A 72,089-nucleotide genomic window follows, 5' to 3' on the forward strand; every position below is an offset into this window, starting at 1 on the left:
ATATGATTTTGTGTTAGTGTACTCAGCTACAACTGTCAAATTAAACTGTTTGAAGGTGCAATGGTTTATTTTTAACTTTTATCTAAGCTTACTAAACTACATATTATAATACAGAGCATTCTATATCATCTTATATTTACAATGTCATTTCTAAATGTATTTTTACTTTTTCATGTGTATTGCTACTTCTTAGTATCTAATTGATTCTTCATACAATCTTGCTGTTCATGTTTGCCGCAGATTTTACTTGCTTTGCATTTTTTACTTGTTTTGCTTGTTCATAGGTAGGTTCTAGGCTATCGGCCCTGGGGCCTATATAAGCCTAGTCAAAAAGGTTCCCTGGCTTTCGCCACCCAAGAAAATTAGTTTCCTGTGCCTTTGTCAAGCAGTGCTGCAGAGGTGATCCCTGGGGCAAATTTTTTATTTCCCATCCAGTCATCAAGGTTTTTCTTAAAGAGGGCCAATGAGGAGCTTTGCTTGACATGACTGGGTAGTTTGTTCCAGAGTATGGAAAGTCTCTGGGACATGAATCTATCCCTCCAACATGTTCTGTTTATTGTGATGTCAAGAATTAGGTCCCTGGAGCATCTGGTTTGGAGACATTGGGATTTCTTTAAGTGTAGCATGTGCAACAGCTCTGGGTTTGACTTAGCTTTGTATGTTAGGCAGAGATTGCCTCTGAGTAGGTGATATGCGATGGAGTAGAGTTGGAGTTTTTTGAGATGGTCTGTGTATGGCATCTGTCTGAGGCCAGTAATCCTCTTAGTGAGGCATTTCAGTGGCCTTTCCATTTGTTGTAGGTGTCTTGTGAGATTAATGCCAAACAGGGCATTGTATTCTATAATGGGTCTGATGATAGATGAGTAGAGAGGAACAATGACCTCCTTTTTTCTAGAGGAGAACCCTTTTGTGATTAGGTGCACCACATAGTAGGATTTCCTGGCTACTGTGGTGATGTGGTTATCAAAGGAGAGATTACTGTCAACCTGTGTCCTGAGGTCTCATCACACTTTAAGTGTTTAGTGAGCTACCGCCTATGTGGTAGTTAATGGGTACTGAGTTTTTCCCAAAGGGGATGGCAATGCACTTCTTGGCAATGAGCTTGAGGCCATGACTTTGACACCAAGCATCTGTCTGTCAGGCCCTTTTGTGGAATGTCTACATCATTAGGTGATTCTATTATGGTTCCTAGTTTGCAGTCATCTGTGAACTTTGTTAGCCAAAGACCTTCTGTGTTGGCCTGCACTTCATAGAAGTAGATGCCGGACAGGAGAGGACCCAGGACCAAACCCTGTGGTACTCCACTTGTCACTGGTCTGAAGTCGGGCTTGGAGTCAGCTACTTTTACTGTGTGGGTTCTGTCAGTGAGCCAGTTGACCACCCATCTTGTGACAGGGATTTATGCCCAGTTTAGTGAGTTTATCTATAATTCCATAGTGGGGGATGGTATCAGAAGTCTTGGTGAGGTCAAGATAGACTGTGTGCACTACCTTGCCCTTGTCTATGGCTCGAGTGACTGCTTCAAAGAAGTCAATCAGGTTTAGTAGACATGATCTACCTTTTACAAACCCAAACTAAGTGGGGACCATGGTTTGGAGGTTACCTATGTCTTTGTTTATAAGCCCCAAGATGATACGTTCCATGGCCTTGCAGATCAGGCTCATCAGGCTAATGGGGCAGTAGTTTCTGGGGTGCATGGTGGCACCTCCTTTGTGGAGTGGGATAACTGTCACTGTGCACCATTCAGTAGGCAAATAGCCTGAGGTGAGGCTATGATTTAACATGGTACTTAGGTGGGGTGACAGTTCATTCTGTAGTTCGTAGAGTATGCAGCCTAGGATGTTGTCTGGTCACATGGATGCTGTGTTCTTGGCTTTGGAGAGTGCGGTCTTTACTTGTTCATCCATTATTACAGGGGCTTTGCATTCTTCCAGTATTAAGAAGGGTCCTTTGGAGGGTGAGAGGGGGGTAAAGTTAGCACTGAACCTATCTGCCAGGATATTGGCAATATCGGTTAGTTCTGTATATTTAGTGCCATTGTGCTGTAGCTCAGAGCAGGTCTGAGTGTTGCCATTGTGATTCTTGACATAACTTTAGAATGCTTTGTGGTTGTCTTTGGAATCAATGGTGATTTTATTTTTATAACTGGCTTTGGATGATTTTATGAGGGATCTCAGCTTCTTGCTGAGGCTGACCAGGGAGTTCCTCCAATCTTGGGATTTTACTCTTTTTTGCAACAGCTTCTTCCTTCTGTTGTAGAGTTTGTTTATGGCAGGGGACCACCAGATTGGCTTGCTTCTTTTGGAGGATATCATATTGGTTCTGCTGGGGATGGCACGATCCATGCACTCATGCATCTGCTTATAAAGTGCATTTGTGTAAGAATCAGCAGTCTTACCTCTATTTTTTGTCTGCATGGGTGTCATGAAGTTTTCCACTTCTGTCTTAAGAAGCATGAAGTTGGCTTTGGAGTAGTTTTTGACAGTGGTTTCCTTAATGGGGGTGGGGGTGGGATATGGATGTCTAGAGTGATTAGCTTGTGGTCAGGTCTGACCAGCAAGGAGTTGACCTCTGGTGTGGAACACAGGTTACCCATATTGGTAATAACCAGGTCCAGGATATTGCTGCCCCAGGTGGGGGTGTGGACAAGCTGACCAAGGCATTGGAAATTATGAATTCCAAAAAACATTGAGCGGTAGTTGAAATCAGCCATAATTAAGGTATTGGGTTGTACTTTAATATTTTCCAGTATCTTAAGAAATGAAAAATGGGAATCCTGAGGCATGGTGGGGGATCTGTAACAAGCTACAACCTGGATTGCAGTCTTGTCCAGTGTTAGTTGCACTTGGATAATTTTGGATGCATTATGTTGAGCAACTAGTCTGGGGGTGTGGATATCCTTAATGAATATGGGCATGCCTCCGCCTTTAGTGTTTCAGTCCAGATTATGTGGCTGAAAGGTGTGGTATGAATTATATCCTGCTAATGCATGGGGTGCTCTCTGAAACCTTGAACCAGGTCTCTGTCACTGCACAGATGTTGATGTTCTCCATTTTAAGGAGTGCCTCAAGTGAGTGCATTTTGAGGTTTATACTTCTAGCATTGAGTAGCATTACCATCAGAGTTTGCTTGTTTGTAAATGTTACAGTGGTGAATTTAGCATTTGAACCTTGCCTAAAAAAGGCACTATAGGGGTGGCAAGAGGCTTAGCCAGTATATGGAATCCCAGGGGTGACAGGTACAGGCCATCTCTGGCAAAGCATCTTGATCTGTCAACTATGTCATCCCAGGCAGACAGATACTGGATCCCCTTAGAATGACACCAGAAGCTTAGCCAATTGTTGAAGTCAATCATTTTGTCCTTGTACTGTGGTATCATTCTGGGTGATGGTAGGATGCTACTCAGGACTAGGGTCATACCTACCTGGGCTACAAGATCCGAGAGCTCCTTGTTGTCTCTTTTCATGTAGTAGAGCTTTTCTCCCCGGGCACTGAAATTGGACCTGTGTCCAGTTGGAATTTCCTGGTAAACAAATGTAAACAAATAAATAAATAAATATATGCACCACATAGATAGAGACACTAATCAAGCATGAGGAGGATAGAGAGAGACAGATATGTATACATAGCTGTATGTATGTACAGACATATTTCCACATAGCAGGTCTTTTGGTGGTAGAGGCAACAGACTTGGGCTCAAGTTAGCTAATAAGTGTAAGAGCATGCCCAGTGTGATTGTCAGTACTTACAAGGTGATTCCAGGCCAGAGCTACTTGCACTCCAGTCCAGAATTATTGTGTGCTCCAGTTGCCTGATACTGTCCAAGGCATTCCCTTGTTGTTTGCTGACCTTAATATGTGACTCAAACTTCAGAAATGTACAGAGCATCACAGACTGTCCAGACTTTTGCCCTATATTTTTGGCCCATTTCACATAATATTGTGTTTTTCTGCCAAATTAGTGGCAAATCAGTGAAGATTGAAGTAAATAAATAATAACAGACATTTGAGTTTCAGACTCCATGCACATCAGGAGAGTCATGCTAATGCAGGACCTGTTATTCTATAAACATTTTACATTTGTAGGAGCAAATATTTAAAACCTGTCCTAAGTTGTGGGTCTTGGTCCCACTTTTATTCACTTTATTTGGCCAGATTTCCTGCTGTAAGAGGTTGAGAGGTATGATGTGACTGGGGTACATGGTGAAACACCACATCCAGGGTGACAGTCTGCATACCTCTCCCTGTACATATTTTTGCAGAATGTCCAGCATTTTGCCCCATATGTCTGCTGTGTTCCTCATGCATTTGTGATTTTCTGGTGCTATACTGTACAGCGGTCACTGACTTGTTGTACCTACTGACATATTTAAATGATGGCCTTTACAACCAGCAGCTAATCTGACCTGTTGCAGCCCGCTGTTGTACTAGCCACCTACTAGGTTACTCAGAGCATGTATAATGTCTCTCTGTAGGTATGGCCCTTTGTGCCCCCCATTCACTCTGGCTTTGTCCAGCTTTCTTGCAGTAACAGATTGAGGGGTTATGACAGTCTGTGAGACGATCTGCCAGATGCAAACCATCAGCACCATCACACGTGTTACTGTCCTGGCCCACTGAGCCACATCAGCCGCCAGACAGAGAGGTTTCCTTCCTCACACTAGCAACAAGATAGAGGAATTGTCTGATCTGGTGGTATATCATTGCAGACTTACTGTTACACCAGTTGTATGGCAACAGTAATGTGTTTGAGGTGGGGGATGACCAGCCTATGCTTTGCTGGCATAGACAGTCATCGGACTGTCCTGTGACCCCACTGTTTGCATCTCCCTGGAATACTGTCACGGAGTTTTCAGCTATGTGACCTAGTTGCCATTATGGGGCACATACTAGTGAACAGACTACATGTTGTTCCAAGTGGCTGTTAGAGCTGTACAAGTAGCCCAGTAGCCCACTATAGTTCTCTGCAAGTAGCCCAGTAGCAAACTATATATAGCTCACTATATTTCCTTGAATACATGTGGCAGGTCCATACATATGCTACCATATTGTAGTACCCTTTACAAGTGGTGTACAGGAGAGTGAAGTACCTTGTGAATGCAGCAGTTTACAGAACTGTAGTTCGGGGTTGACCCTGTCTGATGCATGCAGTTCACAACCAATACATTGTGAGGTACAAGTTATGTGGGCTGGCTGGCATAATTTTTACTGATAAGTATGTAAGGCAAAGTATGGTGTAAGTCCCTAGGGCCCTAGGTTGTCAGTGCATGTGCTATATGTTGTCTTTTGGCCAAGGCCAGAGCGTATTGGGCATGCCTACATCTGCCTACAGGGACAGCCTCAGGGGGTTCCTCTTCCAAGTGTCCCTGTGTATGTGGCTGTGGTGAACTAGGAACTGGTGGGGGACTGTGTATCCCTTCCCTTTACTGATCCTGCTGCAGCTGTTTCTGCAGGATCATATTGTGTAGCATGGCACATACTGTGAACATCTGTGCACATGTGGCTGGAGAGTACTGCAAGGCTTCACCAGCTATATTGAGGCACCAGAACCTTGACTTCAACAGCCCAAACATATGCTCTATGATGTTCCTGGTTTGTGCATGTGCCTCATTATGGCCTTCTTCATTGGCAATGTGTGTGGATTTCTGATGGGTGTCATCATCCCGGGTTCCAGTGCGTAGCCAGCATCCCCAAGTAAATGGCTGTGTGGGATGTCCCCCCTAGCAAACATCTTGTACAGCTGTGATGCATGCCAGATATGGCAGTTGTGATAACAGCCAGGGCTGCAGGCAAACACATTCATGATAATGCCCTGGATATTGCACATAACCTGGCAGTTGATGGAGTGGTACCCCTTGCAGTTGATGTAGAGTCTACCCTCTTCACTGGGTGGTGTCTTGATCTGTACATGAGTGCAATCTACGGCAGCCAGTACCTCACGGTAGGGTGCTACATGGTAGAAGAGTCACATACTGCTGACCCTCTCCTCAGGGGTATGGGGAAAATAAATGTGCTTACTGGCATGGGGTAGCACAGCATCCAGGAACTGCTGGAGTACCCTGAAAGCAGATGCCTGTGAGACCCCCATCATATCCCCAGTTTGTCTTTGGAAAGTACTGGTAGTTAGTATCCTAAGGTATACACATACCTTTGTTTCTACTGGGATGGGTCCCCCTCTGTTGGCTCTGGATCTGAGTTGAGGGCGGCAGATGTCACAGAGTTGTTGTAGTTTGTCCCTCTGAACCCTGTAGTGCTCTGCAATCTACAACTCATGTAGCTCCTGGTAGGTTACCCTGGGCCTGAACACTCTTCTCCTTCTCAGTATAGGCCTATGGTCAGCATCAGCAGCAGCTGCATTGACCTCAGCATCTAGCACATACATATGTAGTGGACTTGCAGCAGCCCCTAGCATTCTCTATCTTAAAATTCCCAGGTATGCACTCCAATGGTGTATAGTATGGGGGAAAATCAGATTGTAGGGTGTATGCATATTTTATAGTGCTCTACTGTAGGTGTAACCTTTGTGATTGGCTACCTATGATGTATTGCACCTGCCAAGTACATAATTAAGTGGTTTAATGGCCCTAGTTTAAGTGAAACAGGGCTCATCAGTGATTAATATATCATTGGCTTTCAGTTTTTTTTTTTATGACAGTCTTCCTTGCTGAGCACTGCTGCGCACCTTGCAATCCCGTGCTGCACAGATAAACAAGGTTTAGCAGTGAGCAGACACACTCCATGGAAGTTCACGCTCAGCACAGCTGCACACCATGCAAACATGCTCAATCCTGCTGAAACATGCACCCCTAAGGTAAACAAAACATAGTAGTCACCGGACGCCCCCCCCCCTTGCTGATCAGAGCAGCGTGCTGAGCAAACAGGCGTCACTGAGCTCTAATGAGCTTCAAAGTTTGTGGACACACACCCATTTTGATGTCAGCTACCTCTTTTGTGGACATCAACACAGTTCTGTCCCAACACAGATGGGATATGTGGACAGAGATACCCATTTGCGCTATTCAGTAACCCCAGCTCATTTGCATACAGATCCATGTACAGTACTTGGTAACAACATGGTTTCAAGCCTCGCGTCATTAGCAACCACAGTAGTCCTACATTCTATGTACTCCACACAGTGTCCTGTAATGCATTACTGTTACATACTCACAAATTCTGTTTTTTTTGCAATATTTTCATTTTTTTTTTCCATAACAGCATGTTTGCACACTGAGGCACACCACAAAAACATACCCAGAGTATTAAAAAAAGTTATTTTATATTATTTTCCAAGTTGTTTTGGATACACTGTGGTTACTTTTGTACATATCTGTGTCTTATATACTATTTCTGCCACTGTAACTACACTTTTATAGCCCTTGGTGTCATTTGTACATCCTGTACATGGAATTTTTCTGTGTACATTACAGACACCAACATGGGGTCTGCACGACTGCCTGTCTTCTTGCTGGATCACCCTACCTGCCTTGTTTGCATGCATTTCACCTGCTTATGAGGTGATTTGTATGCCATGGACACTTCTGTGTTCGCATGCTCGTGCACACCCCTCAGCTCCCTTTACTAGATTGCACATCTGCTTACGTCCGTGTAAGCACTGGGCCACTATGCCTACATGGCAAATAAGCCCATGTAGGCCTTATTAAATTTCCCACAGTAACTATTACATTTGTAATATTTTGTAAACAACTTACAATATCTCATAAGCCACTCAAGTTACACTCATACTGTCAGCAGCATTTTATTCATCTAGCTGAGAGCTTTCATATGAGGCTAAGGAGTTCTGTCTATGTTACTTGGTTGTAGAGATATTTAGAAAAATATGAAAACTATATCTACATAAATTATCAAAAAAACAAGAGCTAATATCTATTTTCCTGCACTAGACAGAGTTCAAATATTAATGCATTTGATTTGCTATTGTGTAAGCTTTAAGATGAAATATTTTAAAACCTTGTACATAGCATGGTTTTGGAATTATTAATGCAAATATGAACAAGCAATATTTGATACCTAGAGGTGTCAGTAGGTGTTAATTGCAGATGCACCTGGAAATGTCACTCGGGTGTGATGTTTTGGTCCTATTGGGCCAGTTTCTGTCCAAATTCCATCAAATTCTGTGAATGGGGTCGTGTGCCTCCATATCAGTATGGTTGGTTTGCTAGCCTGTCCTACCTGCAAAGTGAGGAAAATTCTAAAGGACTTTCCAAATCTACATTAGACTGTAAAATACTTGAACCTATTCCACTTTCAGCATAATTAATAATTGTAAGCACCATCTCCCTCCCTACATTCCATATTGTTATATATCCACCTGCCTAAGCATTCCTTTTATTAACCATATCTGTTTCAGAATTCAGCAAAGGATAGGCACTTTTTGAACTATATTGCTTTGTGACTCTAAACAGTTTTTACTCTTCCTAGATCTGATATTGTCACAGTGTTATCTACATTTTTTAAAAACTTTGTCATAGAAATTCTAACATATGGTGAACAATAAATCATCCTTAATTACTTTATTCAAATGCAGAACATATTCCAAAAGATTTTTTAATATTTTGGTCATTGTAACAAATCATTGCACAAACAAGTTCAACTAAGATTAGAAAATTAATTTCATTTTACTATCACTTTACAAAGGGTTAATTGTGGAAGTACAGGACATTGCAAAATGTTCAGCATTTCCAAGTTTTTACATTGGTAAAATGGGTAGATTATTTAAGGAATTAACGTAAAGATGTCCGTTCATTCTGAAGAAGTCCTGCATTTATTGGCTTGAATGCTGCAAGCGCTTAGCTCACAGCTGTGTTTCATTTTTTTCTGGGTTTTTTTTTTTTTTTTTTTTTTTTTTGTTTGTTTGTTTTTTAATAATAGAATAGCATGCACTTTATAAGTGGCACTGGTTTTCCTTTAAAAGATCGATTAGCTTCACTTGAGTTGTTATCAGAGGAATGCATATTCCATATGACAGAAAAATAAGCATACTAGTGCCATTGTAAGAAACAAAGGGGACACCCACAAGTGTGGGGTAGTACAGAGGTATCAAATTCCTATCCAGCTGCATGAAACTTCTGGACAGGGTGAATGAAAATGGATATGCAGAGCATTTTGGTTATTGGTATCCTTCTGTGTACTTGTGCTTGGTTTGTTAGTGATGCACCTTTCTCTCCATACTGCTGTGAGTACCCTCAGGGGCCATTTCTCCCCATCTCACCCAAAATCTTGACCTTATCTGCTGTTCCTCTTTTGAGTCTGCTGCTTTCCCTGACTTCATTTTCCTTAGTGGTCTTCTTACTTCTTTTTGGGTACGCTCTTCTTCTTTCATTGTAGGCTGTGTCTGAGGTAGTAGAACTTCTGTGGGGTTTTCATCATTTAGAAGTTGCTGGAAGTACTCCTTCCATCTGCCAATGATTTCCTGTGGACTGGTGAGAATGCTATTAGTGGCAGCCCATATTAAGGGTGTTTAACTATCTCTTTTATCATACTGTCTTTGCCTTGCAACCTGCTAGAGTTTCCTAATACCATCTCCAGAGTCACTTTCCAGAAGCTGGTAGACTGTCTTTGCTGCCTTGTTCTTTGCTATTATGAATCTTTTCTTAGCCTCTTTGTTTGCTAACTAGCATTCCTTCTTATCCTAGTCCATCTTTTCTACCCCCCACTTATTCCCCCACTCCTTCTTTAGTTTGATGGCTTCCTGGGGCTTTTGCATTTTACCACCAGCTTTCTTTCTTTATCTTGCTTCCATACCTGGCTCAGTCACATATCTGTTTTATGGTCCTTACACATGTAATTTTGTGGCTCTATCATTCTTCTTCAACTCCATCAATTTATTCTTCCTGAGGTGCTAGAACCCTGATTATTTTCTTCAGCTACAGTGCTTTCTCTCTAGTCATCTTCCAGTTCTTCAGCCTAGACTCTGGTAAACTTAGAGCCTTCTCTAACTACTACTTAAAAGCTGATTGTGGCAACCAGTAGTTTATGCTGTGAGCTGACTGTTTTACTGCAGATGATTCTGCAATCATTGATTCTACCCAGTGCTCTTTCCTTACCAGATGGAAGGTTGCATTTTAGCAACTACTGTATGTGATCTTATGACTGTCTCTCTTATTGAAGCATATGAAGGCTACTATGAAGCCATTTGCAAGACCGAAGTGTAGAATGGCCTCTCCTTTTTTTCTGTTGCCCACCACTCATGTGGACCCTGGCAATCCTCATATCCTGTTCTGTCTGTCGTGTTATGTTTATTCAAGTCATCCATTACCAGCACCAATTTATGTTGGCCTGCTTTAGCTCTTCAGTCTTTAACTGTTGTCTGAATGCACTTTGACCTTGAAAAGGTGTTTATAGCTAAGGCAATATTTACCTTAACCTGATCCCATTACTCTGCTATGTGAATCATGGCCCTAAAATATCTTGAGAGTTCTGACTCCGGCATATTTTTGCACCACTGCTGAAAGGAGGGTTGCTTTATGTAATATTGGAGGAATAAATGCCTTTTTTGGTGCAGAGTGTCCTAATTTCAGAGTAAATGATAATTAGGAGTGGTCAAGAACACCAATGGTAATATTTCTGCAATTTGTATCAAATAACCATTATCTGGTAATATGTAACCTCTGTCCAATGTAGTGGCAGTCCCCATTTTCCTAAAGACAAATTTGCAGTGGAATCCAGCATCCTATCATATCACAATCCCAAGAAAATACCCAAATGGTAACAAATACTGTGAGAATAAAAAAAAAACAAATATGAATCCAAGCAAACTCACACAAACAACTGCCAAAGGATGAAACAATGCGTAGTAAAAAGGCAGCTTTAATGAATGGTAAGTGCTTTCACAACTATAAATTGCTTCTTCAGACCAAAGCAGTAACTGAAGCAAGCCATTTAAACAGCAAATGTAATTAATCAATCAGCCAATCATAAAATTACTCACAAAATCACATTATAAAATACATTTAAATGCAAAATACTAAAAATAAAAGATATATAAAACATATATAGTAAACCCTTGCCTAATTGTAAGAAACTTGGAAACATCTTATAAAACCTGTTTATTTAAGTTCCTCCCCAGATTCTCAAAAGCTTGCACAGCATGCAGGAGCTCAAGCAGGCAATATGTCTGCTGTGCGATCCAGCAACAGCCTGCAGGGGTGTGCATGAAAGCTCCTGCACTAATCCTGCACGGACGAAGCCCTTGTATGCAAATAACTCCATTTGCAGGAGAAATCCATACAAATGAAGTGAATTTGTGATCCAGGAAGCTTGCGACCGTCTGTACAGGACTAGTGCAATCAGCAGAAATGTAGGCGGTTAGTAACCGAGTACATTTCAACAAAATCCAAAACGGAGCTATGACAGCCCCAAATAAAGGCTGCATATCATGTAGTAAGCATGCCAATGGCCAAGTATAAGGCCATTGGAATTGCAAACAATACACAAATTTAAAAAATCAACTTTTATTTCTTATTAGCCGATCGTGGCTGTTTAAGCGTAGGGCAGCGGTGAGCAAACGGGATCGGGGGGAAAATAACAAAATGAACCTAAACTAAGCATTCTAACTAAAATCAGTATTCTGCCCTGCAAGTCAATGGCAGGCAGAAGACAACCTGGCCAGTGAGTAGTGGTTGCTAAGGGGGGAGGCTCAGTGTGAGACATGTAACTATGCATTAGCAGGCAATCCTATGCAAATGAGGGGAAGGATAGTGAATCCCAGTTTTCTCCAGGATGTGAGTCAGATCCCAACAGGGTAATAGTAGGAATAGCTTGGTTTATGCCTAGGAGGTAGGTGACATCATGGGGGTGTGTGTCAGGCATACTGTAAGTGGACTGGAGCCCTGTTACTCAGGGTTGCTCTTAGCTTAGCACAGCTAAGCTAGGGTGTGTGTCTAAACCTGCCTAGCAGTCTTTACAAAGCCTAAGCGGGTTTGCGCACCATGCACTAGGTTGTACAGGAAGAAAAAAGAGGTTAAACCAGGAAATATCAGCAGTGTGCACAACCGAGCACTCTGAGCGGTGTGCACCTGGGCTGAAACAGGAAGGCAATGGGAAGGGAAAACAGCAGTAGGAAGGTAATCAAGGAGTACTAGTTTAGCTGGCAGATGAAATGTATCAGAACCAGCCAATTACACAGGCAGCAGACCAGCCCAGCCCAGAACACTACTATAAACTATGCAAACACCTACCCCTATGGTTTTTCCCACACTCTACACCACTGGTGTAAACAAGCAGGGAACTTTTAACACTCACAACTGCAAAATGTTAGGGGCTGCAATAGCTATCATACAACAACTTGTGGAAGAGGCTAAGGGTGGTGAAGATGTGAATGCTGCCGAGCAACCCACAGTGAGGAGACAGAGAAGAGTGTACAGACCCAGGGTAACCTACTAAGGGCTACATGAGCTGGAGATAGTGGAGCGCTATAGGGTGGACAGGGACATCCTACAGCAAATTGTTGAGCTGTGCCGGCCACGCCTCATACACAGAACTAACAGAGGGGAACCCATCCCAGTGGATACCAAGGTATGTGTAGGTCTAAGAATACTAGCTACAGGTACCTTCCAAAAGCCAGCTGGGGATATAATGGGGATCTCACAGGCATCAGCATCCAGGGTACTCCAACAGTTCCTGGATGCCATGTCAGCACATGTCGGTAAGTACTTATATTTCACCAACACCCGTGAGGTGTTGGCCAGCAATATGAAACTGTTCCACCAAATAGCAGAATACCCTGAGGTAGTGGGTGCTATAGACTGCACGCACATACACATCAAAGCACCACCCGGTGAATGGGGTAGGGTCTACATCAACTGCAAGGGCTTCCCCTCCATCAACTGCCAGGTTATGTGCGATGCCCAGGGCATAATAATAAACGTGTGTGCTGGCTGCCCCGGAAGCTATCACGATTCCCACATCTGGCATATGACGCAGCAGTGCCAGAGATTTGCCAATGAGGACATCCCACATGGTCACCTAGTGGAGGATGCTGGATATGCACTGGAGCCGTGGCTGATGACACCCATCAGAAATGCACACGCACACCCGAACAAGAACTCCATAATGAGGCACACACCCAAACAAGAATCATAATAGAGCATGTGTTTGGGATGTTCAAGTGACAGTTCTGGTGCCTGGACACATCTGGTGGAGCCTTGCAGTACTTACCAGCTACATATACCCAAATTGTCCTTATATATGCCATCCTACACAATATGATCCTGCAGAAACAGCTGCAGCAGGAACAGCACGGGGCAGGGCCACACAGCCCCCCACCATTGCCAAGGCCTGTAAAGGCACAGAGTGACTCGAGGAACAACCTTAGCCTGCCCCAGTAGGCAGAAGGAGACGTGCCCAGTATGCCCTGGCCTTGGCAAAAAGGCAACGCATAGCACATACACTGACACGGGAGGGACCCAGGGAATAACACCTCTCTCTGACTCTCACATACAGTAAAATGGATGCCAAATATTACACTACCTATGCCTAACCATTTGTAGGGTGTGTACTATGTGCATCCAACATAGGCAGCCCTGCAGCACCACCCTCAGTACTGGGACACCCACAAGGTAATGGACTCAACATGCCAGTCAGAGGAAGGGTCACATACCCAACAACAATCACAGCCAACAGGACAGGTATAGACAAACACAAACAAATGCTGTGCTATGGCCTCTGAATGAGGCCTATGGATAACCTCCCTCCCAGGCCTACACAGGCTGACTACAGCAGGCCAGGCAGTGGGATGTCAGTTGCAAAGGCTGGGAAGTCAGACACTAATATGTAGGTAATTATAAGCTAAGATCTGTAGTACACTTGTATGTCTTTAGCCAGTATGATAGATAAGACTACAGACTGAAATGGAGTATCCAACATGGCAGTACAGTCCTAGCAAATGTGTACAAGTGTCAGGTGTGCCCCCCATCCTACATAAACATATAGTAACAGTCAGATGTGCCCCCTCCAATCCTGTGTAGAAATGTAGAAATAGTCAGGTGCACCCCCCCCCGCTATGTAGAAATGTAGTAACAGTCAATGCCAAATGATCGATGGATACCCTGCAGAGACAGCATACTACCTGTCAGTGTACAAAATAAACATCAGCATTGCAGTACAAACTACCTGCTGCTGATGTCATCCACCTAGAAATACACCTCTGGGAAGCTGTAGCCCAGTAATCTCCATAGTGCATCCTGTAACTGCATACTGCTGTAGTGTGATAAACTAGTTAGGTATATTCCCAGACATGGCAATTGTGTGTGTGTGTGTGTGTGTGTGTGTGTGTGTGTGTGTGTGTGTGTGTGTGTGTGTGTGTGTGTGTGTGTGTGTGTGTGTGTGTGTCTGTCTGTGTAGAGAGCAATGCTTTTAGGCTAGTCAAACTCCTTCCAATTCAAATCATACCTCTCAACCTGGAAACATCAAAAGTCTGGACAAGGCCCATGAAAAATAGGTACAAATCTGTACGCTGATTAACATACAATTTGCATATATAATTATGTAACCACGCCCACTCCGGTGGAATTGTGGGATGCCAAGTTTCAAACACAAACTGAAGAATATGGCACCAGAGTCCCACTGCACTGGGGGGAACAAAAGCCAAAAAAACAGGGACACATTTTAAACATTGCTTGTATAATTTTGGAAAGTTGCTAGAATAAAACATTGCGTTACCCCACCACTTGTTTCACTGCCAAGTCTTGAACCCAGGTCCCAGGACCCTGTGCACTACAATCAGAGCAACATACCACTATGCTAAATCAGCAGTTTCCTGAACAGTAGAAGACTGAAACTTAAATGGCTGTCATTTAGTGAATTCAGTTCTCACCATAGCTCTTATTCTCTTAGCACAAAAAAACTGGACAAAGCCAATAATGGGGAATACAGACCCAAAATAGGACACATTTCAAGTAGTGATGTTATAAACTTAGAAAATTGCTAGAATAAAAGGTTTTGTGTTATATGTATTTTGAAATTTAAATGCCTGTCATTATTTAGTGAATTCAATCTTTCACTGACTTGCCACAAAAATCCACCACAGGTTTTATGAGGATGAGAACAAAAATATGAGGCATAAATCTGTAAAGTTTTCAGAAGTGGTGGTGGGTAGGGAATTTAGGCTCTTATTACCTGTACCCAAGATACAAGGTTTAAGCCTGAGTATCTCCTCTAGCCACCAGGTATATTCACAGAATGAAAATGGCAGCATGAAATGCATTCTAATAAAACAACCATGAAATGCACATACTCTAAAAGCATAATAAATAAATTGGCAGGCTAATACTGTTTTGAATTTATATTACATACAAAACACAGATTAGAACTTACTGCAGCTAGTCAATCATAGCAATGCAAAGCAAAACAAAGAGTTTTACCATATAAAGGTAATAGCATTAACGACATCCCAAAAGCTTACAATATTATTATTTTTACAGCAAATATTTAAAATACTTCTAAAAATTTAATGACAAAAGCCAACTTAGATCATAATCATTCTAAAGACACTGGAAAATTGAGTTTGATGCAGTATGACTAAAACAGTAACTACTTATAACTTCTTCCACATCTGAAACTATGGCTTGGAACTGTATAGCCATCTACATCTGTGTACATATGAAAATCTTTATTTAGGAGGTTTTGATTTAGTTAATTTGTCTAATTACAAGATAAATAAAAAAAGTATGTTTGGCTACAACTTCTTTACAAATGCAGCCTAGGAAATTATAATCAATATAATCCAGAAGATGGGAGAACACAGCACACAGACAAATATAGTAAAACATTCAACAGCAAAAGTCTAGTATCTTTGGAAACTCATTACAGCAGATGGGTCACACAATATTGACTTTTTTCAAAGAAATGAGTTCGGCAGAAGGGAAGAACATTCAGGAGAAACTAAGGGTGAGCAGTTGCTACTGTTGTGAGGAATACTATCATACAAAACTATGTGCTAGCCTGATGAGGAGTTTTAGACAGTTTTAATCAGTTGGGCAGAATTCCGTGCAGTTTGTCATGTCTGGTAGGATGTAGGATGGTGGCACAGTCTGCTTTCTCATACTATTCCTTCAGTGTAATCCTTAGTTTGCATTACAAAATGTTGTTGCTGTTCCTAATAAGTATTGTATTGCAGCAATCACCATAGTCTGATCTTTGTGGCCAATGACGGCATCTCTTAGACTTGTCACAACAAAAGGCAATGCAGAAAAGTATCTACCAATGAAGCAGCCAACAAAATGAAAAGGATCTGCTTCAGTCAAGGAACTCAGCTTAGATTACAGGGGCAGTGCCCAGACAGAGGCAAACATTTGCTAGAGAACTCAGATCATGTTTAACACACTGATAATTTGTTTTACCTGCTTAACTGCTTGCCTATATTTCTCCTCAGCTGTCCCTCACCTTTCGTAGGTCAATAGTTAAATCAAAGTGCGCATAATAACAGGCAAGAGAGGTCAACAACTTCAGTACAAAAGACTTTACATTTACCAGAAGCTTTCTTGTCACATGCTGGAAATACTACCTGACTTAATAAACTGATCAGTCTGAAATTCCGACTAAACAAGTTTTGACACCACAGACATCAAGTAGAAAAATTACGTTATTTATATCCCAGCTCTTAGTTCCTACCTCTGCACTCTGCATGCAGCTTCATCCATGCCTCCAGTAGGCGCGCACACACTTCCTTCCTTCTCATAACGGCAGACGCATAGATCCACACTAAAACCACATCTCAATTCCCGGCTTTCCCACTAAGGATTTGGAAAGAGCTGCGCAGCCGGAAATACATGCATGTTGAGCTCCAGCTCAATTCAGCCTTCCAACAGGCTGTTTCTGTTTCACGGAGCTGACGTCATTGCGCACGAGATGACATCAGCTCAAAAGCCGGGAAATAAAATAAAATTTAAAATAAAGAACCAGGAAATCTGAAATTAAGGGGTGCCACTCGGGAATCGTGGCACCCCATTATTTGGACCCAAAACTCGGCAAAAAATGAACAATTCGGTACGGTTGGGAGGTATGATTCTGATGCTCAACTTTTGCAAGGCTACTGATGTTATCCAGCTAGTAATACACCACTGGGAAGCGGTAGCCCAATACTCTTGGTAGTGCGTCCTGTAACTGCATACTGCTCTAGTGTAATAAACTAGTTAGGTAGGAGTTCTGTTCCAAGATATGGCAAGTGTGGATGTTTGTCTGTGTATGTTCCTCTGTCAGTATAGGGAGCAATGCTTTTGAGTCCATTCACAGGCACTACAACCTCCAATGGTCCACTTTGACAAGTGTGCCAATGTCATCAACTGTGAAATACACCTTTGGGGAAGGGATAGGCCAGTAATCTCTGTGGTGCGTGCTGTAACTGTGTACTTCTGTAGTGTGATAAACTAGTTAAGTAGGAATTCTAACCCCAGTCTTCGCAACTGTGTATGTCTGTCTGTGTAGAAGGCAATGCTTTTTAGGGTAGGCACACCCCCTACAATTTAAATGTTCTACCTTGTTAAGGCTGCAGATGTCATTCACCTTGAAATACACCTCTGGGAAGGTTGTAGCCCAAAGATTTCTGTAAGCGTGCCATAACTGCGTACTGCTGTAGTGTGATTCAGAACTCTGGTAGGGTTCTTTACCCACCCATGGCAATTCTGGTTGTTTTGTGTGTGTTTCAATGTCTGTGTAGGGAGCTATGCATTAGAGGCTAGTCACACTCACTACATTTCAAATGCTGTACTTTGGCAAACCACCGATGTCAGCCAATGTGTTATACACCCTTGGGGAAGGAGTACTCCAATAATTCCCGTGGTGCATACTGTAACAGCTCCATGCTGTAGTGCGTTATAGATGTCTGTTAGGGGTTCTATACCTAAACATGTTGGTTGTGGATGTGTTGTGTGTGTTCCACTGTCTATGTAGGGAGCAATGCCTTTTAGGCTACTCACACTCAGTACATGTCAAATGCCCTATTTTGGCAATCCTGCTGATGTCAGCCAATGTGATATACACCTTTGGGTAAGGAGGACTGCAGTAATCACTGTAGCACATACTATAAATGTGTAATGTAATAAGCTAGTTAGGTAGGGGTTCTACTCCCGGACATCACAGATGTGTGTGTGCATGTGTGTTTGTACCTTGTATCCTGTGTGGAGGTGGATGTGCGTGTGTGACACCTGGGCCCACTGTGTAGTGGGTTTTGCAAATTTCTTATATGGTGGCCATAGTACATATCACAATGTCCACTGTACAGGGATAGCAGCTGTGAAATAGCTGAGAGGCTAGGGTGCATATCCATACCCATACATCTGACATCAAGGCCATGCAATCACAATTAGCAACCCCAGTATTACCCTGAGCCCACTCTCAAACCATGTCTCATACACACACACATGCCAAAGCAACAGCCAATATGTGTGTAGTACACTGCATATTGGTGACTGATAGTAACTATGGTGTGAATCCAGTGGCCTACAGAGGTCTTGGAACCCTGTCCATAAGTATGATAGGAACATAATTGCAGACAGTGCTCCTTCAGTATATTTTCCACTGGATACCTGCAACAACTGTGGTTACATCAAATGTGATCCACAAAGGACCTACCATGCCTTACACACATGCCCTGTATGGACAGATGCCACTGACACCAGGAAATACTTGTAACATACTATCAATGTAGGTGCAGAGTCAACCTGCTGTCCATTACTTGGCCCCCGCCACATGAGGGTGGGACTGTCACATCTGATGATAACATTCTGTGTACACAACATGGGGCAGACAATCCAGGTGCACTTCCACATGCCACTGTACATGAATATGGGATGTGTGCATATCCAAAACACCGTCCATGTCATGGCGTATAGACCACATACATGGCAAGCATTGAACAGCACTGGCCATGCACAATAGTAACCCAGGTGACTGGATGGTGAATACTATACCCACCTGTGTGGGCCATTCCGGACACTACACCCCTAAGCCATAATGCAGACCATTCTCATGTGGCCTGATGCCAAGGTATACCCCTCACCTAGCTTTGTACAGCCATCTGGCACCATTAACCACTACACACCAGTGAAGCAATGCACACATGCACAACAGTACTAGCACCCTGTGTCTGAGTGTGTGGTGTATGATGCTTCCGACCACATTCACACCCAGTACCACCCCCATTGGCATACTGAAGCATGCTCTCTAATGTCAGACACCGTCACATATGCTTGGACCACAGAACCCCAGGATAACCCCTGTGGGCCAATTGATACCTATGTATTACTGTATTGTGGCAAAGTAACTGGTTAGGAAGTGTATTTGTTACCCTGCCAAGTGTGGCAATGTGTATGAGTCCCTTAGAGAGTGTGGCTGTGTTGACGCTGACACCTGTTCATATAGACGGGCTCATGTGCTACACCTACTGTATCACAACAGTGTTGCAGATGTCACTCACCAGCACATATACGTCTGGACAGCTCACCAACATGTAAGCTATGTGGCCATGCAATGACTGCATACAAATGTGATAGCTATGCATAGTCAGTCAGGTGTTTGAAACCCCGTACTGGTAGGTGTGTGACACAAACATGCTTAAGTTTTACTCACCCACATCTTCCCTGACATACTTTGTCTCTGTCTGTCCCTCTCACACCCTCTCTGGTGTATGTGGGATGTACACCTGCTTTGCTAGGCAGTAGCTTGTGTTTTGTAAGTGATGGTCATGATCAGCTGATGGCTTCTGCACCACTTGCAGTATTCCTCTAGCTGACTGCATGTGGAACAGCTGTGGCAACATTCCCATAGCCAATTGCATGGAAACACACTCCAATATCTAGGAACATCATGTTGGTGTTGGTCCTTTACATCCACTGTGGGCAGGAACTAGATCTGTTGTTTGGCGAACAGCATCTCAAATGAATTGGGGGTTTACCTCTAACAACTTACACTGTGGAAAAAGGGCAAGACACAGGAGGGGGATGTGCCTGACCTGACTACAGACTGTAAGTGCTGCTATATTGCATGTGGAGTAATGCTGGTTTAACAGTTTGTGTAGATATGGCTGTCCTACATGTTGTAATACCTGCCATGTCAGTTCTATGTTTATGAGGAATCCACATCTGCAGGGTTGTCTGCAGGCTGTGCAGTGTGTTGTGCCCTTGGTTCATGTGTTACCCACAGAGCACGTATCTGAGAATTGCAGAATGTAGTGTGAGGATTGCAGTCTTTAAATGGTGAAAGTCATGACAGTTAGTGATTTCATATCCCTCATAGAACACATGTTGCAACAAACCCTGTTACAACAGTACATGTATGTGGTTATCATAGCAACATGTCAATTTTGGCCCTGTGCTTGTGCTTCCAGCCACAACTCTGTCAACCTTTGTACATATGTTGTGCATTAATAGGTGCATATGTGCTGTACACCATCATTAGTGTCATCATATCTGATAGCAAGCCAGTGAGATATCAGACTGCTACACATTTTGTGTACAGTATGGGTAATATTTGATGAAATTACCAGGACATTCCGTGGTCGTTTGTACAGTACTGAGTTCTGCGTAACTATGGTGAATGTCAACAGTGTGTGTATTGTGAACATGTTCTTTTGCCTGTGTACAGACTGTGGTACATGTCATTGTTATAAGTCCCGTCCTATCTGATGTTACATGCTGCTCTATTTTATGTTACTGTATTGGTTTACATGTTTGTAGGGCCATACACACACATGTCACATACCACAGAGAAACAGCAAGCCACACTGTGTAGCAGCCCAGTATATGTAGGGTTAGTCTGTGAGTGGCACATATGAGGATGGTGTTGAACAGATAGTCCATATACTGTATGTTTATGCTAGCTTACCATATGTGGCACTGGCTGTATTCACATTGGATGTGGTTATGCACCTTCACACAGGTGTATCTTACCCTGTGGTGTGATATGCCTGCAGAGCCTGCTATATATGGAGGCACATGTGGATTCCCCCATAGGAGATGTTGGCCAGTATTGATCCGGTCTGCCTGTAGCCTTCACATTGCATTGTTACATGTCTAGCAGCTTAGTGTACTTATCCAGTGAGATGTCATGTGGAGATACTTGCTGGATGTACTGATGCCTGGTCTCCCATAACAGTCATGTATGTCAGACAGAGCAGTGGGATTCTGTACAGATGTATGTCAATATCTAGTGGGTAGTATGTGGCCATGGCACCCCTGTACCAGTGGTTATTATGTGTCACTCCAGGCAGGGGTGTGTGAATGCATAATCTATGGTGGCATATGTATACCAGTTGTTATGTGTTATACCCATCTACATGGCTGCTAACATCCATATTGTCATGCATGGTACACATGTTTAGCACTAAGGGGTTCTATGTATACCTCTGGGCTGTGAAGAGTGTTTCAGAATGTCCACATATATTGGCCAATATATGTGCTGCATTCCACGGGGCATTATGTGCTAGCAGTGGTACTCTACCAGGATGTCCTTAAGATGTCTGTCAGTAGCCAATGGCACACATGTGGAAAACAGATGTAACCTCCCACACACACTATGTCTGTGAAGACAATCCCACTTACAGTAGCAATAGTCCACCTATATACCTGCTATACATACCTGACATCCACTTGCACTATGACTTTGGGAATATAGGGGCTGGGGTAAGTCTACACTCCATGTCCAGGACATATGGTGATAGCATCTGTACATATAATCATCTATATATATATATATATATATATATATATATATATATATATATATATATATATATATATATAATTACACATATACATATCAACAGATATAGATGGGTATGTATATGTACATAGCTATACATACACACACACACACACACACACACACACACACACACACATATATATATATATATATATATATATATATATATATATATATATATATATATATATATATACATATACCGAGCAATATATGTCTACACATATACAGACAGTGATACATATGCACATATACATATGGATATCTACAGATATATGACAGTAGTAGGTATATCGGTATAGATATGTATGCACATATAGTCATATATATATATATATATATATATATATATATATATATATATATATATATATATATATATTATATATATACCAACATAACTAGGCATATCTGTACACATAGGATGTGCATACATATATAGCTATATACACAGATATCTATATGTACATATACATATACCTATATATACACATATGTATAGATAAATATATGTATAGATATGTATACATATGTACATACAATGAGGTGTACACATGGCCATATATGTGTAGCACTATACAGATGTGTATACAGACATATGTATGTGTATACTTGTGTATGTACATGTAGACATCTATACAGCTATATGTATACAATCATATACCTGTCATGAGTAAACGTCATGGTTGCAGATACCCTCCCACATGTATCCCACCGTATGTATCTGCTATGGATACGTTATGATAAAACAACATATGTGATGCAACAGTCATATTAATATCAAGGACTACACAATGTAGGAAGTAAAGGCAAGTGTTCAATACGACTCAGTCTGGTTAATGACAGCTATATTGGTAACACAACAGCTGTCCCCACAGTGGTCATGGCTTAGTGGTCATGTGTTGTGACATTAATGTAAAGGGCCCTGAGTTTATGACTTGTAAGGGCTGCTCATTTTGTCGCTGGGCAGAATAAGGTCTGTTTGATACAGAATGGTTAAGGCAGTGTTTGTGCAATGTAGGCCACACAGGTCAGTATCACGACATTGCTAGGTAGGGGTCTAGTCCCAGTGTCAGCAAGTAACAGTGTGCATGTATGTGGATGGGTCTACATCAGGTTTCAGGGTATACACACCTCAGGGTATACACACTTTAGCAGGCCACCTGTCCATGTGGCACAGGCAATACCCAATATAGTAACCTGTGAAATGTGTTTGACTGTACCCCATATATGTCACTGCCATGGTGTCAGCACCTCGTTGTGCAATATGACTGCAGATCATCCTCATGCTGACACATGTACACATACAGCACACTTGCATATCAGTTTAGAGACCACAACCAAGCAGTGTTACTAATAGCTAGATGGAATTATTGCCGGATGGCTGTACTATCTGCCAGTTATGTCTCACACTCTACACCTTACAACATGGTACACTGCAGGACTGTGGTACACTGGTGTACAGTCACTGTGTGCATCAGAACCATATTAGCCTGTCCCTGTATCGATGGTTTGGATGACAGGGATGAGGCAGAGGTATCATCATATGCACAGGGCATCCTCGTGCTGACACATGTACACCTGCAACACACTTGCATATCAGTTTAGAGACCACAACCAAGCAGTGTTACTAATAGCTAGAAGGCATCATTGCTGGATGGCTACACTGCCTGCCAATTATGCCTCTCACTTTACACCCTAGAACATGTTACACTGCAGGACTGTGCTACACTGGTGTACAGTCACCATGTGCATCAGAACCATATCAGCCTGTCCCTCCATCGATGGTATGGATGACAAGGATGGGGCACAGGTATCATCATATGCACAGGGTGTGTTGTTGGTCTGCCAGAGGCTGAAGGTGGGCCATGCATTTGACACTATGTGTGTGGATGAGGGGTGCATTCTGGGGTGCTGGCTGAGATGATGTGGTGTGTGTAGGTATGAGGTGCCCTAGGTGTGTTTGCATAGTGTGTGTGCATGCATGCACACAGTTCCACCTTGTGGCTGCCATACACAGGTGTTTATGGACAGCTGCAAACCATACCTGGCAGGGTATGCAGTTCACTGCCTCCAGCCATGGATAAGTGGACTGTGCCTGCCAGGGGTTCTGTGGGCACATGCTGGTACAGGCGTTGAAGTGCTACTCTCACCTGCTGATGACATTTGTCCGCTGGTACCACATCCCTCCTGGGACTGGTCAGGACCACGTGCACATGGCCTGCTGTGGAGTGGTGTGGACAGCACACCCCCCGCACTGCCGGGGCTGCTACTGCCACTATGGGAGCAACTTGGTGTCCAAGCACACTCACGCTGAGTGCCAGCTGTTGGTGTTGCTGGGCCACATCCACATGGGCATCGCCGCATTCCCACCACATGTCAAAGCATGGACACACCATGGCTGATGAGGGCCATCAGCTCATCATGCCGTCTGACCACTTGCTCATTTGAAGCATGGATGGCAGCCGCCACTTCAAGGAGGTTGTTGCCTACAGTAGCAAGTGCAGCCCTCTACAGCCTAAGGCCCTTTCTGGTGTAATGCTCAATATGTGCCTGCACTGCCATTACATCCTGGAACATGCTTCTGCTAGTTGCAGCTATGTTGCCTATGCCAGGGGCATGATGTCCAGTGGCCCTACCATGAGCACCCTGGGACATTCACTTATGTGGCAGCTTGCCAGACATCCAGCTACACCTGCTGTGACCGGACACAGTAAGCATGGTTACCACACTTTCCCTTGCATTGCCACTGAATGCCAGCTGTCCCTCTGCTATGGCCAATGGTGCTGGGGTGTGTATAGGCACTGTAACTGTGTGTGGGGTTGGGGTGGCTAAAAGGGGGATGTCAAATGTTGGTGCAGTGTCAGCCCTTGACAACCCCACCTGTGCCTCACCATCATCATCATCATCATCATCAGTGTCTGTATGGACACCTACATCAGATTGGGTGCAGGAGAGACCCTGACCCACTTCACCACCTGTGGAGGAAAACAATAACCCACTTTAAAACCTGTACAGCATTGCTTAACAGTACACACACACACACACACACACACACACACACACACACACACACACACACACACACACACACACACACACACACATCTCCATACTACCTACCTGTCCATGCTTTTACAGACAGCCCCACGTATATGTGTTGCCCCATCCTGCATCACACTTGTTAACATACATACATTGCTAACACTCATTAATATCACAGTCCACTAAATGCCCACACAAGCAGCCACAACACAAGGCCTGTTGCTTCATTACCTGCCTGACCTGTGTGTAGTGGAGTAACATGGCCTCAATGCTGTCATTGAGTATGCACCCCCTGTATGGCCGGAATGATGTACATGGCCTCTAAAGAAGTGGGATACTGTGTTGTAGCCATAATAGCTCCCACTGGTGTGTCATGTGTATGTAATGCTCAGTACATGCCAGTTATGCTGCTCCGTCAACCCATCATGTGTCAGCTATAACATGTGGATCCACTCCCTGGTGTTGACTATTACTTCCCCAATGCATCTGTAGAGCTGCATATGTGGGCTGTAGGTGACCTCTCCGCTGACAGCAATATTAAGTGTGTACCTGGGGTCTACCTTCCCTCTGGATACCTGATCCAAGCTACAGGCCATATTATACTATTTGCTGTCCTGTGAGTACATGACAGGTATTCCTGGTGTGCAATGTGGCATTCTATGTCCATGTACTGCATGGTCCCAAAGAGAAGTACAGTCATATGAGCACCCCACAATCACACATGTACATACATGGTCACACACACAAACACACACATGCACACATGCATCATACATGCATCTACTTCCCACCACTTTGCCAGAGTGACCCTGCAAGCAAACTAACTAACCACCAGGATGCACACACACACACACACACACACACACACACACACACACACACACACACACACACACACACACACACACACACAGGTGAGGTTGCACAATGATTGTACACACAGTCTTCCAATTACCCATCTTCCAACATACAGAACATATGGAAAAGAACAGCATGCAGTTCAGCTATACTCACACCATGCTAGCAGTAGTATACATGTGTATGATGCATGTGCTGTGACTAGGTGATGCCCCTTCCCCCGGATACCTCTGAACCCGTGTACACATTATTGCTGTGCACCTGTTCTGCACCCTGCCATATGCTGTGCACCACAACTCACAGGTGTCCAACCCATTGCAGAATGTGTAGTACCGTATCAGTTATGCCAGCTGTACCTCTCACAGCCCCTATGTGTTTCAGCAACACATACCTGGGATGATATGTGGACTGTTGTCATTGGTGAATCCTGGATGCCTGATTTACAGCTGTCAACATCAACAGACCATGTAAGGCCACTGCAGAAATGCTTACACTGACAACCATCAGAGCATACCGTGGCTATGGAGGGTGTACACACCTTTACTGCTTTTACATACACACATCCATGATCTGACATGGGACCACAGCACTGCAGATCTTAGTTGTACACAAACCCGGTATGTAACATATGTCCTGTACATTCACATGCAGTGTCTACAGATTGTGTTAGGTGTGCGGCTGCTGACTGCAATGCATGCACACCATGTGGGGATGTATGTGCACACACCTTTATTATGACAGTTTATCACACCTCTTGTGTGTAATACAGCAGTCACTGCTCATGGCAGGGGTATAACAGCATGGGCCTTCCGCAATTGCCAGTGTATGTTCAGCCTACCCTACACATGTCCCCCTATTATGCATGATTGCATGGTCCACTCATGTGCACATCCCATGCCATCACTATTGCAGTGTGAGTAGGATTACGGCTGCCACAGGTCCTGGACCTGACTATATGCAGATAGAGCCATTCCTACCATCCTTAGGATGCCTGCTGCAGTGCACTGGTGTTTCATGCTGAGACCCCCCCTCTCAGTATTTATGCAGATGCATGAAAGGTAAGCCCTACACATATTTGTCAGCTTGCACTGTCCCATGCACTGCACACCACATGTTGCAGCCTAGACCCAGCTGATAATGTGGACTACTGTAATGCTGTATGCCATAGTGTATCCCAGCAGCAGTTGGCATTGCCCTACAGGTATGTACACTGGTGTTGCACTGTATATGGGTGTTGTCCAGAACATTTCGCTACTGTAGGCCATGTCTACCAACAGTATGTTACCCCCTGTGGACACATTCTACAATGACAGGATGTTAGTTGTCATGCAGGTGTGTGACATACCCTTTCAATACCCCATCATGTTTGCCCCTGTGAGACCATGTATTTCACATCAACAACACATGCACATGTATAGCATGCATTCAGGGTAGGTGTGTTAGATGTGTGCATGGAATATTACATCACCATTACATGTCCAGTGTGTTGATATTCATCTACATAAGACATACTCACCAGCTTCAGGCTGCTGCCTTGCTGTTACCCCGGAGGGACCTACATAAGTTGGTGAGAGATGCAATGTCAGTGGCCACACCTGTGGCACTGCTACAGGCTGGGTGCAGTACTACCATACATCAGCTATAAATTCACAAAGTACTACCACATCTGGACATCTGCTTATCACTACAATGGAGCAACACAATATTTGTATGACATATCAGAAATGCATGATCTACCTGTACCACTGCAGATATTTACACAACTGTGGTCTACTGATGTGCCCTGTGCCCTTACCTGCATGCTCCTCAGTTGTTGTATGGGTGACACCCACCTCCACGAAGGGGTCCAGTGGTTGATTTTGTTCAGGATGGGCAGGTGCCACGAGGCTGGCCAGGAGCTTCTCCACACGTGTCAGGGGGGTGGATGGCATGACCCCCCCCATGCCAAGGTGATCTCCTGGAACTGCAGCAGCACACCAACAGGCATTGCGAAGCAGGTCGCTGCAATGATGCTGGACCTGCTCATAACTGCGATTGTGCAGGCCAACACCATCGACCCTGTGGACGTGATCATTCCACAGGGCGGTCCACTCCTGCTGTTCTTATGCTGTCCTGCCAAACAGGTCCTGGTAGTGCATTACCAGGTGGTTTATTATTACATCATTCTCCTCTGCGGAATATGCCAGCAGCAAGATATGTGCTATCATGCCTGAAAAACATAAGGATGGGAAAAGGCCTGAGCGACTCATATGGCAAGGTAACCACAGATCATAATATACATCTCTGTCACCCCCCCCACGTATCAGCTTCAACAGACTATACACACAACTCATTAGGTATGGCTGCAGCTTAACTATCATTTTGACAGATTGTGTAGTGTACCACACCTTCTGCTATGTGATTGCAGCCATGTTCCCTATGTGGACACTAACATTGCTGGCCTGTTACAGACTATTCACTCATGCCATTGTCAGGGCCACTATGGTTACATATATTCCAGTGGTATGGCTGCTCTGAGATTGCTGCACATCTGACAGTCTGTGTTATAGGGGGGTTCTATGCATGCTGTTGGACATGTACCGGGATTGTGTAGACTATTACTACCAACATATGTACTATGAAAGTGAGACAATAACATGTATATGTTCCATTGGCCAGCTGATCCACCTCTCCATGCCCATCTGACTAGGATACCTGGCCACATCACATGTGTGTGCCAACCTGGGGCCTCTTCGTGTACTGTTACAGCAATACCATCAGGTGGAACCACCCAGGGGATGTTGGCCCACCCCCCCCTCGAGCACACACCAACATGTTCCTTTCCCCTGAGCTCAGGTCTAGGGTCTGTTCCATACCAGGCTCCACAGGCACATGAGGGCTGTGCTACGTCCAGCTGAGGCACCCACTACACATTCACATGGCTAACATGCTCCTCCTGCTCAGCCACCACCCAGACCTGGCACCTTCAGAACGTGGACTGCTGTGAATGGCAGTTGGTGGGAACCTTGTTCCCATTGTGCCCATATTGGGGACCATGGGGCATCCACATCACGGACCACGCACACCATCCATGGTGTTTATCCATCACATGTGTCACATACCACCCCTATAGACTGTCCTCTATATCTACCAATCCTGAAACCTCCACATGTGTATCTGCCATACTTCCCCATATTCCCATTGCGTACTTCACAGGCGGGGACATTGTGGTGTTAGGATGGGACTAACATGTAACATACTCATCCATGGTGCACACACTGCCAGCTGTAGATATCTGCCTGTATTGCTATGTGTGCTGCTGCCTCGCTCATAGCACACATCACTTGTGGTAGTGATATAGGGGTCATGTCTTTTCATACATATCTGTTTGTGTGTGTGTTTGTACAGATGTAGACATTTGCATATCGGTATTTATCTATATGTGTGTAGATATATGTGACTTCATATATATGTGCACATATATATATCTACACATGGGTATATGCATATTTCTAGACATACATGCTGATATACATTTATCTTTAGATATTAAATCTGTGACATATGTACACATATGCATACCTACACACACACACACACACACACACACACACACACACACACACACACACACACACACACACACACACACACACACACACATATACAGGTGAGGTTGCACAATGATTGTACACATAGTCTTCCAATTACCCATCTGTGGGGTACATTCAGACATCAGCTCCACAATTGCATGACACCTCCCTGCACAGCTGCACTATTCTGCCTTGCTACAACCCAGACAGGTGCCACATATGGACACGGCCTGACATTGGTGGGGTATATGTGGGTCCTGTTTGCAGGTAACTCTATCATACACCTATGGCATTCCGCCATGCTACATTACAGATTCAACTGGGTATCCTGCCAGTAGTGGTCTGTGGCTCTCACATGTCCATCATACTGGCATTACTTCCACCACCAGCTATTGGACACATCATATGCATATTCCCCATTACACAATACACACTATGATGGCTTACATCCTGTCTGTCAGTGCTGACTTGCACAGTTAACAGCTATGGCTCTCTACCCACAGGGGCAAACACTATTGTCCATAGCAGTTGTTCAGTTGACCATCATCATGACAACACCTGCTGGCACATATAATGCATTCCACATCATCTATGACAGTACTATGGACCAGGTACTACATTCTAATACATGTACATATACTTCCCATACCTGTTGTGGGAAGTATGTAATACTGCCTTGCAGCTGTGTAGCTGGGTGCATTGCCAGCTGTAAATGTTCTTTGCGATTTTTTATTCCTGTTTTTTTTGTTCCTGCTTGCGTTCTCTATCCTCTGACTAGATTGAGCTGTTTGGGGTAGATTGCAGCCTGGCTTTAGTAGGTTATGTACTTGATCAGGTGATGGCCTCTGCACCAATCAGTGTCCTACACTTGCTAACTGCATTCAGCTTGCTGTGTAGTACTTCCAGTTACCACTGTCATGGCAACCAGCTACTATAAATCACCACATCAAGTGGGCATGGTCCCTTTACTTTCCTGTGTGATGGACATCCTTCCTGTATGTGGGCATCAGTGTTACAGACAGTAGGTAGCAGTACCTCTTCCAGGGGAACCGGCACACTTAGGCCAGCTACATATTTGTAGGAGGTTCCAGCACTACTGACAGAGTGTGTGTAGAGTTGTGTTATGCTTTTTATAGTACTCGTGTTACAGGGTGTGTGTGTACATACTAGTTTACCTTGGAATGCAGTCTGTCTGCATAGCTCTCAACTGTGGGCCTATCCTGTTGGTGGCCAGAGGTGTGCCTATCATGTTTTGTCTGTCCACCACACAGGTCCTGTGTCAGATATGTCACTGGCAGTCTGTGTTGAGTGCTATCAGTACATGGCTACATCCATTTATGTTTCTAACCACAATTCCCTGGCTGAGGGTAGGTTGCAGACTATCCTGTAACACCTGCAACTTGCTTAGTGTATGGTAACAGTTTCCCACATATGGGCCTGGGTTCCAGCTTCTGTCCTTCACCTACATAGCAAGATTTGCATATATGACATGCTGTCAGGGGCTGTTCTGCAGTGGGATGTGTGTATATCACACTGCCATTGCTGCCATAAATTAATGCAGGCCTATTGCCTCCTGCCATACAACACTGCTCTGTTTGTCAGTGAGCTTGTGATGGTGTCCGTTATGCCTTGTTATGTAACAGTTACATCCCATTTGGCAAACTGATGTCTTCAACACCTAGTGAATTTGTATAGAGTGTAGATGGAGGCAGCTGAGCTATACACCTGTTTTACATACTGTTGATTGTTTGGTATCCTGTGGCCCTGTCTGTCTTTACTATTGTACAATATGAAGGCATTGGCCTGGACAGCGAAAGTTGTGACCCTTTCCAGACTAGTGTCTTAGTATCACTGTTTTACAGTTGCATTACTCTGTTTATATGGATGTCAGTATCTGCCAGCTATATGACATGGCATGTAGAACTGTAATAGTACACAAATAAAGATTTTCCATTTCTGCAAACCTGTGTGTGGTGTTTTTCCTATGACCTCTCTGTCGGTATATGTTGCAGGCGACAATTGTAATTGTATGGGTGGCCCATACAGTGTCCAGTTGTTCTGGTGTGAACTGTAGGCATAGCGGCTGTTCCATATTGTGTGCACATTCTACATATGTATCTTACTGTACATATCTCTGCATGTGTCTGTGTAGTCACATGTATATCTATATCTATGTATATATATATATATATATATATATATATATATATATATACATATATACATATATATATATATATATATATATATATATATATATATATATATATATATATATATATATATATATATCTGTATCTGCATATATGTATCTGTGTATATGTATCCTGGGGATGTTGATAGCTTCCATATTTTACATTTCCTCTGGGAGCCAGACTGTACTGCATGATATGTTACCAATACCAGTCTGACATCATACAGGTGGGTTGTAGTACTGTTTACATGTTGTGTACATGTCATGTCAGGTCCTGCTTATGGGATCTGTAACACTTTAGTGTATTGCAGGGCGGACATGTTTGGCTGTGGTGGGTGGTATGCCTATTCGTACATGATGTATATTGTTTGGGGCCTCTCAACCCCATTACTGGTGCATGTGGACATATTTGTATTTGTCAATCTACCATTGCTATCTACAGATGTGTGGATATATATATATATATATATATATATATATATATATATATATATATATATATATATTTATTTATATATATTTATATTGCTATATACATACATATATATATATATATATATATATATATATATATATATATAGTGAGAGAGAGAGAGAGAGAGAGATATCTACATGTATTGATATGCTGTATCTGTTTAGATATTACTATATTTACTCACACAAATACCTTTACATGTTGGAATACATTCTCTGTACTGTTGAATGACTGGGCTGGTTGATATGTTTTGAATACATCAGGGTTATGTATATCTGACATTGCTTAGTGATAAACCACTTTGCCTATGGTGTGTGGGGTTCTGTGTTTAAGCCTAGCAGAGGCTGTTTATTTTGTTGCTGGGCAGACAAAGGCCGTTACATACAGAGTGGTTAAGGCACACCTGCTGTTACATCTGCTTACAGGGTGTTAGCTTCAGATTTGCTTAACCAGTGTAGGCATTGCTTACTGCCGTGCAAACAGGCTGAAACCCGCTTACTGCTGCTTAAAATTGTTTACTCCCACTTACCTCCGCGTTAATTTATGTATTTATTTTACATTTGTTGACCGGGAAAATCTGACTGGATGCTTGTCCATTTTCAGAGGAGGCCCAGGGAGAAAAGCTCCACAGTAAAAATCAGCTAATCATTCCAAGTAATACAGAGGTGTTCACATTCATAGAGAGTAACAGACTTAACATAGCTAAGGAACATATTATTCATGCTTAGTTTAAGTTAACATCTAGGTATTATTCATACTTAGTTCAAGTTTACATGTCAGGCATGACTGTTGACAAAGGTCAGTTTAAGGCGAAGTCAGATTCCAGTTTAACAGTTCTGGATAGGTTACTCAGGTATTCAGGTTACGTTTAATTATTCCATACCTGTGTGGTAGAGTAGAAGAGAATAATGAAGGGGTAGGTAGGTAGGTAGAGGGGGGACATTGTAACTGTATAGTAGGTTGTGGGAATAAATGGTAAGGGAGCAATAGGGAAGCTTTAAAAGATGGGATATGTATGTGAGGCAGGAAAAAGAGGTGTTAGTTTCAGTAGTTGATGTAGGGGTATAGAGTGTAAGGTGGGGAGGAGGGTTTAGCCAGGTGGTGAGCATGTGCAGATGCAAGTGTGCCTGAGGTGTTCCTTCAAATGTTTTTTAAATGTGTCCTTTGAGACAGCTGAGGTAATAGATGTGGGTAGGGAGTTCCAGATTTTGCCAATATAGTTGGGGAAGAGGGTGTCACCTAATTTTAACTTTAAACTTTAAAAGAAAAGAAAAAGGGGTTGATAGGTAAGTGGTGAAGAAGGGGCACAAAGAGGGAAAGACAGTAGAGGAATTAGCCAGGGATGTGCAGGAAGGCTGAAGGGAAGGTCCACAGCTGGCCATTTCTTCTACAGCAACAGCTGTGCATATACACTGAATTTGGAGACAGATTTGGACACTCACACTCCTGGGTGGGGGTGAGGACAACAATAATAAGTTGTGATGCCAATTAGAATGGATTACATGCCTATAGTAGGGGGCTGCAACCATGTGTTATTTGGTGTTATTTACAGGGTTTTGCAACAACAAAATTGATTTTAACATGCTTTGCCATCTAAGATAGACTGTGCTGCTCTGGGACTCGTACCGGGAATGCCTGCTCGTTAGACGACTGCTATGCCCAATTCACACTATTGCTTACATCCACGAGGTGGTCATGTTAGAACCGCTCCATCCAACACCTGCATGCCTCAACTCATAATTTCATGCCTACACCCCCCCCCACTCCTCCTCTGCAGCACTCATCCTTTCTCTGGATGCAGGTCGAGTCTAACCACACCACTACACACTGCCCTCTCTCTACTTTGCGGGACCCATCATGTACGTTGTCTCGACCCACGGATCATCAGGCTTTCCCAAACTTGTAGTCCGAGTACATATGCGCCCTGCCTTAATGAATCTGTGTAATGATGGAAATCCAAATACCCAAGAATTTTTGGGTTATCCCGCAAGGGACGTTCTTGTCTTTGTTTCTAGATTAGACTTAGCGGGTCCACAGTGTTTCCCCCACTGGTTATATCCCGTCTGTGGTTTGGGAAACAGTGGTTTGTTTACTTTGTGTGTTTGTTTGTATATTTCACTTGTTTGGCTGGGGGGGGGTTTCGGTACGTGTAACACGTATGTTGATTGAGCCCCCTCACCCCCCATTGGCGGCACCTGTGGTCACATATGTCATTCTTATGTGCTGTATCATATCATAGATACATATCTCACACACACATGTATATATACATACATATATATATATATATATATATATATATATACATATAGATGTATGGGTGCCTACATATGTATATATCTATATGTGGATCTTTATCTATATGTATGTCTATATATGTATACATATGTAATACAGAGAGGGAGAGGTATATATCTATTTAGTTATAGATATAGATACACACACACATACATCTACATATTTAGCTACATGTCCTGCAATGTTGAATGGTATTGCTGGATGCTATGTTTGTGGAAACATCAGGGTCATGTGAATTTGCTGTGGCATAGTGGTAAATAACATTGCCTATGGTGTGCAGGTCTTAAGTTCAAGCCTTGCAGGGACTGTTTAATTTGTTGCTGGCCAGAACGAGGCCCGTTGGATACAGAGTGGTTAAAGCACTTTTACGCTGTTGTCAGAGGGTTTGGGTGATGGTAAGCACTGCTAACTTCCAGTGACATCCATTTACACATAGTTAGCCTCACTATTACTTACTCTGTGTAAGCACTGCTTTCTGTCATGCAAACAGACTTGCACCTGCTTACTCATGCTTATTTATCCTTACTACTGTTCTATTTTCAACAATAATAGTCCACTGGTTCTTGAGTAGGTAGTGGATTTGGCAAATGTATGGGGTTATCATTCATTACACTGCTTCCTACTCCAGTTCACACATATGTTATTAATTAGGTTATACAACTAAATATATTGATCATAACAGTGATTTGACATGGAAATGGAATATACTGCAGTGGGACTTGAACCGGGATTGACTGCTCGTGAGGTGAACGTTCTGCCCACTACAATATTGCTGTACTGCTTCATTTGCACATATCCTGCTTTTTATCCTCCTTTTGCTATTCCAGCTACATTAACCGTAGCTAAGCGATGGGCACACCCGTGCACCTACGGTTAGCTTTAATCAGTGTTTTAAAAGAAATAGATGGGTTTTTCTTTTAATTTATATGTCCTTTTGCTGTTGTACATGTGGGGGTCTGTTGGTGTGGATATGAGGACACCTGTGAGCGATCTCACTCATTTCTTAACAGCTTCTGCTGTTTGACATTGCAGGGGCGTGTTTATTCTGAGAGATCTGCTCTCAGACACACCCCCTGCTCTCCGTGTAAGCTTAGGAGCTCGGAGAGCACGCCTTCATTACTATGCATGAGATGCTGCCATCCTGCTCCTAAACGGGCGCTTCCGTGCAGGACTAAGCTAGTCCTGCATGGGAGGTTAATGAATCCGGGAGCATACATCATTTAAGCCTGAACCTCTATGAGATCTGAGCCTTAGCATCCACCTCAGCTCAGCTCATTCTGCTTAGTGTTACAGTCTGCTGCTGTACTAATATAAAATATTCTTCCAGTATCAAGATGTACAAAATGACATGGACTGATTTATATATTTACAAAAAGCACATGCATTACATTTCCTGTTACCAGTGTGTATATTTGTCCTCCCATCACTTATAGTCCTTGGATAACATAACTTTTGTTTAAGGGATTTTTTTATTTGTATAGATAAAGGTTGGTGCAGGCCCTACTAATTCAGCTACACTATCCTTTGATTGCAAAATGTGCCAATTACACATAATAATATTCCTCACTTTATTAACATCACTACTGCAAGTCAGGCAAAAACTAGGTCTATCCCTCTTTACCTCTATACATTGTCTTTTCATAGTGAGATATGAAAAATAATGTTTCCCAATAGTATTTCTATTTTTTCTAGCCAATACACAGGCCCCTTCTATTTCTGGGTCTATTTTAAAATTGTGACAGTCCTAGTCACCGAATACGAAAACACTGACACATATTCCACGAACCGCGAATACACCGAATGCCCCAAACCGCGAAATTCAAAAACTCGAACCGTCATAGTTGTCCCACCCCACCACCCGCTACATACTACCTACCCAAACAAACTAAATACACACATAGATACACTAACCAAAAACCTACTTCTAACCCTAAACTAAACCCTACTTCTATCCCTACACTAAATCTTGCAAATACCACCATGTATGCACTTACCTTAACCTGCACCCTAACCCTAAGGTCTGTAACTATCGCACACTTACCTTAAGAAGCTATACCCAAACAAACTAAATAATCCACACACATACACTTAACAAAACCCTACTTCTAACCCAACACTAAATCTCACATATATTACCATCTATGCACTTACCTTAACCCACACCCTAACCCTAAGGTCCGTAACTATCTCACACTTACCTTATGGAGCTATACTGCAGAAGGGCTAACCATGACGATTCGATGTTTCTGATTTCGCGCTTCAGGATGATCGATGTTTTCGAGGTTCGATGAAGACATGTTGGCGTTTACATATTCGGGTAAGTGCACCTTCGAGCTTCTAATATAGACCCCTATTTCTGACCTCTTATATCCCCGTTCAACAAAATCAGAACTAGTTTGTTTCAAACCACTTTCAAAATCATTCGCATCAACTGACAACCTTGATGTTCTCATCATCTGTCCCTTAACAACATTAGAAAACACATGTTTAGGGTGCATGCTGTTCAGATGTACAAAAAATGGTCCATAGCATTCTTTCCTAGAGCACCAGCAGACTGTAATACTAACCACTTAGTGTACCCGACCTGCTGTAATAAATGTCAAATGTTTTATATAGGAAAGACAAACAGACGTTTAAGAGAAAGAATGAGAGGCCATGAGTGTTGTATGAGGAAAGGTTTGGAATATAGTGTGTTGGCTAAACACATGAAGGTTAATGGTGAGGGTCATGGGTTTCTATTTCAGGTTCTGGAAGTGAGAGAAAGATTGAGACTGGGGGATTTAGTCAATGAAACAGAATGAGTTGAGCTGAGGTGGATGCTAAGGCTCAGATCTCATAGAGGTTCAGGCTTAAATGATCTAATTTCTTTAAAACCAGAACTAAAAAAATAGGAAGTTAAATAAACAGGTTTTATAAGATGTTTGCCAAGTGTCTTACAGTTAGGCAAGGTTTACTATATATGTTTTATATATCTTTTATTTTTAGTATTTTGCATTTAAATGTATTTTATCACGTGATTTTTTTGAGTAGTTTTAGGACTGGTTGATTGATAAATTACATATGCTATTTGAATGCCTTGCTTTAGTTACTGCTTTGGTCTGAAGAAGCAATTTATAATTGTGAAAGCGCTTACCATTCATTAAAGCTGTCTTTTTACTATGTATTGTTTCATCCTTTGGCAGTGGTTTGTGCGAGTTTGCTTGGATCCTATCACATCAATTAACCCATTTATTCCACATGCATGGCAACATGTCTTCCCATACAAGAAATTATTGTTCATCTTGGACATTTGTTTAAATACCTTTTGGATGATACAAAATTTCAGTTTCCCAAATACAGCAGTATATCTTCACCAAAATGCTATTTTTTTCTTTGCATAATATCTTTGAATTCCTGTTTACAAAACACAAGCTAGAGAAACCAATGCCCCCTTGTTTCCAGACCATGTGCCTTTTATTGCTGAAAAACCTCCCCTCCGGATCTGTAATATTTTCAAAATACTTAAAAGTTGAGCCCCTGTGTAGAAACACCAAGCTGCCTCACTTTCTGCTGCCCATCTAAGAGGAGAATGTGCCCCCCAGTAAAACTTCATCTTAACAGGGACTGGTGCTCCTCTGGGCTCATATGGGTATATTACTTGGTAAAGACTGCCACTTCTGTAACTCTAGAAACCAAAATATTTTTTTCTTTTCAAGGCAGATGAGATCATTAACTAATTATTTTTTCTTATAGGAAGTGAGCAACTACATATTAAAATTACACAAACTCCACTCCACATACCTTCAGATAGAAACAACTCTGATCCAAAACAATACCAAAACAGCAAAATCTTCAGAAGTCAGGAATCGAAAAACAGGAACCAAAGTCAAATCCAAAAGCAAATTCTTTATTCTCCAGCACCTCGGTGTAACCACCTTTCAAGAGTATACTCTTGAAAGGTGGTTACACCGAGGCGCTGGAGAATAAAGAATTTGCTTTTGGATTTGACTTTGGTTCCTGTTTTTTCGATTCCTGACTTCTGAAGATTTTGCTGTTTTGGTATTGTTTTGGATCAGAGTTGTTTCTATCTACATATTAAAATTAGCTACCCAATTACCAAGTCATTCATGCATAAGTAATTCCCTCCTAAAACACGATTATATGCTGCAGACTCTAACACATACTACAGTAGTCAGAAAATCACTCAACAATGCCTTCAAGGTTCAATAACAAAAGCTTTCATAATTTTTTATTTTGTCTTTACCTGTAGTCAAAAAAAAACCTCCAACTTAAACAGTCAAAATCAAAAGTGCAAAATATAAGATTATTTCAGCAGCCCAGCCCATCTTAATCTGACCCTTTCTAATATATGAATGATGTAGGTACTGTAGTCAAATCAGAACTAAAACTAAGGCACCTGACTTCATTCTTAAAACTGTTAATAATTGTTTAAATATACATCCTTTTCGTGATATTCTTTTCATGTACATCCTTTTCATGATATTTTTTTCTATCTCCAACTTTTAATTTTTCTTTTATTTTCTTACCATCTTTTTTGTACACTCTTCTTTGTAGAAGTATGCTTCCTAAAAACATCTATCAACATCCCCTTTAGTTTTTATATTTTTCCTGCACAATCTGCCCAATAGGTTCCTCACTTAGTCCACATTTGTCCCATTTTTTATTCTAGTGAGAAGTAAGACGCAGACCCACTTATTCTCTGGTTAGGCTAATAACCATATTGGCCCATTTGATCCCTTCAGAAGCAAGAGCTACAGACATAGAAATGGGTTGACTTGCCTATTATGTGAGTTTCATGCCATTCCCCTGGCTTACGCCTATAGTAATGGTGTTTGAGACACCAGTGAATGCTGTTAATACTGTTACTTGAGAAAGGCTTCTGCATGCTCTCATATGAGGGTCTGCTAACTAAACCAGGATCATGTGTGTAACAGTTAAGGCTTTATCTGTGCTACTAGGCTGCTATTTTCCCTTTCAGTACTTAGGAGGGTTAACTGAAAGAATCCTGCCTTAAGGGATGGCCTTCACTCAAGTGAATTTTGTAAGGGTTTGCAAATCCCCAAAGTCAACGTAAGTGCTACCAGCAAATAGCAAATCCTCATCCTTTGTGTGCCTGTCCTGATCAGTGTCAGAATGGTCATCGATATTCTTAATGTGTTCTCGTCCATGCTGTGTTGCTATGCAGTACATACATAAATGGGATCAGAATTACATTTGTAATATTTCTCAGCATAAGCAGACTTTTTATGTGTACACCCCCCCCCCCCCGCCAGTTGTAGCACCTCCTCCTTAAACAAGAAGTGGGTAAATGCCTGGGCTCTAAATAAATAAATAAATAAAAATAAAACCATTGGGTAACTTTTGCAAGAATATACAAACACAAGCTCTGGAAGATTAACAATATCTCCCTCAAAAACTTGAACTTAATGAAAGTTGTTCACCCCCACTGCAACCTCCTGAGATATCAGGTGCATTTTAACATGCAAAACATCTGCACAGTAAAGCTCTAGTATATTAATAACTGCAGTCTCAGACATTAGATCTGTTCAACATTATAAACAAATGTGTTACCTTCTCAGTATAACAACATTTTGGAAGAATAAATGTAGGCTTCTCCTAAATAAAATGAATGAAACACTTGAATGCAGTCTTAGCAAGTAAGACATTAGTGCAAGCAATAGTGAGCACTATTAAGTGCTTGAAAAGGTTCGCAGGAAGTTTTACATTTGTCTGCTTAAAGCTGTATATGGCCAGGCATATTATGGTCCCTATGATCACTTGTCTAGTATATTCCTACGTTCATAGAAAATATTAAAATCTTCCTCCTTACCAGTCTCATTTGAAAAGGATCGCTGGTTTTAGTCTCCAATAGTTCCAAGACATCTCTGAAAAACAGCACACTATCAGGAGATTCAGAAGTCTTGCTGTGAAAGTATGAAATATTATACTAACCTTGAAAAAAATCTTCACTGACTCCAGATTTTGCTACTTGTAAATAAGAGATGCTGCAGTCAGTGAATGCCACTTCCTCCCTACCATCTAACAATGCTGCAGATTTCATTATATTCAGGAGTCCCTACACTGCAGGTCCACTAAAAGATCATCAGAGTTAATTCTGAAATCCACAGGTTCTCAGACATCATCTCACATTGAAGGTCAGCACCACCAAAGAATTGATCCCCAAGTATGGAATGTTGAGGGGGCCTGTATTATAGCACATTTAAATAAAGTACCTGAGGAAGCAAACCAGACCCTCAGAATTTGGTCATTTCAGTGTATTTAGTCTGAGCTTCCTGTTGTTTTTTCTATACACAACTTTTTATTCCAGACTCAAAAAGAAGTTCATTTCAACCATACTCAAATAAGAGTAGTAGAATTTCCTTTGTCCTGACTATATTTCACTTGTCGGTATAAATATCACCAGGGCTTTCCTCTGGAACATTCTACGTCTAGTGGAATTAACTTAATCACAAATAAGAAATAAATAACTGAATTTTGTCCAGCATATAGCATCTTGTTTGGGGCAGCATGACTGTGGGCATATTTGTTCTCATAAGAATGCCTTTGATTTGGTCATAAGAATGACAATACCCACGCACATCTTTGGCAGATTTGTATCTCAAATGAAATGGACTACTTTAACTTATAACAATATCTGGAATAGTATTCCAGCATTTTCTGCCCTGCAAATTTATGGCATGGTCATTTTAAACATGGAATATAAAAAGAAAACTGTTCATATGTTTAAAACATTAATTCACATGAAAGTCAATGACATCACAATTTGGACCTTAATGGCATGCATGTACCAAGACATAACTTAGAATCCTAATAGATCCATGCCATATTTCTATTATATATTATCCTAAATGGCTTTTTCACATCACACAATATAATTGTATATGCTTAAATTGAGTACAAAACTGAAGAAAGGTTTTACCAGTGACAGTGCCTTTTTTCCAAAATTAAACCTCCACTTACCTGTTTGTTGCACAGCGACAGAGCTGCTTCCAGAGCAACATGATGCTTTTTTAAAGAACATGCAAAATGAGTTAAACATTAGCAACAAAAATATTAGTGAAAGTGAAAAGTCGGATAAGGGTTCTAACACAGATTAGCACCTGGGTCATTCCATGGGGCACACAGCAGTGAATGCACAATGCAGAGAAATTCCTTTAGGTCTGTGAAACTTTACCTATTATAAAAGTTAATCACAATGATCTATTAAACATAGTCTCTCTCTGCATGAAAAGAATATCTTTAGAACAAGTGGTGCTGAATGTCCACATAATCAATCATCATGCCACTGCTGCCTTTTGCTAGCCCTAAAGATACTCATAAGTTATTAAAAGCAAAACAAAGAAGTATTTTATTAGCATTCACTGCATACAGATTGATATGAAACATTATTTTTCTTGCTACAGCAATGACCATACAGAGTTTTCAGACAGCCAGCAGAGAGGCAGATTCCTGTGGGACTAAACATGTTTTGCCCATATGTTACTATTTAGGCAAACTAGAAGTCATTTGTAAAGGTACCTGACACTGCTGGGCAATGTGTCATGAATACAAATCAAGCTTATGCATGCTTCAGTGCCCTGGTTTTATTAGAGTCACAAAAAAAGAGCTACCATTTACAAATAGAATCTTGCCTGAAAACACTGCTAGTGAATGTTTCCAGAGTTCTCCACCGACTTAAATTAATAGAATTTATACTGAACTATCAAATAAGATGTTACATATTAAATGAAAAAAAAAAAAAAAACAAAGAAAAAGATGTACAAGTAGACAGTTGAAAATCTTGGCAGAGATCAGAAAACAATTTTTTTTATTTGAAGGTTGCATATTATCCTAACAAATGATATTTCAACAGTCTGTGCTAAATGTAGTCATGTAAATGTCCTTAAATAAATGAGGATCGTTCACTTGCTATTTTCAGACATCACTATCCCCTGGAGTATATTCTGCTGACAGCAATGGTAATTGTCAAACAATGGCTGTGGCCAGCAATTCGTAAAGAGGAACTTTTATAAACTGTGACAGCAGTATATGCCATCACATGTTTCTTTATACGCCTTGAAGAGGGTTTCCTGCTGCAGCTACCTTGTGGTACACTGTAAACATGCTTACACGTATATGTTTCAGAATCACCATAAACATACTGGCAAACACTGTTTATTGCCATGACATGAAAGACTTCTAAAAATGTATATAGACTCCAGATACATAGACCGTCAATAAATGTACTTAAGTCTATAGCAGTAAACAACAGTCTTAGAAAAGAAGCCATTATGCAATGTTTACATTCTAAGGAAGCATATACTCTTGCAAATATGAATATCCAGATGATTTATATCCTTACCAGCACTGGAAAACCAGCTCTGTTTTGCAATCTTATTGGACATTTGTAACATTTTTGCTTTGATTGCTCCTACAGCCATCACATGACATAACCTGTTAACACAGCATGAAGAAAATATTAAACCGGATTTACTATTCTTCCGTGCAGGACTAGCTTAGTCCTGCACGGAAGCGGCCGTTTAGTAGCAGGATGGCAGCGCTCCATGCATACTAATGAAGGCTTGCTGCCTAAGCTCCTAATCTTACACGGGGCGTTTAAGAGTGCAGGGGGTGTGTCTGAGAGCAGAGCTCTCAGAATATATATTCCCCTGCAATGAAGAACAGTAGAAAGTCCTTAAAGAATGAGCGAGACTGCTCATAGGTGTACGCATACCCGCAGCAACATCCCCCCACATGTACAAGAGCAATAGTTAACACAAAAAATATAAAGATACTTTATTTTTTTATGAAACAGATTAAATTTAACCATAGGTGCATGGGTTTGCCCATTGCTTAACTATGGTTAATGCAGTTTAAATGACAGAAGAGGATAAAAAGTAAAATATATGCAAATGAAACAGTATAGCAATAGTGTAGTGGGCAGAGCATTCGATTTACGAGCAGTCATTCCCGGTTCGAGTCCCACTGCAGCATTTTCCATGTAAAATCACTTTATGACCAATATTTTTAGTTGCATAACCTACTAAATAACATATATTTGTGAATTGGAGTACTGCATTGAATGCAGATGTGAGGTGTCAGTGTCATAATGTTGCAAAGTCCACAGATAATCACATGTGCCCCATACAATATATGTACACAGGAATCAGGGATACAAATAGAAGGTAAAGTGTGTAATGAATGATAATTCCATACAGCTTCCAAATCCCCCACCTTTTCAAGAACCATTAACCATTATTGTCTAAATTAGTGCAGTGGTAAGCAGGAGTAAGCACTAGTAAGCAAGCGTAAGCACTATTAAGCAGTAATAAGTGGGAGTAAGCATATGTAAGCACTAGTAAGCGGGTTTAAGCCTGTTTGCGCGGGGGTAAGCAATGCGCACACAGGTTAAGCAATATTGAAGCTAACTCTCTGTAGGCATATTTAACCAGAGTTTAGCACTTCCTACCCTCTCGCAAACCCACATGAACCCACTTATAAGTGCTTAAAAGTGTCTTAATCACTCTATGCAACAGCCGCTGTTCTGGTCAGAAACAAAATAAACAGCCATTGCAGGTCTTGAACGCAGGACCCTGTACACTATAATCACAATAGTTAACCACTAAGCCATCACAGCAGTACATACAATTGAGGTATCACCAAATAAATCCAAACTATAGTAAAATCAAACTGAACATGTGAAAGGAATCTATATACAGTCTTATGTTCTATAACCTACTACATAACATAAATATGTGAACTGGAGTACTGCAGTAAGACCAGATGTGAGGTGTAATTGTAATAAACTGTTGAAGTCCCCTAATAAATTAAAGGACCCCATACAGTGTACGTACACATGAATCATGGATACCAGAGACATATATAGCATGTAATGAATAATAAATCAATGCCAAAACCAAATATGATGCAAATTAAATATTAAGCAATGCTAAGCATTGCACAGGCCAGCTTAGTAGGGGTAAGCAATGTGTAGGCCAGCTAACTCAATTTTCCCATTGGTATACCCCTTTAAACAATGCCAACCTTAGGTAAGTAGGTTTGCCCATAGCTTAGCCTTTTCAAAACCATCCAATCACGGCAAAGTGTGGGAAATCAGCCCTATTTAAACCCAACAGGCAGGAATACATCTCATAACTGGTTGTAGATTCCCCTTGCAGGCACCATGTCTGGAATGGTAGAGGGTGTGCACTTTCGGGTGAAGTGCTGGAGCATCCAGGAGTCCAGAGTCATGGCAGGATTCCTTGTCAAAGACCATGGGCAATGACTGCTAAGGGCCAGTTCCAGGGTTCCCAATATAAAGCTGAAGCCTGGGACCATCTTGCCCGTGACCTCACCAGTGCCATTGGCATACCCCAAACTGGTGAGCAGGTCAAGCATCACTATGCCGACCTGAAGCGGCAAAAGGGGGATCTCTTGGATCAGTGGATCCAAGAGGCTAGGATGACAGGGGAAGTCCCAGCTGTGTGTAAGTATCACTCCACTACCTGTTTATTAATTGTCAGCTCATGTATATTATGGATAGGTATGGCTCAATATTCCTCTTATGTCCTTCACAGTAGTAAGTGAGCAGGCTACAAACCAGGAGGCCCAGGGATGTCGCTTAGAGAGGTTTTGATGCAAGGCAGGTTAGTAATCGTCTTGCATGTACTTTCATAGGAAATAAATCTGAAAGTATTAGTACGTTAATTGCCTGTATAAAACCTGTATTGTTTAAGGCAAGTACTGCATACACCAGAGAATATGGCAGAAAGAGTCTCATATAGGTTGTATGTAAATAAAAGCATAATAGCCTGACAATAAAGGTCTAACTGTTGGTATCATATGGTAATGTAGATTTGCAATCACGTAATAGTACTGTTGTATTAATCACTGTTACCCACACTGTGCAACATAAATAAAATGTATAGGGATGATCCCAGATGATTAAGCAGCAAACTGGAAATACAACTGATTGTCACACATCTATAAGAACAAACCTGTCACACTAGCAACTCCCCAAAATGTTATGAGAGTAATAAGTCAAGTATGTCCCATCTACACACCCATGTTGTCAAGCTGTGACCAGAGTGTGTATAGTAACAGAGTGAGATGTATGTGTATAATACTAATGTGGATTCTGGTAATTTGTGTGGCAACATTCAGGTAGTGCTAACAAACATTGCTCCCACAGGTCTGACAGATATGAACACTGTGCCTAGCAATATAAAATTGTTAACCTGTACTGGTACTATTTACTCTGGTATTGTATGGCACTGTGAGTGTTGCAGTTGCTCTGAATAATAAGGTATCACTCATCACTGTCACCCACACTGTGCTACATATTATAACTGTCTAGGAAATCCTGTATAAGAGTGCTGTAAGTCACTAAAAGTTGAAGAGGGCAACAGTCTACATATGTTCCGGTTCACCTGCATGTGGTCAAGACATGGCCAAAGTCTGTACAAAAAGAGATGGACAGGTATGTGCATAACATCAACCTGGAATCTGGGAGTATGTGTAGAAACAGTTAGTATTAACAAACGATTCCTCCACAGGTATACCAGGTAAGAGGTGTATACAGCAGGTAAAACCAGTTCATGTATATAGCTGTCGACAGCCATATCACTGTCCAAACTAAGGCAATAGGGTAGTGTAATAATACTTGTAAGATATATATAACAGCATTGACTAGGAAAGTAATGCGAATTTCAGGAATACACTAGTTGTTAATTGACATCTTTCTCTCCACCCCACCATATCTGCAACAGTAAACTAAATACCCAACTCAATTGGTACGTGATGACTTCACTGTAATGTTGGGACATATGTTCTATTGTTTGATAACTATTTAAATCTGTTTCTATGCATTTGCTATGTTGAAATACTCCAACATTGGTGGCATGGTGCCATCAATTAACCTGCATGCTGTTGTAATGACCACTGTGGTCCCATATATGTACGTGTTCTGTTTGCTATGCAACTGTTCCATATCTGGTGTCTGGGTTAATGGGAATATCTATGCATGCTGTTATACTTAATCATGGAATGTGTTGACTATTACTAACCCACATATGTCGATAAAACATAAACACCATAGCACTTATGGGAATGCGGGTCCCAGCGGACCCATATGTCCCAACTCAGCTGTCCGTGTCACCAGGCACCAGCATGTCTGGGGCCCAACCCAGGACCTCTTCATCCGTTGGTCCTGCACCACCTTTAGGTGGAACCACCTCAGGAGATGGAGCTCACACCCCCAACGGGAGCCTGTGCAGACAGGAAGCTGTCACCCATTGCCAGGTCCAGGTCGTGGTGCATAGCGAGCTCAATCAGTAGTTTGGAAACCTGCTATGCCACCTCGAGGGCCACATGTCGTGACTATAGGGTCAGCCTGGTTCTCTGACTTAGCCCCCAGCACAGCCACCTTTGGGGCTTTAAAGGTGCAGTGGTGACTTCCCATGGGTGGGGACCTCAGTCCCACTGTTTCCACAAGGGGGCTTATGGGCTTCCAATTTCCCAACACCCCTCCTCAACAAAGTGTTTACCCCCCACATGTGTCATATACCGCCCCTGTATGTGCCCTGTTTGTCTTGTCTGTTAACCTACCCAACCTACCTCCCCAAATATACCTACTATCCCTCCCCAACATCCCACTCTCACCTAAAAAAAAAAAAGGGCAATCTGTTCCCCAAAAAAAATCTCGCCCTGAACATAGCTGTCCATTTCGCACATGTGTCCACTGACATGTAATCTAGTCTAACTGGCATCACAGCATATTATTGTTGTCCTTACCCCTCTCTCAGGGGTTTGAGTGTCCAAATCTACCTACAAATGTAGTGTATATAAACAGCTGTTGCTGTAGAAGAAATGGGCAGATATAGACCTTCCCTACACCCTTTCTGCACATCCCTAGCTATTTTCTCTACTGTCTTTCCCTCTTTGTGTCCCCTTTTCACCACTTTTCTATCAACACTTTTTTCTTGTCTTTTAAAGAAATTAGCACAGGGGTAAGTGGGAATAAGCACTTTTAAGCAGCAGTAAGCAGGTTTAAGCTTGTTTGCATGGGAGTAAGCAATGCCTACACAGGTTAAGCAATTGAGAAGCTAAATCAGTATAAGAAACTGTAACCGGAAGTTTGCAGTGCTTACCTCCATGCAAACCCTGTAAACCCCCTTACAACTGCTTAAATGTACCTTAATCACTCTGCATCCAATGGCCCTTGTTCTGCCCAGCAACAAAATAAACAGCCTTTGCAAGGTTCGAGCAACAGGACCATGCACACCATAGCCAAAGTGATTTACTACTATGCCATTTCAGATATACATAACCTTGATGTTTTCACAAACATATCATCCAGCCCAGTCATTCAACAGTTCAGGAAATGTATTTAAACATGTAGATGTATGTGTGTGTGTGTATATGTGCATATATATATATATATATATATATATATATATATATATATATATATATATATATATATATATATATATATATATATATATATATATATATATATATATATATATATATATATATATATATATTATACATATATAAATAAATATATATAAACATATATATATATATATATATATATATATATATATATATATATATATATATATATATATATGGGTCTACTTTAAAACAGTGAACGTACGAATCACAGACACGTAAATTACCGACCCCAAACGAACGAAAATTAACTTCGCCGAATATTCTACAAATCGACTCCCATTTCACCGACGTGTCTTCAATAACGCTAAATTGACTAATATAGTCTTCAATTGAAATAATATAACAGTGATTTCCAACACTGTAACTTGAATTCTTCATTCACAAATACAAATATTTTCAGGAAACAATATGAATGTATAACCATCACAACATCGCTAATAAAGAAACATATATAGTAGCAACAATTTCTCCTCGATTATCTCTACTGTACTTTGCTCTGACTTTAATGTCAGTATTCAAGTTATAGCGTTGCACTTCACTAGGATCAGCAGAGTGGTGATGCCCTATAGATCGTAACAGTTCTTCACCTTCCGTAACTGAAACAGTCACCGCTCTACCTTTGCATTTTTGTAGTATTTTCTCTTTATATCCCCAATAACGCCTATTCTGATGATTTCTTTCCAAGTAATATAGGTATCCTTCAATCAACAGCATCTGTTTACCTCTTTGTGACAAAATACAACTATAAAGATGTCCCAGAATTCCTGGTGCAAATTCTGACGTCTACGCCATCTTGACGTGATTTACTAAATCAATGAAAACACTTTATAGCTATTTATCTAATTATTAACGGAACTACAAGATATATTATTGTGAACATATGCCAATTGTCATTGATTCGATCTTCGATCATTAACCATTTCGGCTAACAGGAATTTCGGACATTTAGTCTCGTAGTACTAGGTGTCGGTGATTAAATGCGTTGTTGTTTAAAGTAGACCCATATATATATATATATATATATATATATATATATATATATATATATATATATATATATATATATATATATATATATATATATATATATATATATATATATATATATATATATATATATATACACATATATATATATATATATATATATATATATATATATATATATATATATATATATATATATATATTTATATATATATATATATATATATATACATCTATATATATGTATATATATATATATATATATATATATATATATATATATATATATATATATATATATATATATATATATATATATATACACAGCAATATATATATATATATATATATATATATATATATATATATATATATATATATATACATATATATACATATATATATATATATATATATATATATATATATATATATATATATATATATATATATATATATATATATATGTAAGCATAAATATATATCTATATATGTATATACAGACATATATCTATAGATATAAAAGAGAGCATAACAAAAACATGCACCGTTAATGGGGTTGAGGGGTCCAAACAACATACGTCTTGTACAATAGATACCCCACCCCCCACAGCCAAACACATCTGCCCTGCAATACAGTACCAACTGTTGCAAATCCCATAACCAGAACCTGACAAAACATGGGCACAAGATGTTAACAGTACTCTCTTCCACCTGTATGATGTCATGCTGGTGTCCGTAACATATCATGCAGTACAGTCTGGCTACCATAGGGAATGTACAATGTGGAATCAATCAACATTCCTAAGATACATATACACAGATACATATATGCAGATACATATATGCAGATATACACACACACACACACATATATATATATATATATATATATATATATATATATATATATATATATATATGTATATATATATATATATATATATATATATATATATATATATATATATTTATTTCTATATAGACATATATATGTAACTACACATACACACAGAGATATGTATAGGAAGATACATATGTAGAAGGTGCACACAATACGGAACAGCCACTATGCCTACAGTTGCCACCTTATTAACTGTATGCTGTAAGAGCCACCCATACAAATGACAATTGTTGCCTGCAACATATACCTACAGAGAGGTCAAAGGATATATCACCACACACAGGTTTGCATACATGGGAAAGCTTTACTTGTGTACTATTACAGTTGTGTATGCCTTGCCATATAGCTGTTTATACTCTGACATACAGATAAACAGAGTAATGCAACTGTGAAACATTTATATTAATATAGTATTCTGGAAATGTTTACATATGCTGCTGTCAAGGCCGAGGTCTTCAAGTAGTACAATAATAAAGGCAGACTGGGCCACAGAATAACAATCAATCAACAGTAAGTAATGCAGATGTATAGTCCAGCAGCCTCTGTCTACAGTCTGTACACAATCCCTAGGGGGTAAAGACCTCAGATGATACAATGGGATGTATCTGTTACATATCAAGGCATGACTGACACCATCACAATCACACTGACAAACAGAATAGTCTGTATGGCAGGAAGCAGTAGTCCTGCATTTACCCAAGGTGAATTATAGGTGAATTGTATGGTAATGTACATCCAGATACCTTAAGGCAGCTTATCCCTGATACCCTCACATGTTGTAACAGCCTAGGTTAGTTATGGTGCATCCCCCCCATAGACTGACATACAGGGCCATATACCACTGTTACATACACTGGCTTCTGGAGTGCATAAGCGCACATATGTATTGTGTAGATGAAGCCCACACATATATGGACCCAACCCCACAATATGTGTAGGGGCCACAACAGCACTGGACAGATGGCAGGAATGGCAGCATGACATACTCACAGCCCACTACATAACAATCCCTGACAGCATGTCATATGGACAAAACCTGGTATGTAGGTGGAGGACAGAAGCTGGAACACAGGCCCATATGTGAAATACTGTTGTCATACACTAAGCAAGTCGCTGGTGTTACAGGATAGTCTGCAACATACCCTTAGTCAGGAATATGAAGTTAGAAACAGAAATGGATGTAGCCATGTACTGATAGCACTCAACACCCACACTGCCAGTGATACATCTGACACAAGACCTCTGTGGTGGACAGGCAAAACATAATAGGCACACCTCTGGCCATCAAGTGGATGGGCCCACAGTTGAGAGCTATGTAGACAGACTGCATTCCATGTTAAACTAGTATGTACACACAAACCCTGTAACACTGGTGCTATACAATGCATACAACAACACTGATCACACTATGTCTGTAGTTCTGGAACCTCATACAAATATGTTGCTGGCCTGAGTGTACAGGTTCTCTTGTAAGAGGTATTGCTACCTGCTGTCTGTAACACTGCTGCCCACACACAGGAAGGATGTCCACCATACAGGAAAGGTAAAGGGACCACGCCCACATGATATAGGGATTTATAGTAGTGGGTTGCCATGACAGTTGTAACTGTAAGTGCTACACAGCATGCTGCATGCAGATAGCAAGTGGAGGACACTGATTGGTGCAGAGGAAATCACCTGATCATGTGCATAACCTGCAAAACCCATGCTGCAATCTATTCAAAGCAGCTCCATTCATTTACTGGAGAGAGACCGAGATAGAGAGAGAGAGAGAGAAAGTGAGTGAAAGGCAAAAATAAAAACACAACAACAAAAAAAAATCCATTCAGCAAACTATCCAGAAGAGACATCATTCCCACAACAAGTATGTGAAGTATATATGCATGTAATTGACTGTACTAACTGGTCCATAATAATGGGATAGATGATGTGGAATGATTTATATGTGCCATCAGGTGTTGTTGTTGTAATGATGTTCAGCTGAAGAACTGCTAGGGACAATAGTGCCTGTCCCTGTGGGTAGTGGGCCATACCCGTCAACCGTGCAGAGCAGCACTGACTGATAAGATGTAACCATCATAGTGTATGTTGTGTAATGGGAAGCATGTATATTACTGTGGCCAATAGCTGGTGGTGGAAGTAATGCCATAATGATGGACATGTGGGTTCCATAGCCCACCACTTGCAGGATACTCAGGTTAACCTGTATTATAGCATGCTGGAATGCCATATTTGTGTAATAGGATTACCTGCAATATGGCCCTACATATACCCCCCTAATGTTAGGCTGTGTCCATATGTGGCACCTGTCTGTGTTGCAGCAAGGCAGAACAGTGCAGCTGTGCAAGAAGGTGTTGTGAGATTGTGGACCTGATGGCTGAATGTACCCCATATATAGGTATGTATATGTGTATATGTATATATATATATATATATATATATATATATATATATATATATATATATATATAGTTCCCCTTTATAATCTTGAGATACTGAAAGCTCAAATTTCAGTATCTTGAAAGTATAAAGTCGAACAGCCCACAATCCCGAAACATACAAACATGAAAAACTGAAATCCCGAACATTCACAAACCATACACCACACAACACGCACACCATTCAACCCACAACACACACACTACACGATCCTACACTACATCTACGCAGGGGGGCAACCCCCCCTGCACCCCCCACACCACCCCTACTTATATATACCAACTCAGAGATCGCACTAACACTTAAGAAATTCACACACACATCACATATACACAAACACAACCTCCCTACCCTAACCCACATGCACAACTTACAATAAAACTCACATACACTCACTTACCTTCACTTCCGTAAAGCATCCTGGCTAAACACTTCCAGTTCCATTGCTACACTGCATAAGCGCGGATTTGAGCTATTCAAATTCGTGCTTGTGCACTTTTGAGATTTTACATTTTCACCTTTACAGTCCTGAGATACTGAAATTCAAGCTTTCAGTATTTCGGGTTTGTAAAGGGGAACCATGTGTGTGTGTGTGTGTGTGTGTGTGTGTGTGTGTGTGTGTGTGTGTGTGTGTGTGTGTGTGTGTGTATATATATATATATATATATATATATATATATATATATATACACACACACATGCATGTCCACAAATATACAGATACCCATATGTACACATATATATAAACACATATATACATCATATATATCTACACATATATAAATATTTACCTATATGCACGTCTACATATATACAAACACACACACAAACATATATGTATGAAAATACATGTCCTCTATATTACCACAACAGTGATGCATGCTATGTGAGAGGGAATAGCACACATAGCAATACACACAGATATATACAGCTGTCAGTATGTGAAACATGGTCGGGTATGTCACATGTGAACCCCTTGCTGGGACCACATTGTGCTTGTCTGTGAAGTAAGGAATGGGAATATGGGGAAGTTTGGCAGGTATAGTTGTGGAGGTGGTCCAGATTGGCAGATATAGAGGACAGCCTACAGGGGTGGTATGTGACACATGTGGTGGGTAAACACCCTGGATGGTGTGTGTGGTCTGTGATGTGGAAGCCCCATGGGCCCCAATATGGACACAATGGGAACAAGCCTCCCACGCACTGCTACTCACAACAGCAGTCCATGTCCCGAAGGTGCCTGGCCTGGATGCTGAGCAGGAGGAGCTTGTGGACCCTGTGAATGTGTACTGGGTGCCTCAAGGTGATGTAGTACATCCCACATGTGTCTATGCAGCCCTCTATGGAACAGACCCTGGACCTGACCTCGGGGGACAAGATCATGTCTGTGGGTGCCCCCGGGGGGGGACAACATCCCCCGAGTTGGTTCCACCTGTAGGTAGTGCTGCAGCAGTACATGAGGAGGCCCCATGGTGGGTCCCACATGTGATGTGGTCTGGTAACATGGGTAGATGAGTTTGGAGAGGTGGTTCTGCTGGCAAATATACCCTAAACATGCTATTGTGCCACTGTTATAGAACATGTGGGTAGTAATAGTCTACACAATCCCGGAACATGTCCAACAGCATGCATAGATATCCTCAATAACACAGAATGCCAGATGTGCAGCAATCACAAAGCAAGCATACCACAGGCATATATGGAACCATAGTGGCCCTGATAATGACATGCAGGTGAATAGTCTGTAAAAGGCCAGCAATTATAGTGTCCTCACAGGAAACATGGCCACAACACATAGCATAAAGTGTGTTACAGTGCAATATCTGTCCCACTGGTAGGTAAGCTGTAGCCATACCTATTGAGTTGTGTGTACGGTTTCTTGTTTCTGATATGGTGGGGGGTGACAGAGATGTGTATTAAGAACTATGGTAACCTTGCTGTATGAGTTTTCTCAGACCTGTTTCCATCTTTATGTCTTTCAGGCAAGATGTTACATGGATGGCTCTCAGCTTACTCAGTTGCTTAGAACGACATAGTGATAAACCACCTAATCCAGCACTACCCTGTCCTGTTTGGCCAGGCTGCCCATGAGTAGCAGGAGTGGACCACCCTGTGGAATGACCTAGTCCACAGGGTCAGTGATGTCAGACTGCACAACCACAGTTATGAGCAGTTCCAGCATCCTTATTCTGACTTGCTTTGCAATGCCCATCAGCAAGCTGCTGCAGTCCAGGGGGATCATCTCACAAAAGGGGAGGGCCATGCCATCCATCCCCCCTCTGACACATGTTGAGCAGCTCCTCTCCAGCCCCGAGGCACCTGTCCGTCCGCATAGCCAACAACTGCCGGACACCATTGTGGAGGTGGGTGCTACCCACACACCGGCTGAGGAGCATGCAGGTAAGGCCACAGGGCACATCAGTAGACCACTGTTGTGTATGCATCTGCATCTGTACAGGTAGAACATGCATATCTGACATGTCATAGATATAGTTTGTTGCTGCATAGTAGTGATAAACAGATGTGCATACATGGTAGTATTGTGGACATGTACTGTTGACGTACTGTAATGCTGCCCCCATCCTGCAGCAATGCCACAGGTGTGACCACTGACTTTGCATTTCCTCACCCTCTTATGTAGGTCCCTTTGGTATACCACCAAGGCAGCAGCCTGTAGCCATTGAGTATGGTTTATGTTGATGCTTGTCAATACACTGGGCATGTAATGACTATGGTATATTCCATGCACACATCTAACACACCTACCCAGAATGCATGCTGTACATGTGCACGTATTGTTGCTGTTAAATGCACGGCATCACAGTTGTGACCAGGAGGTGGTATTGGAAGGGTATGTCAGACACCTGCAAGATAACTAACATCCTGTCATTGTGGAATGTGTCCACAGGGAGAAACATAATGGTGGGAGACATGGCCTACCGTAGGGGCATGAGTGAAACATTACCCATATACAGTGCAACAACAGTGTATATACAAGTAGAACAATGGCAACTTTTACAGAATTACTCTATGGTATAACGTATTACTGTGGTCCACATTATCAGCTGGGACTAAGCTGTAACATGTGGTGTGCAGTGTATGGGGCACTGAAAACTGACACATGTGTACACCTTACTTGTCAAGCATCTGCAAAAAGGCTGAAGGTGGAGAGGGGGTGTCAGCATGACACACCAGTGCACTGCAGTAGGGATCCTAAGGATGCTAACAATGGCTGTATCTGCAGACAGTCAGGTTCAGGAATTGTGGCAGAAGTAACCCTACCCCCACAGCCATAGTGATGGCCGTGTGTGAACATCAAAGGATGTGCACATGAGAAGACCTTTTAATCATGCAGATTTAGGGGACATGTGTAGAGCAGACTAAACATACACTGGCAAATGTAGATGGACCATTCTAGTATAACCCTGGCAGGAGTAGTGACTGCTGTAGTACACATAACAATAGATGCAACAAGTCATCATGATAAGGGTGTGTACACATATGTGCACACAGAGTGTATGCATCGTGGTCAGATTTCGTACATCTAATACATTCCATAGACACTGCATGTGAATGTACAGGACATATGTCACATATCAGGCTCATGTACTGTTCATATATGCGGTGATGTGGTCCCATCACAGATCAAGGAAGTGTGTGTCATATCAATAAGGGTGTGTACACTCCCCATAGCCACGGTATGCTCTGATGGTTGTCAGTGTAATAGTATTGGATTGGTCATACATGGACTGCTGATGTTGAGAACTGTAAACCAGACATCAGGCATTCACAAATGACATCTGTCAACATATCATCCCAGGTATGTGTTGCTGAAAAACATAGGGGCTGGGAGCATTAGAGCTGGCATAACTGACACAGTACTACACATTCAGCAATGGGTTGTACACCTGTGAGGTTTGGTGCACAGTACATGGCAGGGTGCAGAACAGGTGCACATCAATACTGTGCACATGGGTGCAGTGGTATCCAGGGGAAGGGGCATCACCTACTAACACAGCATATGCATCACACACATGTATACTGTTGCTAGAATGGATTGACTATAACTGCACTGCATGCTGTTGTTTACCAGATGTTATGCATGTTGACAGATTGTGTGTGTGTGTGTGTGTGTGTGTGTGTGTGTGTGTGTGTGTGTGTGTGTGTGTGTGTGTGTGTGTGTGTGGGTGTGTGTCTTAGTGGGTGGTTATTTTGTCTGTAGGGTCACTGTGGTGAAGTGAAGGGAGGGTGAAGCATGTAAGATGCGTGTGTGCATGTGTGTGTGTTTGTGTGTGTGGGTGTACATGAATGCACATGTGTGATTGTGGGGTTGTTCATACAGCAGTACTTCCCTTTGGGATCGTGTAGTACATGGAGATGTACTGACACATGACACACCAGTAATACTTGTCATGTATGTAATCACAGGACAGCTGATAGTATAATAAGGTCTTTAGCATGGAACATGCATTGGAAGGGAAGGTAGATACCAGGTATACCCTGAATATTGTATTCAAGCAGAGAGGTGACTGACAACCCACATATGCAGCACTACAGATGCATTGGGGAATTTACTAGACAACACCAGAGAGTGTTTCCATATATTACAATTGTCACATGATAGGTTTATTGAACAGTATATCTGGCATGTACTGAGCAATACTTACACATGACACTCCAGTGTGTCATATTATGGAGTGAACATAGCAGCCCCAAACATATAGGAGCCATGCTCACGATGTCCGGACCTACACAGAGTGAACACTGAATGACAGCAATGAGGCCATGTAAAACCACTCTACTCAGGTCATGGAGGTAATGGAGTAACAGGTTTTGTGTTGTGATTACTTGTCTAGGCATCTAGATGAATGATGCATTAATGAGTGGTATTAATGAGTGTATGTTAAGAAGTGTGATGTAGGATGGAGAATGCATGGGAATAAACATGGGACTGTCTGTAAAGTCATGGACAGGTAGGTACTAAGGTGGTGTGTGTGTATATATGTGTGTGTGTATGTGTGTGTGTGTGTGTGTGTGTGTGTGTGTGTGTGTGTGTGTGTGTGTGTGTGTGTGTGTGTGTGTGTGTACAGTTGTGCAATGCTTTATAGGTCTTAATGTGCATTTCTTGTTTTCTCCCACAGGTGGCAAGGTGGGTCAGAGTCCCTCCTGCATGCAATTTGATGTTGGTGTCCATGCAGACACCAAAAATGATGATAGTACTGTTGAGGCACAGGTGGGGATGTCAGGGGCTGAAACAGTGCCATCATTTGACATCGCCCTTTTAGCTACCCGAACCCTGCACACAATTTCAGTGCCTATGTATACCCCATCACCAGTGGCCAAAGTGGAGGGACAGCTGGTGTTTGGTGGCAGTGCACAGGAGAATGTGGTAACCATGCCAACTGTGTCTGGTCACAGCAGGCATAGCTGGATGTCTGACAGGGCACCACATAGGCAGATGTCCCAGGGTGCTCATGGTAGGGCCACTGGTCATCATGCCCCTGGCAAATGTGCCACAACTGGTACCACCAGGTGCATGTTTCAGGCTGTCAGGGTGGAAGGCATCTATGAAACATTACCCCAGACAGGGCCTGAGGCTGCAGAGGGCTGGTCTCACATCTGCAAGTGACAACTTCTGTGAAATGTCTGGTGCCATCCGTGCTTATACCAAGCTCATGGATAGACAGTCTGGTGAGATGATGGCCCTCATCCACCATGATTTGTCCATGCTTGAACATATGGTGGCAGTGCAGCGACGGCCACATGGATGTAGGCCAGCAACGCCAACAGTTGGCAGTCAACATGGATATGCTAGGACACCAAGGGGCTCCCATAGTGGTAGTACCAGCTCTGGCACTCTGGGAGGGGACACTGTCCACACCATACCAGAGCAGGCCATGAGCACGTGGTCCTGGCCAGTCCCAGGAGGGACCTAGTTCCAGCGGACATCTGTCATCATCAGGGGAGAGTAGCACATCGAGGCCTGTACCTGGACATGCCCATGGAAACCCTGGCCAGCACAGTCCACATTTCCATGGCCGGAGGCAGTAAACTGCACACCCTGCCAGGTATGGTCTGCAGCTGTCCATAAACACCTGTGTAGGGCAGCCACATGGCAGAACTGTGTGCATGCATACCCACACACTATAGGAACACAACTATGCAACCCCATACCTACACGCACTACATTACCATGCCCAGTTCACCTCATTACACCCCTCACCCACACACATGGTGTCAAACATATTGCCCACCCTTGGCTTCTGGCAAACCAACAACACATCCTGTGTATATGATGATACCTGTGCCACATCACTGTCATCCATAACATCAATGCAAGGACAGGCTAATATGGTTCTGATACACACTGTGACTGTACTGCAGTGTACCAAAATACTGCAGTGTAACATGTTGTCAGGAGTAAAGTTTAATGCAGACATGTCAGGTAGTGTAGCCGTCCAGCAAGGATGCATTATAGCTGTTAGTAACACTGGCTGATTGTGGTCTCCATAACATTATCCATTTGTTTTGTAGGTGTATATGTGTCAGCATGAGGATGGTCTGCAGTCATATTCCACAACGGGGTATTGCACTGGTGTGACACCATGGCTGTGACTTATCTAGGGTACAGTTGAACACATCACAGGTTGGTATAGCAGTTATTGCCTGTGCCACATGGACAGGTGACCCACTGGGACATGTATAATCTGCAACCTGATGTAGACCCATCCACATACATGCACACTCTTACTTGGCAACACTGGGACTAGACCCCTATCTAGGTATGTAGTACTACTGAAGTGTGTGGCTTTCACTGCACACACCACACAGTGTTTAGGGTGAGGTGTGTTCCAGGTTACATGTTACATGCAGAACATCCCCAGGCATGTACAGTATGCTAAAGGGGGATGTAATGGGTGCATATGGACAATACATAATGTGGCATATCTTCATATACACATTTACAGACACATAACAGGCAGACACACATCCAAGAGACCTGGGCCATTTTGCTGCTAACTAACTTGACCATGTGTCCAATGTGTTACAGGTAGGCTGCACACAGCACATGCATAACTGGGCTGGATTGTGGTACCAGTTACCTGTATGGTTGATGGTGACAATGGTAACCATAAAGTGGTACATGGGACATAAACTGGGTTTACCTTGGTGTAATGACAGTGTACACAGCACCCACATCCCCCAGTGGATATTGTACTCCCTGAAACCCATGATGACACTCTGACATTCACACCATCAAACATTGCCCATGACTGCAATACAACAAATTGTATATCCCAACAGTGGTACTACAGGGATATGCATCTACTGCACATACCACAGGCATTGTAGGGTGTTGCATTGTCATGCCTCAGCTATGGACAGCAACAACACTGGCTGTACTACTGTGTGGCAATGGGTAGTGTAATAGGAGTATGTGGCTTTGGAATGCTGTACCCTACAGATATACAGACATGCACACATGCACACACTTGCCAGAACTCAATGGGTATCCCATGTCTATTGACCCATTTGTACAACACTGTTGTGGTGGTACTGCAAGGCTCGTGTAGCCGGTATGGAGAGGAGTATAACAGGGTACATGTAATGTCCCATACAGCAGCAGCCACAACTGACTATGGCAATGGATGTTGCGGTGGTTGTGAAGGCCCTCATGGAATTCCCAACTACAGGTGTGCCAACACACAGACACTACTATACTCAGTAATGTACACATACACATGTGTCAGTACTGGGGTGCATCGCTACAGGTGGTCATAGCTGTGTACCTAGCTATTGTCCATGTTGAGATGGGTTGTGTAAGGGATAGGTGTACAGTGGAATCCTGCCACCTGCTATGTGGCAGCAAGCAATCTATCGACAGACACCACTGTGGTGACCCTCAGGGTGAGAGTGACATGCATCACCCAATCATCTGGGTGCCTCCTGCACATGGCCACTGAGGTGATCACATTAACATGTATGGAACATGTATTACAAAACATGGTTAGTGTCTGTGATGGAAACCTGTACCCAAGCATGTTCTGTTGACTGTGATAGTGTAGTGAAGGTACCCATTGCATGTGGTATGTACAGGGTATTGTCTTATTTATATGCCAGTTCTTACACAGCTGGGCAGACATGTAAGTCTCAATCAAGCATAGGTTGCCAGTACATATCCCAGCTGGATACCTGCCATCTGCACATCTGTACAGGGACTGACAGGCAACTTGGCAAGTAGCTATCCAGTAGGATGAATGTGTTAATAGATAGATGTTTGACAACAATATGTATGCCATGACTACAAGTTGGAAGCCCACACTAATGTGCTGTACAGACGGTAGACTACAGTTACATTCCACATGTCAGATCATTATCCAGTAGAGGATATATACTGTGACACAGCTCACACACCAAGGATACAACAGGGAGACCTCAGATTCCAGCTATGCCTGCAAGTGTTCCTGTTGTCAGTACTACATTTAGTACTCTACTCTTGCCTGGGAAAGCACTGTCAGCATTAGTAAACCCATGATATTCTACATGCCAATGTGACAGCATGTACCACGGGCTAGTACCCCTGTATGTAACACATTCACATGGATAACAGTACTGTACAGGCCCAGCCATGGCACTCACACCCCTTGCTACTGTAATGACAGCACATAGGTGCATGTATTGTACATGACATTACATACACTTATTACAGATGTCATTACCCTGCTATGTTATCGGACTGGGTGGTGTGAACTGGTTACCAGGGCTAAGCCATGCTTAGCAGGTATCAACATTGCTCCAGTGCAACAGCTAAGCTGATTTGCGCACTGGTGAGTGAAGCCTACACTGTGTAAGTGCCCGTACATTTACTCGTAGCTTAGCACTGCTTAGCTTCACACAAACCCATGCAAACACACTTAAAGCTGCTCAAAACTGCCTTAACCACTCTGTATTCAACAGCCCTTGTTCTGCCCAATAACAAAATGAACAGCCCTTGCAGGTCTTGAACACAGGACCCTGTACACTATATTCACAACACTTTACCACTACACCATGACCACTGTGAAAACAGCTGTTGTTTTTCCAATATATCTGCCAATACACATAATGATTAGTATTGGACAATTGCCTTTACTTCCACAATTGTGTAGTACTTGTTATTGATATGACTGTTGCATCACATGTGTTGTTTTATTATAATGTACACATATCAGATACATACGGTGAGATACATCTGGGAGGGTATACACAACTGTGATGTTTACACATGACAGGAATATGGATATATACATATACATATGTTGATATATGTCTACATGTACATACACATGTATATTCATACATATGTCTGTATACACATCTGTATAGTGCATCATATATATGGTTATGTGTAGTGCTCATTGTATGTATCTATATATATATATATATATATATATATATATATATATATATATATATATATATGTAGCTATATATGTTTGCACATCATATGTGTACAGATATGCCTATTTATGTAGATATATATGTAGATATCTATAACTATATGTGCATACATATCTATCCTGATATACCTATTACTGTCAATATATATGTAGATATCCATAAGTATATGTGCATATGTATCTCTATCTGTATATGTGTAGACATATATCGATGTGTATATGTATATATTTGAGTGTTTATTTGTATACATATATATATGTACATATACATATCCATCTATGTATGTCGATATGTATATGTGCATATATCTATATAGATATATGGATAATTTTATATACATATATGTTCAACATATGTCTAGAACATGGAGTGGAGTCGTACCTCAACCCCAATAGTCCCAACCTCTTTGTGCAAGGAGATGTCAGGTATGTATTGCAGGTATATATGTAGACTGTTGCTACTGTAATAGGGGTTGACTTAGAAATGTTGTGTGTGGGAGGTCACATCTGCTTTTAACATGTGCGCCATTGGTAACTGACAGACCTCCTAAGGACATCATAGTACAGTACCACTGCTAGCACAGCAATGATCCTGCAGACTACAGCAGAGATATGACCCATAAATGTGGACAGTCTGACACACTCTGATCAGTCCAGAGGTATACACAGATCCCCTTAGTGCAAGACATGTGAACCAAGCCTGACAATTTGGATGTTAACAGCCATGTGGATGGGTATATCACATTTATACTGGAATACATTTGCCCCCATAGGTTATGCATTGACACACTCCTGTCTGTCCTGACACATAATAACCACTGATGCAGAGATCACATGGCCACATACATCCCACTAGTTAGTGACATACATTTGTACAGCATCCTACTGCTTTGTCAGAAATACATGACAGTTATGGTGGCCCGGCAGCAGTACATCTGGCAAATATCTGGACATAACATCACACTGGGTAAGTACACTAAGCTGCTAGGCATGTAACAAAGCACTGGGCAGGCTACAGGCAGACTGTCACAACACTGGCCTACATTTCTTATGGGGGAATACACATGTACCTGCAAACATAGCAGGTTCTACAGGCATGTAACAGCACAGAGTAACAGACACCTTTGTGAAAGTGCATAACCACAACCAATGTGAACACAGCCAAAGCCACATATGGTAAGCTAGCTTAATATTACTGTATATGGACTGTCTGATCAACACCATCCTCATATGTGCCAATCACACACTAACCCTACATATACTGGGCCACTACACAGTGTGGTCTGATGCCTGTCTGTGGTATGGGACATGTGTGTGTTTGGCCCTACAAACATGTAAGCTGATAGGGTACCATACACTGGAGCAGCATGTAACATCAGATAGAACTGGACCAAGAACAATGACATCTGGCACAGTCTGAACACAGGCCAAGGTACATAATCAAAATACACACACTGTCGACAACCATCATAAATACACAGACCTCAGTACTGTACACACAACCACAGAATGCCCAGGTTATGTCCTCAAATATAACTCCTACTATACATAACGTGTAGCGGTCTGATATCTCACTGGCTTGTTATCAGATATGATGTCAATAAATAATGGTGTACAGAACATATACACCTCTTACTGCATGACATATGTACAAAGGTTGAGAGACTTGTGGCTGGAGGCACAAACACATGGTCAATATTGACATGTTGCTGTAATAACCTCATCCATTTACTGTTGTGGCATATGTCCTATGAGGGATATGAAGTCAGCAACTCTCATGGCTTTCAACATGTACTTACTGCAATCCTCACACTATGCTTCTGCAGTTCTCAGATAGGTGCTCTGTGAGTAACACAAGACACAAAAGGCACCACACACTGCCCAGTCTGCAGATGACCCTACAGATGGGGGGTTCCTCAAAAACATAGCACTGTCATGACAGGTATTAAAACATGTAGATCAGCCATATCCACACACACACCCTGTTAAACCGATATTACTCCAAATGCAGAATAGCAACACTTACATTCTGTAGTCATGTCAGGCACATCCCCCTCCTGTGTGTTAGCCTGTTTCCACAATGTATGTTGTTAGAGGTAAATCCCAAGGCCATCTGTGATGCTGTTTACCAAACACCAGATCTAGGTCCTGCTCACAGTGAATGAAAAGGCCCAAAACCAACATGATGTTCCTAGATATTGGAGTGTGCTTCCATGCAATTGGCTATGGTAATGTTACCACAGCTGTTCCACATGTAATCAGCTAGAGGCGGGCTGCAATTCGTGCAGAGGCCATCAGCTGATCATGAGCATCACTTACAAACACATGCTGCTGTCTAAGTAAAGCAGGTATAGTTCTCCACATCCATCAGAGAGGGAGTGAGAGAGACCGACAGAGATAAAGTAAGTCAGGGAGGGGGGTGGGAGAGTAAAACCAAAGCATGTTTGTGCCACACACCTATCAGTACAGGGTTTCAAACCCCTGACTGACTATGTATTGCTATCCCATGTCTATGTAGTTATTGCATGCACCACACAGCTTATAAGCTGAGAAGCTCTCCAAATGTATATGTGATGGTGAGTGACATCTGCAACAGTGATATGGTAGCGATACAGTATGTGTAGTACACGTGCCTGTCCACATGAACAGGTGTCAGCGTCAATGCAGCCACACTCTCTCAGGGACTTACACACATTGACACACTTGGCAGGGTCAGGAATACACCTCCTAACTAGTTAGTTTGCCAAAATACTGTACTGTGCATATATCACATGCACTACAGGGGTTATGCGGAGGTTATATAGGCAAAGGGTATGTGAAGGTGTCTGACATCAGACAGCATGCTTCAGTATGTCAATGCGGGTTGTAGTGAGTGGGAATGTAGTTGAAAGCATCATACACCACACACGCAGAAACAGGGTGCAAGCAGTGACATGCATGCGTGCATTGCTTCATGGGTGTCTAGCGGTTGACTGTGGCAGAAGGCTATACAAGGCTAGGTGAAGGGTATCCCTTGGCATCAGGCCACATGACGATGGTCTGCAGTGTGGCTCAGGGGTGTAGTGTCTGGATTGGCCCACACAGGTGGGTATTGTGTTCACCATCCAGTCACCTGGGCAACTATTGTGTATGGCCATTGCTGTGCAATGCTTGCCATGTATGCATTCTTTTGTCCATGACATGGATGCTGTCTGGGATGTGCACATGTTCCACATGCATATACAGTGACATGTGGAGCTGTACCTGGGGTGTCTGGCCCATGTTGTGTACACAGATTGTTATCATCAGATGTGCCTGTCCTGGCCTCATGTGCCAGGAACTGGTAATAGACAGCAGGTTGACCCTACACCTACATTGGTAGCATGATACAAGTATTCCCTGGTGTCAGTGGCATCTGTCCATACAGGGTATGTGTTTAAGGCATGGTATGTCTTTTGTGGGTCACATTTGATAGCACCACAGGTGTTACAGGCGTCCAGTGGGGAACATAGTGAAGGCACACTGTCTGCATGTATGTGCCTATTGTACTGATGGACAGGGTGCCATTCCCTCTGTAGTTCACTGCAATGACACCATTGTTACTATCTGTGGGCAATATGCAGGGTACTACTAACATAGCGGTTGTTGCCTAGGCAAGTGTGTTTGTGTATGAGACATGGGTTGAGAGTGTTCTCAGTGTAATACAAGGGTTGCTAGCTTTGTTCACCAGGTCTTGATGTCACATGTAGGGGTATGGATTGCCACCCCAGCCTCTTGGCTATTTCACATCTGATATCCTTGTAAGGAGGACATTGTGACATATAATATGGCCACCATATAAGAAATTTGCAAAACCCGCTCCCCCAATGAGTCCAGTTGTTACACACTCACACCCACCTCTACACAGGATACGAATGACAAACAGACACACACGCACACACACACACACACACACACACACACACACACACACACACACACACACACACACACACACTTGCAGTGTCTGTGATTAGATCTCCTACCTAACTATTTTATTACACTACAGCATTATGTAGTGATAGGACCCGCCACAGAGATTATTGGAGTACTCTTTCCCCAAAGGTGTATTTCACTGGGTATGACATCAGCAGGCTTGCCAAAGAAGGTTATTAGAGGTTATAGCGACTGTGAGATGCCTCAAAAGCATTGTACCCTACACATACAAAGAAACACACACACTTGCCATGTGTGGGAATAGAACCCCTACCCAAGTACTATATCACACTACAGCATTACTCTGTTATAGGATGCACCAGGGAGATTATGGGGCTACTTTTTTCCCACAGGTGTATGTATGTATGCATGTATGTATGTATGTATGTATGCATGTATGTATGTATTTATTTATTTATTTATTTACTTATTTACAGTTTGCTGGCTGGCCGGGGAGGTCCACTGGGCTCAAGGAGCCCGTTTTCAGTGGAGGTCCAGTGAGAAAAGCTCCGTATTACATAGTAAAAATAAGCAAATTGTAATATTATATAGTAAAACTAAGCAAAGTATAATAACAAAATTGAAGAACATAAATCACATACTTACATAGTAGATTAGAGAAAAAGCTGTACAGATGTTAAGTTGTGCAGAGGTTGTAAAGCATCTGTAAATGGTTATAAAGCAACTAACATTTGTAAGATGGCAGTAAATACAAATTCTTCCCAAAAAAGGAGCAAATAAAGGTGGAAAGTACATTATTTACAATGTATACATTCATGATATTGATGTATTCAGAGAGAGGCAGTTGTATAATAGAAAAAGTGGAGAGCATACATTACATTTTAGGTTAGGGACGTGTTGTTGTTCTTTGTTAAATAGCATCTACAATTGTATGTTGGCAGTAGTGAGAATCATTCCCAGATGGGGGAGAGAGAAGACAGATAGTATACTATTTACAATATATACATTCAAGATACAGATGTTAGATTACGTTATATTCAGAGTGAGGCAGTTGTTTAGGAAATCAGTATGGAGTAGAGTTACTTGTAGTAGAGTTGCTAGCAGGTTAGGTAGGGAGAGTGCAATTACATTTCCAATTATGGGAGAGTTAGGAATGGAGCTGGGTTTTAAAGTGTTCAAAGTTTTCAGAAATTCTTAGAGAAGGAGGGAGAGAATTACATTTTTTGGCTAAGGAAAAGGATAGGATAAGCTGACCAGTGGGACGGTTTGGTTTGTGTACAGTAATTAGATTTTGGTAGGCAGATCTTAGAGTTGTGTGTGGGGTGTATAATAGTAAAATGTTAGTGCTGGGCATTTAGATGGTATAAAATTAGCTTGTGGGCTGTAGTAAGTTGGAGGTAGTCAAGGTAGTTGGGAAATTCTAGCCAATTTAACAGGTGGAGAGATGTACAGTGGTGGGAGGAGTATTTGGATGTAGTGGTGAATTGTGAGATTTTGTTGTAACAGATTTCCAGTTTGAAAGAGACAGAGGAAGATAGGTTGGCTAGTAGAGGAGCACCGTACAATAGTGACAGTAGTAAGTAGGTAGTGGTGAGTGTTTGTCTTGTAGAAGGAGAGAGAAAGTGGGAGTTTCTGTACAGCATACCAAGTTTTTGATGTGTTTTCTTAATATTTAGCTGAGTATGAGTATCAAATGTTAGGTGTTCATCAATAGTAACCCCTAGAAGATTAGCAAAAGAAACAACTTTTATGGTGGAGTTGGCATGGCTGATAATTTTGAAAGAGTTTTTGTCGAGAGGGAGGGATTTTGAGGGAGAGAATAGTAGAATTTTGGATATGTTGGTATTTAGAGAGAGGTGGTTTTGAAGCATCCAGTTCTCAGTAGTTGAGAAGGCAGTTTGAGTTTTTGTTTGGAGCTCAGGAAGGTTAAAAGTGGAGCAGACTAAAGTTGAGTTGTCTGCATATTGTACTGTCTTAGTGTTAGGAATGGCTTCATGGAAATCATTAATAAATATATTAAAGAGCATCGGACTGAGTATGGATCCCTGGGGTACCCTGGTCGGGGTAGGTAGGAAGGCTGAGGTGCCAGTTCTCCATTTCATGGCCTGAGATCTGTTAGAGAGATAGCTGTTGAACCAGGTTAGGGTGTTTTAAGAAAGATTAAGCTTAGAAAGGTGGTTCAGGAGATGGGTATGGGAGACTGTGTCAAAAGCTTGGAGAGGTCTAGAAGCACTGTGGATACAATTCCTCCAGAATCACAGGCATGGTTTACTATGTCTAGGAAAGAGAGAAGAGCAGTTATTGTGCTATGGCCAGGATGGAAACCTTGTTGTGTAGGGATGAAGAGTTGGTTACTGGTAAGGAAAGGCATGAGCTGGAGGTGGATGCATTTTTCAAGAATTTTTGAAATTGGGGAGAGAATGGCTATGGGCCAGAAGTTTGAGATGTCATTATTTTTGCCTCCTTTGTGGAGGGGTAGGATAGAGGCTGCACGCAACAGTTTGGGGACATAAGATTCCTGTATGGATCTATTGATGAGAATGCTAATGGGGATGGCGATACCATCTGCTGCAAGTTTTAGAAAGAGTGGGGGGATATTGTCAGGGGCATTGGAGCATGGCTTAAGTTTAGAGAGAATTTTTTTTATGTATGAGGTAGAGATGGGCTTGAGATGAAATATGGGGGGAATGTTAGGGATGGAAGGTAGGGTAGAGGCTAGGGAAGAGGGTTTGAGTTGAGGGGAGGGGATGTGGTTTGGGAAGGTCTAAGTGAGTTCTGCTATAGAGTCGGTAAAGAAGAAGTTAGAGTGGCTATTTCTGGGTCAGATTTACTGGTGTCAGGGCAAGGACTGTTTTTGGTACCTTGGTTCAGAAGAGAGTTGATGGAGTTCCAGAATTGTTTGGGATTTTTGGAGTGATTAGACTGGAGTTTAGTATAGTAAGATTTTTTATCTTTTATAATTTCTTTTTGGCTAGGTTGCAGAGTTGCTTATATTTAAGAAGGGTGTCAAGGTGTTTATTGTGATGGTAAAGTTTCCAGGTCTTGTCTCTTTTTTGCATAAGTGTTTTAGTATCTTTAGTTAGCCATGGGGTGGAGTTGGGTTTTATTCATTTTGTTCTTGGTGGGGCTTGGGAGTTCAGGGTATCTAAGAAGGTTGTGTTGATGAATTCTACGGTGTTGTCTAGAGGAAGAGTTTTTAGATTGTCCCAATTTGTTAGTTTGAGAAAATTGGAGAAAGTTGTAGGGTTAAAGTTTGTAAGGTTCTGTGTATGGATATATTGGTGTATGTGAGTAGTGGAGGGGGTTGCTCGATGGATGAAGGCTGGCAAGTGGTCACTAATGGAGTCTGGTAAGATGCCTGTGTGTGAGATTTTATTTGGGTGGGAGACTAGGACCCAGTCGAGAGTGGAGCCTGGGGGTTGTTTTTATTGGGTCTAGTAATGTCATTTGTAAGTTGCATGAAATTGAATAGATTGATAGATATGGAGGGATTATTGATATTAATTTTGTTCCAGTCAATGTTCACATCCCCTAATATGTATGTCTCAAGCTTAATATTTGTGCCCATAGAATAATTTCTTCAAGTGTAGTGGTATTGTTTCCTGGGTGGGATATAGAGGGATATAACACAAATGCTTTTATAGTTATTCATTTTGAGTATTCCTATGACTAGTTCAGGGTTGTTGAACTGAGGAATGGGATTTTGGTAGGGAGTGATGAAGAGTAGGCTAGAGTAGATTAAGGCTACTCCTCCTCCTTTCCTATTTTGGTGGTCATATCTGAGTGCTTGAAACCCAGGGGGCAGGATTTCAGAGTCAGAAATGTAGGGTTTTAGCCATGTTTCAGAGACAGCTGCTATGTCTGGTAGGGTATGGTATAGCCAGGCATGGAAGTGGGATGTTTTGTTTTTTAGACTCTGGGCATTAATGGTCAGTAGCTTGAGATAGTTATGGTTGTTAATATTGGTTGTGTTTGTGAGATTAGGACTGGTGCTAGCATTAGGTCCGGGGTTGGGGCTTATGTCTCCTGCTAAGCATAGGCAGTCAAGGAAGAATGGGAGCAGGAGCTTGGGTTTGCTCTTTGAGTTTTGTGGGAAATGCAATATTAGTTTAGGTATGTGATGTTTTATTGAGGAGGGCATAACTTTTGGTTTGAAGTAGTGGAGTGGGTTTAGTTGAACTAGAGAGGAAGATGCAGTGTGAAAGTGAGATCTGGTAGGGTGAGGATGTGAGTTGGGAGTGGGAGTGGAGGATAGGAAGGAGGGGGAGTTTGCAAGAGGAATATGAGGTAGCATGGAATAGAGGAATTAGAAGAAAGAAGTAAGCTGATAGAGGGAATGAGAACAGTTTGAGAAAGTGAGAAAGCATGGTTAATTGGTGATAGTTAGGTATGAAGGAAGTAGTAGGATGTCAGGGGTGTGTGAGAGTGTAAGAGGGAGGGGTATAGATGTGAGTACAAAACCTTATGGTTTAGTATGGGGAGGGGGTAGTTACTTACTGGAGGATGGATGGGGGAGGGGAGAATGTGGAGATGTGATTGAATTGGGTGAGAGAGGAAGGGGAGGGACTATTGGTTAGAATAAATGCAGGAGTAGTAGAGGTGGGTGGGAATTGGGGGCAGTGTAGGGGAGCAGAGTGAGCCCACAGGGTGCCCGGAGCAGGTAGAGCCAAGAGAGAGGATGGCTGTCAGGAGTCAATCAGTGGAATATTATCAGGAACAAGGATACTTGGAGGGACTGCAGTGGCAGACAGCAGAGGTGAGTCCACACTGTGGAGTCAGGGGACAGAAAGAAAAGCAAGCCAGCAGAAAGAAATATAGGATACACTTAGATCAATCAAGCCAGCAGAGATGGATTTGTAAGAAGGGAACGGGTCTGTTCATGGGGAACACGGGTTTACTGCAAAGTTTGAGTAGAGAATATAGGTTGGTAGGCAATGCCACCTAGTGGCAAAATTGGAGAATGGCAGCTTAAGACCCAGTATGGCCAGAAATGGATGTAGAATATTGGGGAGTTTGAGGGGGGAAAATAAAAAATCACCATAGGCTGCTTATCAGGCACGGAGGGAGTATATGCTCTACTGTATTGTGAGCACAAAATAGCAGTTAAACACAAGTACATACACTATATAAAAATGGACTTGAGGGAGCACTTCAGGAGTCCTGGTGTGGATATTCTTTTGGGGGAGTTGTCTTTGCAGAGAGAGAGTGATGGAAGCACCTGGAGTTGCCGCGGTACAGACAGCTGTAATAAAGATAGCAAAGAAACCAGATTAGTTTATGCAGCAGAGCAAAGGAGACGCTAGGTAGAGAACAGAACAGAGACAAGACTTAGTAGGGTTGCTAATACAAACATAAGCTATATAGATGTAGTTGTAATTTAAGCAAGAAATGCAAGTTAACTTTAAATAATAAAATGGTATGCAGGGATTACAGAAACAATTTCACCAAAAGCTTGCAGTCTAGTAAATGCATTAGAAATATCAGTAACATACCACAGATTACAATACATTCATTACAAATGGTTATGGCATAAGTAATATATGCCCACCAAAACAGACTAAGCACTGCTTCATATTCCATGACACATGGTTAATTCATATCTACATTCTGCTGCTTACTGCTTAGTAAGAACCATTACCTAGGCCAGAAATTGTTCAGCAGGTTAACCAGAATGGAATATAGGATTGTAAGTCAATCTCTGCTTGTATTGTAGGCACAACAAGCATTAAGATAGGTACTGCATTAAAAAAGGAGAATGTCCGTGAATGACATCAGCAGGCTTGCCAAAGTAAGGCATTTGAATTGTGGTGAGTGTGACTAGCCAAAAAAGGATTGCCCCTACACAAGCAAAGACACACACAGTTGCCATGTCTGGGATTAAAACTCCTACCTAACTTGTTTATTACACTACAGCATTGCACAGTTATAGGCACTCCACAGAGATTACTAGAGTGCTCATTCCCCAAAGGTGTATTTCACTGGGTATGACATCAGCAGGCTTGCCAAAGAAGGTTATTGGAGGTTGTAGTGACTGTGAATGGCCTCAAAAGCATTGCACCCTACACAGACAAAGAAACACTCACACAAACATCCACACTTGCCATGTGTGGGAATAGAACCCCTACCAAAGAACTATATCACACTACAGCATTACACTGTTATAGGATGCACCACAGAGATTACTGGGCTACTTCTTTCCCAAAGGTGTATTTCACAGTGAATTACATCAGCAGTCTTGTCAAAGCAGGGCATTTGCCCCCTACACAGACAGGGATACACACAGTTACCATATCTGGGATGAAAACTCCTACCTAACTAGTTTAGGACACTACAGCATTACACGGTTATAGGACGCACCACAGAGATTACTGGGCTTCAGTTTTCCTAAAGGTGTATTTCACAGTGAATGACATCTGCAGGCTTGCCAAAGTAGGGCATTTGAATTGTAGTGAGTATGACTAGCCTAAAAAGCATTGTCCTATACACAGACAGAGACACACACACACAAAGTTGCCATGGTGGGGAATAGAACTCCTACTTAGCTAGTTTATCACACTATAGCATTACGCAGTTATGGGACCTGCTACAGAGATTACTGGGCTACTCCTTTCCCAAAGGTGTATTTCAAAGTGGATGACATCAGCAGGCTTGTCATAGTAGGGCTATGGGGAGGGCAGGTCATCTAGAGGTAGACACACCACATGCAGGCACTCGTAGGTTTATATTCTGCAGGTACATGTATACAACTGCTAGATGACTACTGTCTTGTACAGTCATGTTGCACA

Source organism: Protopterus annectens, chromosome 1.part2 (assembly GCF_019279795.1).
Source record: "Protopterus annectens isolate FY-2018-M chromosome 1.part2, PAN1.0, whole genome shotgun sequence".
In the NCBI taxonomy this organism is placed as follows: domain Eukaryota; kingdom Metazoa; phylum Chordata; order Ceratodontiformes; family Protopteridae; genus Protopterus; species Protopterus annectens.